Source organism: Phascolarctos cinereus, unplaced genomic scaffold (genome assembly GCF_003287225.1).
Source record: "Phascolarctos cinereus isolate Bilbo 61053 unplaced genomic scaffold, phaCin_HiC Scaffold_726;HRSCAF=1367, whole genome shotgun sequence".
In the NCBI taxonomy this organism is placed as follows: domain Eukaryota; kingdom Metazoa; phylum Chordata; class Mammalia; order Diprotodontia; family Phascolarctidae; genus Phascolarctos; species Phascolarctos cinereus.
Window position 1 is genome coordinate 427219453 of NW_027556098.1, and position 69531 is coordinate 427288983.

General features: G+C 51.5%; 4 protein-coding genes across 9 annotated transcripts in view; 1 reads left to right on the forward strand and 3 right to left on the reverse strand.

Moving 5' to 3' along the window:
- Nucleotides 1-7449: 7449 nt before the first annotated feature.
- LOC110197860 (uncharacterized) lies at nt 7450-12056 on the reverse strand. 4 transcript variants are annotated; one of them, XM_020971910.2, is made up of 3 exons: nt 11975-12056; nt 10352-10572; nt 7450-9662 (listed from the first exon to the last, which is right to left on the reverse strand). In XM_020971910.2, exon 3 carries the CDS (start codon nt 9568-9570, stop codon nt 8308-8310), a length of 1263 nt encoding a protein of 420 aa, XP_020827569.1. In that variant the 5' UTR covers nt 9571-9662; nt 10352-10572; nt 11975-12056; the 3' UTR covers nt 7450-8307. The 4 variants fall into 4 exon arrangements, with proteins under 4 accessions (XP_020827569.1, XP_020827572.1, XP_020827570.1 ...); XM_020971913.2 differs by lacking the exon at nt 11975-12056 and adding an exon at nt 11848-11949; XM_020971911.2 differs by lacking the exon at nt 11975-12056 and adding an exon at nt 11723-11803.
- Nucleotides 12057-15844: 3788 nt separating this feature from the next.
- On the reverse strand, nt 15845-60114 carry LOC110197847 (uncharacterized). The gene is given in 9 exon segments (XM_020971883.2): nt 15845-20936; nt 38520-39190; nt 39193-40397; nt 44351-44446; nt 44807-44933; nt 55566-55654; nt 56518-56726; nt 59175-59273; nt 59699-60114. Coding segments are annotated over 7 exon segments (3468 nt in total). The 5' UTR covers nt 56693-56726; nt 59175-59273; nt 59699-60114; the 3' UTR covers nt 15845-19831.
- On the forward strand, nt 26521-37938 carry LOC110197856 (uncharacterized). The gene is made up of 2 exons (XM_020971901.2): nt 26521-26958; nt 29671-37938. Exon 2 carries the CDS (start codon nt 29739-29741, stop codon nt 31377-31379), a length of 1641 nt encoding a protein of 546 aa, XP_020827560.1. The 5' UTR covers nt 26521-26958; nt 29671-29738; the 3' UTR covers nt 31380-37938.
- Nucleotides 60115-63043: 2929 nt separating the features above from the next.
- Nucleotides 63044-69531, reverse strand: part of LOC110197854 (uncharacterized) — an 8483-nt gene continuing 1995 nt past the window's right edge. For all 3 annotated transcript variants that reach the window (XM_020971898.2, XM_020971900.2, XM_020971899.2), the window contains 3 exons: nt 67719-67845; nt 67275-67367; nt 63044-65244 (listed from right to left, as the gene is read on the reverse strand). In XM_020971898.2, the coding sequence (XP_020827557.1) occupies nt 63980-65244; nt 67275-67367; nt 67719-67845 (1485 nt within the window). In that variant the 3' untranslated portion in view covers nt 63044-63979. The remainder of the gene's footprint in view (nt 65245-67274; nt 67368-67718; nt 67846-69531) is intronic.

The window sequence follows — 69531 nt, forward strand, 5'->3', positions numbered from 1 at the left end:
TGAACACAGACTAAAGCATTCTATTTTTCACTTTTTTCCTTTCTTTTTGACTCTTCTTGTATAAAATGACTAACATGGAAATGTTTTCCCATCTCAGGTAGGGGACAGGGAAGGGATGGAGGGATAGAATTTGGAACTCAAAATTAAAAAAAAAAGTTAAAAATCATTTTCACATATAATGTGGGGGGATAAAATATTATTTCTGAAAAATTTCTTTCTTTAGCTTTTCTAGGAATTCTTTTCGGCTTATGTCCAAGTCACATTTTTCTTTGAGACTGTGCTCATGGCTGTTTTCACATCACTGTCTTCTGGGTTTTGTGTCCTCAGATTCTCCATCACCTAAGCAGCTTTTTATGGTCAGGTTCTCTTTTTGTTTTGTTTTGCTTTTTTCATTTTTCCAATCTATTTTGGATCTTTGGGCTTTATGTTACAGTTGGATTCTGTTTACCTCTGGGGTGTGTGTGTGTGTGTGTGTGTGTGTGTGTTCTGAGCTTAGGTTTTGATACCCTACCATTTTCACATCTAGTTCTGGGGGGCCTGTAAGTTTCAGTGTTTACAAGGTGTTGTGATCAATGAGGGGTCTGGTTACTGCCTTCCTGGTCTTTACTTTTCTCCACCCTGGAACTGGGTAATGTGCAGCAGTGTTGCCAAATGGTGCCCGGTCCTGCACCAGTACAGGCACAGGGATCCCCTGTAATCTCATTACAACCAAGTATTTGATCCCCTTACTGTCCCTGGGAGCTGAACATTCTCGATGTTGCTGTTGTGGCCACTGCTGCTGCCTCCACCTTCACGGCCCACAGCTGGTGTCATTTAGACCAAGCTGCCCTCATTGTCAGCCCCCACCCCAATGCTGCAGACCTCTCTTTCTACCCTTCTAAACTGTTCTGGACTGGAAAAATGACTCACTGTGCCTTTTTCTTATGCTTCTCAGAATTCAATTTGACATGCTTTTTACTTTTAAAGGGAATATTGGGAGAGTTAATACAAATGCTAACAACTCTGAAATCTTGGCTTTGTTCCCCCAAGTAACAAAAGTTTAATTTGTCTTCCACATGACAGCTTTCTAAATACCTGAAGATTTCTATTGCACTGTCCCCTAGCCCCTCCTCACCACTTCTCTTTCTAGACTAAGCATCCTTACATACTTCAACCAATTCTCAGATGTCCAAAAGACCGTGGTCCTCAGGCCAGGAAGGACTGAAGGACTTTTCCCTCTCTGGGTCTTAGTTTCCCCATCTGTAAAATGATGGTGTTGACTTTGATAACAATAAGATCCTATCCAGCTCTGTATTCTATGAGTGGCTTCAATAAGATTTCAGGACACAGGGAGAAAGCCTTGGAGTGCCTGGCTTGAGTATGAAAGCGACCATCTCTCCAGCCAGAAACTGACCAGAGCTGGGTTTGTCAGCTAACCAGGGCTGGATTTCACACAAATGGCAGAGTCCCCAATCAGGCTTGTGCATAGCAGTCCCCAGAGGAAGGCAAGGACAGACTGGCCAGGAGAGATGTTTCAACAGCAGGAAAGCTTTGGGGGAACCCGAGCGCCTCACACACACACACACAGAAAAAGCATCCTCCAGTGATCCTGCTCCTACTCCTCCTGCGATGGGAGGGAGACAGTGACAGTCATCCAGGTTCTAGGGTCCTTCTTTTTTCCTACTATTGAGGGAATGCTGTCTGGTAGTGGAAAGAACATGGGGTCTGGAGCCAGTGGTTCAAAACCTTCCTCAGCCATTTACTCCCTAGATGACCTTGGCCAAGTCACTTTACCTCTCTGGGAAATGGGATGGGGGGGATTCAAGGCTTTCTAGGGCCCTTTCCAGTGCTAAGTCTTATACTCTGTGCCTCTCCTGAAACAGAATGGAGCTCCTCTATGGCTGGACATTTCAAATTGCCATTCTTTCCCCCAACCAGGGCCCAGAGAGTATCCCAGGTACTGCTCACTCCCCTTCTCTCCAGCTGTGCGCACTCATTCATTCACTCAACAGAGGGCACTGCCTTGGACCCTCTGGTCATAGACTTTCAGCTGAGAGGGACCTTAAGTCAATCCCCTTCCTTTATAGATGAGCAGGCTGAGAGTCAGAGAGGTGAAGGGCAGAGGTCAGCAGGGCTCCTGTGCCAGGTTAGCCGTCTTCTAGAAGTTCTCACCCTGGACCATCACCTCCCTCCCTCTCTGGGTCTCTCTGATCATGTTCTCTGAGTTGAGGAGGCCCATGGGAGAGATGGACTAAGCTTGTCCTGCCTGGCCTGGGGAGGAGAAGTGAGGAAAGCTGCAGAAGCTAATGTCATCAAGAAAAACCCCTGAGCAATGAAAGCCATCCCAAGATAGGATGGGCTGTCTGCAGAGGCAGCGGGCTCTCCTTCCTGGGAGTACAAGCAGAGGCTAGAACTCACTTAGGGGTGTGTTGGAGAAGCATCTGTGGGTGGCCTGAGGTGGTCACTGAGATTCCTTCTAGCTCTGGGAAGTACAGCACTATGGCTGTGGAATACAGTCTTTGGTTTCTCCATCTATAAAATAAGAGGACAGACTAGAATGCAGGTTTAACATTGGGTCCACCGGCTTTGATACATAGATGATAGATAATTGCATTTCAATAAAATTGGCTTTCTTTGTAATCCTATGTATTTTAAGCATTTAAAAACATGATTCTGTGTAGGTAGGCCAATAAGCATTTATTAAGGGCCTACTGACTATGCTAAGCACTACGGTTACATAGAAAGGCAAATCTTTGCTCTCAAGGAGCTCACAGTCCAATGGGGGAGACAATAAACTATGTTCCAATAAGCTACATAGAGGAGTAAGCATTTATTAATTGCCTATTATGTGTAAAGCACCATGCTGGGCACTTTACAAATATTATCGCTTCTAATTCACACACCAACCCTGAGGTAAGTGACATTATTAGCTCCATTTTACAGTTGAGGAAATTAAGACAGAAAGAGATTAAGTGACTTGCCCAGGGTCACACAGCTAGTATGTGTCTAAGGCCAGATTTGAACTCAGGTCCTCTTGGTCCCAGGCCTAGCATTCTGCGCATTGTACCACAAGCACCATGATAACAGGATAAATTGGAGATACCCAACAGAGGGAAGGCACTAACATTAAGAGGGATCAGGAAAGGCTTCTGGTCCAAGATAAGATTAATTGGAACCAGGGAGAGGGCAGTGTAAGAGGAGAGAAGGGGGTATGTTGGAGAGATGCTGCAGAGGTGAAATCGACAGGTCTTGGCACCATATTGGATCTGGGGAGTGAGAGAGAGGGAGGAAAGCAGGATGACTCCTAGGTTGGGAGGCTGAGGGACCAGGATAGGGGTGCCCTCCATTATAATAAGAAAAATAGGAGGGAGAGGGGGAAGAGAGTGAGTTCCATCTTATACATCCAGTTTGAGATCCACAGACACCAATCTGAAAGGCAGGTGGAGATATAAGATTGGAAGTCAGCAAAGAGCTTGGGACAGGAAAGGTAGATCTGAGAATACTCAGTGTAGGGATGGTAATTAAATCCATGGGAGATTAGATCACCAAGCGAAGTAGGACAGAGGGAGAAGAGAATCCAGGACTGAATTCTGAGACACCTATGATTAGTAGGCATGGTCTGGAAGAAGATCCAGCTAAGGAGACAGAAAAGTGGTCAGAGACATAGGAGAACCAGGAGAAAGGGGTGTCCCCAAAACCTAGAGAATGTCCAGGAGAAGATGATGATTGGCACTGTCCAAGGCTGCTGAGAGGTCAAGGAGAATGAGCACTGAGAAAAGGCCATTGGATCCGGTAACTAGGAGATCATTGGTGACTTTGGAAAGGGCAGCTTGGGTGGAATGATGAGGTTGGAAGCCAGATAGTGAGGAGTTAAGGAGAGTGAGAGGAAAGGAAGCATATGTTGATTATTGATAACTTTCTCAAGGAGTTTAACCACCGATGGGAGGAGAGATAGGGAATAATAGCTAGTGAGGATGGAAGGATCATCTGAGGGCTTTTTGAGAAGGGAGATATGGGCATGTTTGTAGGCAGTGGAGGAGCCAGGAGAGAGGGAGAGGCTGAAGACAAGTGAGGAGGGGTGTGGTCTCTTGGAGGAGATGGGATGGAAGGAGATCACCTGAGCAGGCAGAAGGGTCACTCTTGGTCGGGAGTCAGGCCACCTCATCGTGGTGGACAGGGAGGAGAGAGGGGAAGAAGACACCCAAGTGACGGTGAGGAGGAAGCAGGGGTTTCAGCTGAGAGTGGGGGAGGGGAGCCGTGGGACCGCCCAAGTAGTCCTTGACACACAAGGTGAAGAACCCCTGCACTGGGGGCTCTCCAGGTCCTTTAATTGTCTGCTCCTGCGACCCAGGATCAGTTCTAGTGCAGTCAAGCTCTGTCCCTCATCAATCCCCAAGATCCTGGTTCTGAGGGAAATGCAGCTGCTGGGGGCCAAACAAGGCTACTGGATTTGGAGTCAAGAAGCATTTTCCATTCTTGGAGCTGCCCCTTCCCTCTGGGCTTTCTCACTTTCCCGACAGGCACAGGGAGGGGTTGGGTTTGACACCCTCAAAGGGTCTTTTTGTGAGGTCTCTCTGCAGCGCCTCTATCCCGGAGTGACCTCAGACGTAATGCCCACCGATGATCTGTACTGAGCACTTGGACCTGAGCCCCGGCCTCTGCAAGGAGGTGGTGCAGTCTAGGGGGAGCCCCTCTCTGGGGGTTGCTGGCCTGGCTCAGCTCCTTGTTGTGTGGCTCCTCACAGAGCTTGCTTCTCCTCTGAGGATGGTGACTAGTAACCCATGTCACCCCACGTTACAGAGCAGGAAACCGCAGCTTAGGAGTCAGAAATTTGCAGCCATGAGTGATAGACATGGTCTTTGTAGGCAGGTCTCAGCCAAGTCCCTGGGCAGGTGGGCAGTGCCCAACCTGCCTCACAGGCTCAGGCTTCACAGGCCTCCCAAGGCTCCAGATGCATTCTTACTCCTGGGCTTCTTTCTAGGCCACTTGTTCTCCTGGCCCTGCCCAGGAATCCCTGCAGAAGGGGAGAGCCGGTATCTTTTCACATGCCTCCTCATTGCTCTTCTCCTGTCTAGACCTCACTTCCACCCGCCATCTCTCCTAGAACCGCTTCCCATCACCTTAACTGCCTTCCAAAGCCTTCAGTAGTGGAGCCAAGGCCTTGCACCTGCTTGAGTTGGCATATTTCCCTTGGGCCCCACAGTCCCCGAGACAGAAGCCCAGGCCTGGAGTACCTGACCAGTCCAAGCTCTGGCCGCGCCCCCCCCCCCTTTCTCATCATTTAGTAATTTCTCAGCTCCATTTACCCTCCAGGAGGCTAGGGGTGGGGAGCAATCTGACATCAGATGCTGGCTCCAAAAAGCCAGGATGGGTGGGCCAAGCTGGGATGGGGGATGGGGTGGGGTCAGGTAGATAATGCCCCAAGCAGATGGAGCCAAGAGCTGTCCCCTGGCCTATCTTCTTTTTCTGCTGCCAAGCATTCTCCCCATTTCTCCTGATCTACATCTGGGTGAGCTCAATGGTATTGCCAGATCTGCAGTGTGGACTGGTGAGTGCACTGGAGAGGCCAGCAAGGACCCATCATCACCTTTGACTATGGGTTGGAAACAGCTCCCAGGGCAAGGGAAGCCCATTGGCAGCTGGGAGGCACCACAGTACATAGTTTGGGACCCAGAGTCAAAGACCCGAGTTCAAATCTAGCTTCAGGCATGTGACCTAGGACAGGTCACGCCACCTCCACATGCCTCTCTCACAAGTCTGTAATAAGGACCATGGAGCTAATGTTTGTCAAGTGCCCAGCTCTTCCTCACTCTTCCCCTTCCCAACAGCCCTCCAGGCACAGCGCCCAGACAAAGATGGTGAGAGGACAGCTGAGGAACAGCTCCAATCTCCATAGACCTGGCTCTAACACCAGGGTTGTGAGGGGCCTTCCTCTTCCTGAGGCCCGGTGTGCCCCTCAGTGAGACAGAATTCTACCACCCATGTGACCTGCCCTTCTCTGGGCCACAGTTTCCCCATCTATACACAGAGGGCACTGGGCTAGGTCATCTCTGCGGGACCGACAGCTCCAACACCTGGGACTCTGTGAATCTCATCTGTTACTGCCCAGGAGGCCAGGGACCCAAACAGGAAGGGCCAGAAGCAAAGAGGAAGCTACGGCCTCCCTCCAGCACAGAGCTGCCTATCTGAAGGTCGACGGAACGTCTTCTGCACGGCGTCCATCATTTCTGATGGGGGCGTCAGGTGCCTCAGTGGTCATAACAGACCTTCATTTCTATCCCATTTACAGGTGAACAAACGAGCTCGGCTTAGGCGACTTTCCTGCCATCCTACGGCACGTTAAGAGTCAGAGGCATGAAAGGGGCTTTCGCCCCCCTTGACGAGTTGGAGGAAGTAAAGGTCCTGAGAGCTGCCCAGTGGCTTGATTGTCTGCCCCCGGCCCCAGCGACTGCTGCTCTGAATGAGACAAGCCCAGCTTGTCCAAACCAGGCGGGCAGTTTTAACTGCATGCAGGCCACGCCAGAGGGGTGGCAGCAGCTGCTTTCCCAGCAGGCCCCAGGACAGGGAAGTTTCCTGTTCAAACATCCGTCTCTCCCTTTCTCTGCAATGGGGGAGATCCTGACTGCTTTCTTTATCCCACCATCACTTCTCTCCACCCTGAGCCTCTAGCACCACTGAGGCCTCCCTCCTCCCACAACCTGCTTCCAGGCTTGGGGAAAGAAATCATTTTGTAAACCAAGAGGCGCCAGAGGCATGGGACCCAAGAAGGCAGGGCCCAGCTGCTGCTGATCCATCCACCCCACTCACCAGTACCCTGGGGATACAAAGGTGGACTCTGCAGCAGGTGTCCTTCCCCCCCGAGATGGGGGTGCACCCTAAGGAGGATGGCAGACATTCACCTGCTGCTTAACGTTGCCTCAGCCTGTCAAAAGCATCTTCTATCGTTCAGCCTCACATCTGCTTCTCAGGAAGGAGCCATTATTGCCCCCACTTGACAGAGGGGGAAACCAGCCTATGCAAGGACAAGAGACATGTCCAAAGCAACATGACTGATTTGTGTCAGAGACCTTCCTCAGGCTGCCTCTCACTGAAAGTGAGGGACCCTACTGACAAGTGGGCAAAGGATATGAACAGGCAGTTTTCAGAGAAAGAAATTAAAGCTATTTACAGTCACGTGAAAAATGCTCTAAACCACTGCTGATTAGAGGAATGCAAATTAAAACAACTCTGAGGTACCACCTCACATCTATCAGATTGGCTAATATGACAAAATAGGAAAATGATAAATGCTGGAGAGTATGTGGGAAAACAGGCGCACTGATGCATTGTTGGTGGAGTTGTGAACTGATCATTTTGGAGAGCAATTTGGAACTGTACCCAAAGAGCTATAAAATTGTGCATACCTTTTGACCCAGCAATACCACTACTAGGTCTGTGACCCCAAGAGATCATAAAAAAAGGAAAAGGACCCACATGTACAAAAAGATTTATAGCAATTCTTTTGTGGTGGCCAAGACTTGGAAATGGAGGGGGTGCCCATCCATTGGGGAATGGTTGAACAAGTTGTGGGATATGAATGCAATGGAATACTATTGTGCCATAAGAAACGATGAGCAGGAGGACTTCAGAAAAGCCTGGAAAGACTTGTATGGGCTGATGCTGAGTGAAATGAGTAGAACCAGGACATTAACAGAAATATTATGCAATGATTAAGTTTGATAGACTTAGGTCTCCTCAGCAATGATCCAAGACAATTCCAAAGGACTCATGATGGAAGATACTATCCACATCCAGAGAAAGAACTATGGAGTCTGAATGCAGATCGAAACATTCGATATTTTCTCTTTTTCTGTTGCTTTTTCTCTCATGGCTTTTCCCTTTTGTTTTGATTCTTCTTTCACAACATGGCTAATGTGGAAATATGTTTAAAAAAATAAAAAATAAAAGTGAGGGACCCAGCACAGTTACATCTATGAGTCCTATGACCTCAGCCCCGGAGGCCTCTTCCCTTCTTCACATCCTTGCAGAATGGTGTTGATCTGCCCAAGACAGAAGCCCCAAGTGTGGGCCCCTAAAAGGGAAGGTCCGATGTAGCCGGTGGTGATTTGCGGAGGGAGAGACAACATTCAGCTGGGCTGGAGGGCACCTTCAGAGATCAGTCCTATGAGCAAACAAGGGAGGTCTTACTGGATACAAAGCTGTCCTTTGTTATTAAGTCCCAGACTCCTCAGGCGGTTGGGAATAAACACACTACCAGAGGAAAAGAATTCCCATCTCTACCAAACACAGAAGAGCCGGGGTTCGAGACTCTCAGCTGGCCCTCAGCGGTCAGGAGGGGGCCGCAGGAGGGGCGGCCTCTGCGGGGGCCGGGCCCGCCAGGGCCGCCCGCAGCAGGCCCTCCGTCTCAGGAGTCAGAGGGGCATGGGAGAAGCCGCAGTGGTCGCCCTGGTAGCACTTGGCGCCCGTGTGAAAAAACTTACACGGGAATTCGCCGTGCAAGAAACGGCAGTGGTCACCCCGTGTACAGTAGCCCTGCACATAGAACTTGCACAGCTGCTGGAACTTGAGGCCATCGGCCCCGTGGTCCAGCCGGCACTGCTCTCCACGGACACACCGTCCAGCCAGGAAGTACTTGCACACCCTCTGCGAGCCCAGAGCCACCGTGTTCTTCTGGACAAACTCCTGGCTCACGGGGGCACGCTGGGGGGCTGCGGGAGGGCCCGCTGGGCGCCTGGGGGCCTGGGCCTTCACCGGCCCTACCCGCTTCCTCTTCTTGGCCCGGCTGGCGCCCCCAGCCCCGGCGCCGCGCTTGGCTCCCTTCTTCGCCCCGCCCTCCACAGGCTGGGGTGCCGGGGCCGCCTCAGGGGCCTCCCTCTCCCGTCGGTATTGCTCAAGGAGCTGGGCAAAGTCCTCCTCCTGGGGCTGCTTCCCCTTGGCGGCAGAAGCCCCGGCCTTCTTGCCTCTCCTCTTGCTGTCTGGCCAAGGGCTGCCACCTTGGCCACTACATTTCTTGGGCCTGGCTTCCTCCTGTCCAGGCCTGCGGGCGGCACCACCTGGGCTTGCTGCCCTGGGTCTGGGGCCAGGAGCAGGCCTAGAGGATGGCAAGGCTGGAGGTGGCACTGGGAGCAGAGGTTCACAAGCCACGCTTCCTGTGCCTGAGAGTGCCATGCTGGGGGAAAGCATGGGGTTTGGAGGTTTGCAAAACAGGTCCCCAAAATCCCAGCGGGGAGAACAGCGGGGGGACAGTGTCTCTGTGGCCACGGGGCCATTGGGGCTGGGAGGTTTGCAGATGACATCTTCCAAGCTGCTACAGCCAGGGCTGAGCTCCAAAGGAGGAGAGTCTGAGGTCTGGCAGGGGCTTGAAGGCTCATGGGCCAGATCCCCAAAGCTGGTGAGGCTAGGCGAAGGCCCAGTGGGTAGAGTGTTCAGGGCCAACCCATGGCCCAACTGCGGGCAGGTCAGCTTCCCGCAGCCCTCCTGGTCTGAGACACGTGGACCTTGAGTCAGGCTGGGGCCAAGCATGGGATTCGGGGGTTTGGAGAAGAGATCTTCAAAGGGCACCAGGCCAGTGGGGAACAGTGTGGAAGACATGGTACACACAGCTCTGGGTCAAGGCTACCTTCAGGCCAGCCAGCCATGAGTCAGCTCAAGGTCCCCAAGGGCAGGTACAGGCAAACGCTACCCTGGAAGACAGAAGAAGCACTTGGCAGGTCTGCAGCCATCTCCCCACACTCCAGGCACCCTCTGTGTCTGCCCCCCATGCTATGTCCACCTCTGGGCTTCCCTCAAGCCTCAGCCAAACCCCCCCCCTTGCCTCCTCAATGTTTTCCCCAGGCCTCCTCTGAGACAGCTGATCCTGTATGGGTCCTCTTCAACCACGCCTTCCTTCCCCAGGGCACTCCTCATTACTCTGCCCAGCCCTCCCCTCTGACAGGAGGGCACTAGGGCTCTGCCCAGTCTTCTCCCTGCTCTCTCTGCTGCCCCCACTAGAATGTAAGCTCCGTGAGGGCAGGGATTGTCTTTGGTCTTCCTCTATATTCCCTGCCCTTAACACAGGGCCTGGCACAGTAGGCACTTTAGCAACGCTTGCAGACTCAAGGAGGGACCTCTTCTAACAGCCCAGACCACCCTAGGGGCAGTGACGGAATCTGGAGAGCATCACCGGCTCTCAGAATGGGAAGGGCCCCTGCAGCAGGAAGTGGGGCTGTGGGACCACTCTGATTTTCACAAGTATTTCCTTGAGCCAAATCCTGTAAGGCCTAGAAGAATCTCAGCCCCTCCAGGATCAAAGCCCCCAGCGAAACACCTCTTCTTGGTAAGCAGACCCTGCCTCATCTACCAACATCCCTCCACGAGTCTGCGGGGCACTCACCTCTCTGGCATCCAGGCTGGGGGATGACCGAACCTCGGAACCTCTGCTCCTCAGGTGGCCCTGTCCTGAGGCCCTGGCCCTTGTCCCACTCAAAAGGGGTGCAGACTCAATGCCGTGTCCCCACCAGAGTACAGGCACCTCCATGGAGACACTGCTCTAGGGGGTCCAGGAGAGAGGACAGGGGACGTCTCCAGGCCGGAGTGCAGCCAAGGGTCAGCTACCTAAAAACAGATAAAGACAAGAATGGTGGCAGAGGGCTGGCAGATGGGCCTCCGAGGCCTGGAGGACAGACTTAGCCACACGACAAAGCTAATTAATGTCACCATCACCAAGTCCTGGACTTTAGCCACGAATCCCCTGAAGGGGGCTGTGGGGTCCAAAGATTTTCAAAACCACTCCAAGACCTCTTCTCATTCAGAAATACTGACAGAACCCACAGAAGCCAAAGCCGGGTGTGGGGAGTCCTCAACGACTTTCAAGAGCGTAAAGGGGTTCTCACACCAAAAAGCTGGGGAGACAGCCAAAGCCCGTCCTTAAGTCAAGGGGAAGAGAGAATGGCCAGTTTTTTCCTTCACCAGCCGAGTAAACTCGGGTCCACGGATGTGCTGGGATCGAATCCTAGTGTCCTGCTGCCAGGCTGCCGATCGGAGGTCAGCCGCCTCAGGCCCTGGCCACAGGGACAAGACTCTGCGGGGGTGGGGGGGGGCGCAGATGGAGCCGGGCGCATCCGCGCACGGTCGCCCCCGCCTTTCTGCCCCCTCCCTCCTTGGGGCTCCACAGTCTCCTGATTCCAAATCCCTGCGGGGAGGTGGAGGGCGCTGGAGAGCCACCTCCAGAGCCAAAGGAAAACTGGAGGGGGAGCCCCTCCTCTCTCGGGGAGAGAGGTCCTGAGGTGCCCAGGGCCTTCTTTCCCAGGGCTGGCCAGGAAGCGGCACTTCCGCTCCGGCCAAAGTCCGAGGACTGGGGTCTCTGCGCCAGCGGTCTGGGCGCACGGGGCCAGTCCTGGGTCTGGGGGCGAGCAGTCGAGAAGGCGGGGCACTGACCCCCACCTCGCCCCCACGCCAGCGTCCGGCCCTGACCTCCGCAAGCCCCCCCGCTGAGGCCCCCTTCTCCCCAGCTGCAGACCCCAGGGAGAGATGCCGGTGATGCCCCTCCCTCAGGGGCAGACGGGGGGGGGGTTTGGGAGGGCGGGGCCCCCTGCTGCCCCGCATCTCTGACCGAATGCTCTCGTGCCCCCGATCTGTTTGGGGGGCCCCGGCCGCCCAGACTCGGGTCAGGGCTTCCTCACGCCCCGCAGCTCGAACCCCGCCCCCGGAGCCCCAGCCCAGTGGGGGAGGAGCCAAGCCACGGGACCCTGGTCACCATCCTCACCCTAATCATCCTCAACCCCCGGAGCGCTGCCCGCCCCCTCCCCCGCGGGAAGCTGGAAGGACCCAGGTCCCGCCTCCAGCAGGGAGGCAGCTCCCCGAGAGGACTTCCGCCCCCGCCCCGCTAACCTCCCGCTTGGCCTCCGGGGCAGCAGGAGACGCACCAGCACTTGGGGGATGGGGGGAAGGGGTTGGTGTGCCCTTGACCCTGACCCCGACCCTAACCCCAACCCCGACCACCCTCGTGAGCACGTACCTGCGGCTGAAAGCCTGCCGAGGTCACGCAGCCGCAAAGCATGCTCGGAGGTACAGACTCCGCCCCTCACGCCACGTGCAATGTGACGTCACGCACGCCCTAAGGCGCGGTAGTCAACATAGTCACCGTGAAGCGCCAACCTCCCCCGCCAGCCAGACCGGCGCATCGACGCATGCGCAGATGCGGACACTCCCAGAAGGCAACGCGTCAGGACGGGACCCACTCTCGGGCAGAACCACTCCCCCTCTCCACCCCTCCCGGCTGCAACTAGCTCTCGTCCTGACCCAGAACGTGGGCGCTACTTGGCGGTATTGCGCATGTACAGAAGAATCAGGAGCCGCAGTGCGTCCCCGCGCCGCATCCCGTCTCTATGGCAACCTCCGGCTGACCCACGCCCCCTGCTGCTGGCGGCGCCCTGGTCCAGGCTCTCTAACGTCCCTTCTACCACGGCCCACCGGGGCCGTGGGGGCAGGGGCGCCTGCTGCGTGCCAGACACTGCCAAGGGCCCACCCCAGAGCCAGGCTGCGAGCTCCCCCAAGGGAGGGCCTGGATCCTTTGTGCGCTGCGGGTACACAGCAGGCGCTTAACCAGTGCTGGATGCCTGACCCTGGGGCCGGCCCGGGGCTGTCCTCACCCCCCGAGGAAGTAACAGCGGTGGAGAGCCCCTCCTTGGGAGGAAAGCGTCCCGTAGAGAGGGCCCCCACGTGCCCAGACCGTGGGAGGAGCCTTAAGCAGAGCTCAGGCTTATCCACCACCAGGGAGAAAGCCTTTGAGTGTCCTGAGTGCAGGAAGACTTCGGCCACCCCTCGGCCGTGGGCGTCTGTCGTGGACAACGCTGGGCAGAGGCCTTGCCACGTGGCCAGGTGCAAAGGCTTTCGGCCCTAGTTCAGCCCTCCTCCCACACAGGGGGATGTGTGGGGTGAGAAGCCCTGTGGATGCAGCAGTTGTGGGAAGGCCTTCACCCAGAGCCATCCCTATCCTTCACAAGGAGGTTCACACCGGAGAAAAGCCCCCTGAACAACAGAGGATTCACAGGGGGAAGACCCTTTGAATGTCGTGAATGCGACAAGGCCTTTGCTCAGCGCTCCTATCTGACAGAGGGCAGAATTCACGCAGGAGAGAAACGCTTTGAACATGATCACTGTGCAAATCTTTCAGCAAGTGTGTACACTTGGGCTGGCATCAGAAAATCCATAATGGAGAAAGACCCTATGAGTGTGGGAGTTGTGGAAATGCATTTAGTCTCCAATCAGCCCTTCATTAACACGAGAGAATTCACACTGGAAAAACCCCGGAGAGGAAAGCCAAGAATGTGGGAAGGTCTTCAGCTAGAGTGAGTACCTTACCCAGCACCAGAGAGGAGCCCCGGAAATGTAGTAAGTGTGGAAGAGCCTCATTGCAACATCAGAGACTTCACACTAGGGAAAGGCTGCAATGGCGATAAAGCCAAATATCCGGGGCCAAGGAGGCAAGAGGGGAAAGCAGACCACGAGATCTTTGTTTAAAAGCCCTGTTGTGTTCTGTGTAAATGTGCATTACTACTAAGATTCCGGCATAGCTTGGGTTTGTATTCTGTTTGTGGCAGAGACCTCAAGGGTTTGATTTGGTAAGGAATCATTTAAAAATGCAGCAAGTAGGCACCTCACTTAGGAAAGAGAGTCCACAGCAATTTAGAAGGAGTTTGACAGTGGGGCCACTGATTGGGAAGAGCTGAGGAAAGGAAGGAAAGGAGAGAAGAAAGGAAAGAGAGAGGGAAGGAGAGACAGGAAGGGAAGAAGGGAAAGGAGGGAGGGTGAGAAGGAAGGGAAGAAAGGAAAGAAGCATGGAAGAAAGGAGCGAAGGAAGAAAGGAAAGAAGCAGGGAAGGAAGGAAGGAAGGAGAGAGGGAGGAGACTGTGTGCCAGGCTCTGTCCTAAACTCTGAGACATCAGATATACCAAAAGGAGGTACACTCTACTTGGGTAGGATAGCCCCCTAGTGGGGAGTTTTGGTCTGGGAAGTCGAAGAAACAGAGCTGACACTCAGGGGAGACAGTTGGCACACCCTTTCCTCAGGAAGAGGAAGATGAGTTAGACTGGGCAGCAGGCAAAGGGCCTGAGGCTGGGGGTCCGGGAGGATGAGCATGGCCTGATTTTCACCCAGACCAGGGAGTTCAGGCACCATGGTCTCTTCTTTATTCTTGACTTCTGTTCAAGGCTTGGGGGTCTGTGTAAGAATACTGCTCTTCCTCAGTCATTGCAGCTGATCACTTTCCCTCCTCAGCCTCTTAGTTTCCTTCAGACTTAAAGCTGCCCTCTGCGAAGTCTCGCTCAGTCACCTTCGCTCCTGCTTCCCCTCCCAGATTAGCCCCCTCTACTGTGCATGTGTACCTGCACACACAGACCAGCATTTCTATAAAATCACAATGAGAGGGAGAGACTGAGACTGAGCGACCGTGCCTAAGCATTTCCGTGTTTTCCTGTTAGATCATGAGCTCTTGTGGGCAGGGGCTGTTTTGGTCTTTCTTTGTGTCTGCAGTGATTAACCCGGTGCCTGGTACCCAGTAGATGCTTCCTAAGCACTTGGTGCCAGGCACTGTGCTGGGTGGTGGGGATACAAAGACCAGCAGTACAGCCCCTGGCCACGAGGACCTTACATTCTCTCAGGGAGAATATGTACATAGCTCACTAAATACAAAACATGCTGGGGTTCCGGAGGGCATTCCAAGGGTGGGGCCCAGGTAAGAGGTAAGAGATGGCAGAGGCTGCCCAGTCCACTTCTTCATCTTACAAACGAGGAATAAAAAGCTCCAAATGGGAGTCACAGAGGTTTAGTAAGGGTCTGAGGTGGGATTGGGACTTTTCTGAGGAATTCAATATTTAACCACCTACTATGTGCTGGTCACTGTACAAAGTACTTTTTAATAAATATCTCGTTTGATCCTCACGACATTGAGAAAAGCAGGTACAGTTTTACAGCTGGGGAAACTGAGGCAGACAGCCATGAAGTATTTGAGGCAGGATTTGAACTCACCCCATCCCCCAGCTCCTCGGCCTTCATTTCTCTAGCACCTTGGGTTCTGTGTCCCTTGTCTAGCTTGATCCTCACAACTGTTCTTTCCATTTGACAGAGGAGGAAACAGGAGGCCCAGAGGGCCAAGAACAAGAAAGGCAGAAAATTAGCACAAAGACCGTTGTATTTCCACAATGCTGCTCTTCAGGTCTTGTCATTACTAGCTCTCTGTGACCTGCAGCCAGTGAGGCCTCTCCATTCTAGGGATGAGCCCCACCATAGCACAGCCACCGCCTCCGGGGGCCTGTAAGCTTATTCTCAAGTAGTCCATTCACTGCTGTTTAGAACATAGGAAAGATCCCTCAGGAAAGATCAGAAACGTTGGATTTTTCCCATGCTTCCCATGAGGAAAACTGAGGGGTTAGGAATATATCAGAATATATCCAGCATCACACCTAGGAAATCTAGGACTCACAGACTCAGAACTAGGAAGGCCTTTGGAGAGCACTTAGTGGAAACTGAGGCTCTGATGGTATGAACCCCACCCCAAAGCATTTTGGACCCCCAAGATCTGAGAAAGGCCTAAGACCTGGATTGGCCAATCAGGAGAGACATTTTTGGCCCCCTTTGAGCTTAATCTACCATAATGCTTTTTGTGCTGTGGCATAACAGATGCTCTTTGCTTTGCTGTCTGAATGAACCCAAAATGACCCTTCCCACGTCAGCAACTATAAGGCTGGACGAAGCTGACCAGGAGCATTCTTCTGTTTATGAATGCCAAGGACAAGGTGCCTTGAACTAGACACTATCTTAAATAATGGGATTTTTCTTATGTTACGTTATATCATGTTAATGATAGAAGAAACACAGACATCTTGGATCTATAATTTCAATGACACCTTGACATTCTCTCATCTTATATTTATCACCTATCCTATTAAGAAATTCCTTTCTCACATTATAGTTAAACACATATGGAGACTATAATTTCAGTTGACACAGGCATCCTGAATTGGGACTGTAAGTGTATAAAGGGTCTCCTTCAGCTTGTTTACCTGGGAGTTCAGAATTATTTTCTGACTCCCGGGCATGCACGACTCCCTGGCATGATGAGAATAAATAAATAAGCATGTTATAGCACAGTACAGCCTGTTCTGTTTGTTCCTTGTTCAAACCTTTGGCAAGGTGAGCCCCATTCTGTTTGTTCTGGAACAAACCTTTGGTAAAAGGGGAACCCCATTCTGCTTGTTTCTTTGGACCAAATCTTTGGTAAATGGTTGACAACGATGGTTAATTAGGACTCACTCAAGATGACACTAAGTGTCTCAGTCAATGGAGTGCTTTTGTTTTTTCAGCTGAGTCCATGTGATTTGGGGTTTTCTTGGCAGACATTCCTTCTTCAGCTAATTTTACAGATGAGGAAACTGAGGCAAACAGGGTTAGGTGACTTGCCCAGGGTCACATGGCTATCTTCCTGACTCCAGGCCTAGGATGTATTCACTGCCCAACCAAGTTGCCCATTGAGTGCTTACTGCTCCAAGCATTCATTTGCCCTAGGCCTAGGGATAGAAAGGCAAAAGACAGTCTCTGCCCTCCAAGAGTTTACATTTGAATGGGAAAGATTACAGGCAGAAAGCCTGGTGTCTCAAAGTTAGAACAGAAGGCATTCTGGAGGCCTGCCTGTGTCTGACTGTGCAGCTTGGGGAAGCCCAAAGCATCCCCGGCCTGGCCAAAATAGCTGGATTGTGGAGGATGAGGAAAGAAGGTCGGAAGGGCCCAGCTAGGGATGGCTCTGAATGCCAGAGGAGTGTCTAGTTATCCTGGAGGGACTAGAAGGCCACTGGCACCCACTAGGCAGGAAGAAATAGCATCAGTCCTAGGTTATTAGGTCACTCGAGTGAGAAAGCAGGTAAGGCTGTTGGACCAGCCCTAGGAAAAGGTGAGGAGGGCCAGCCCCAGCATCCTAGAGGGGCGTGCTCCTGTCGAGAAATTGGACCTGTGGGATGAGCGTGAGGTGGGGATGTCCCCCAGAATGACTGGGGACTAGTGGGGACCTCGGCAGCCAAAGGAGCTGAGTTCCCCTGGACCCAGGAAACATCCAGACCAGTGGGCTAGCTTGTGCCACTGACCCCTGGAATTCCATGGGCTCATGTCAAAGTGGCATGGGAAGAAACATTGCCTTACCTAGGGATTTAAACATCAGCTTCTCAGACTGGGGGGATGTGGATACACTAGTTCTTTCTTCAAAGGTCTGGAGGCTTTAGTGGGCTCCAAGTACTAGGTGCGTCAGCCCTCGGACCCACCTGCCCCACTGTGCATTGTCCTCATCAGACCCATCTGGAAAACCCAGTGTAGGAAAGAGATCGAGAAGCCTGAGAATGTGCAGAGGTGGGCAGCCAGTATGGGGAAGGGTCCTGGGCCCCTTTCATGAGGGCTGCTGGAAGGAACTAGGAGTATTGGGTCTGACGAATGAGAGACTTGGGATGGGGCGGGGAAGGGAGGTGGGGCTGTGGCAACTCTCCAGGAATTTGTAGGCCGTCATGAGGAAGAAGGGGCCCCAAAGGGCAGCACTGAGAGCCAGCTATCGGGGGCCTTCTCCAGTGGTGCCAGGCTCCCCCTGCCTGGAGGTCTTTGGGCAAAGGCCAGACAAGTGACCATTTGGCAGGTGAGCTGGCGAGGGAATCCTTTCTCGTGTCTAGGCTGGAATAGACTGCTCCAGAGGCCCCTGGAGTGCAGGGGCAGCCCCAACAAGAATAGAGGGTCTGGCGAAGTTCTAGGCTCCTAACCTATAAAATCAGGATAATAATCCTCAAACCAACCACCTCCTCACAGCTGGGGAGAGAACATGGCCATAATGCAGAGTTGGACTCGTGGAAGGCAGTGCCCCAGGAAGCCTTCCCCCATTTCCACCACACCCCCATCTCCTGCTTAGCCCTGGTTCCCATGCTGGGCTATCCTTTGGGTGGGGAGGGTGCTACCCAGAAGCAGAGAGGCCTTTATGCAAGAGCCCAACTCACCTATTTCTCTTCCAAAAGTGCTTTGACTTCACCATCAGGAAGCCCAGCAGGGAGGAGGCATCCTCAGGATGTCTAGGGATGCCTCTCTCCTTTCAGAACAAGGGACTGGCTGGGGAGCCTTTGGGAGGTTTTAGGGAGAGCTGTGAGGATGTGTGCAGTGGGCAGGCTTGGAGCAGATGCAGACCTTCTATAAATGGTTTAGGTGTGGGGGGTGGGGGTGGGGTGAGGCGGAGGCTCCTTGACCCTGGCTGGGCCTCAAGCAGCCAGTCCTTTCTCAGGATCCCTTCTTTGGGCTAAATTCTTCATGCCTATTGGCATTCTGGTAAAAGAAGAGAGGCAATGTTGTCGGGAGCGGGGAGTCATGGGCCCTCCCTGGCCGAGGCCGACTGGGGCCCTGGGAATACAGGTCTTGACTGCTGGCCTTGGCAGGGGCAGGGGCAGGACAGGATCTGCTGCCAGCTCAGACCCGATGCCCAAAGATGGAGGAAAGGAAACGGCCTCAGGGATGGTTGGCAGCTGAGCCCTGGACTCGCTCAGCGGAGATGCCACGTCTGGATGGGGACTTGTTGGGACCTGGGCCATGCAGAAACTGCCTGCCGTCTGACCCCCCTCCCCAAAGCTTGAGGTGCTTGGACCCCTGCATTTGCTATGTCTTTGGAATAAACAGCCCTTTGTAAAAGCTAATGGATGTTTACTGGCTAAATGGAACTTGGCTACCAGTCACTGGTGGCTGACCATGGCCAGAATGAGGGCTTGAGGCAATGGCATTAGAAAACAATGCCCTCAGCCCCTCAGGGCTACTCCTCGTGCCCTGAGGGGAAGATGGCTCTGGCCTTGCTCAGAGAGAGGAGGCCAGAATGCTCCCTAACCTTGATAGAAATAATGGCCATTCTTATGATGAGAGAGAACTAACCTGGGGCTTTGGGTGGACCAAACCCAGTGGAGAGCTGCACAGGAGAGGCAGGCATGCACACCTGTGTTATGGCTGCTTCCCTGGACCGAGGTCCCCTCGGAGGAGCTCCCAGGTGCATCAGAACAGTGAAGGATGAAAATACAGTGGCATTGTCCAGGGAGCTTCCAGTCACGTCACAGGCCTCAGCTTCTTCATCTGTAAGATGGTGGTTGTAATCCCAGAAGCACTCCCTGCTCCCCACGCTGTCTGATGAAAGGCCACCTGTGTGAACCTTAAGGAAGCATCAGAACTCCTAGGATCCAGGGAGGGCTGGCAGGGAGCACAGACGCCGTCTCTGCAGCCCTAGCCTCCCTGCCCACATTGCACAGGCCTGGAGTCACACACAATGAGTTTGAGTTCCTGGCAGAGCAGGGGCTGCAGCGCACATCCCCAGGCACCCAATCTAGAGATGCAGTAAGAGCCCGGGGACCCATCCAATACCTGGAGAAAAGCTAACTCGGGAATGAGGCCCCCTAGTCTCCCCTTCTCAGTCAGGTATTTTTATGAAAAGGAGAGAAAGTGGTAAGAGGATCTGACCTGGGACCAATCGAGTCACGGCTCTGCCTGTGGCAGGCATGTCTTCCCCCAAATGCCCAGACAAGGCCACTGGCAGTGCCCTGCAGGGTGGACGCTGAAGGCACTCCTGGAATGCTGGCCTCCAGGAGAGAATGGGTCAGGACAGGCTGAGGGCAGGGACAGGTGCCATTCGTTCATCCCCTTCCTGGATCATTGCCTTGGGAAGCATTCAGAAATACTCTCTCTCTGCGTGCAGTCCTAGGAACTGTACAGGGCCCACAGATGCTGAGCCTGCCGCCCAGCAGCTCACCCTGCTGCCTCTTGTGTGATCGTGAGCCTCTACCAAGGTCACCGTGCCGCACTTCTCTCCTCCTCAACCAGCTCAGACGTGGGCAGCAGTGTGAAGCCCCCGATGCCTGAGGAATGCTGACAAGCCCTGGAAGCCTTGCCCACACTCACCACACCCATAGTGTTTGCTTCCAGCATGAATTCTTTGGTGTCGACTGAGAGCGGAGCAGTAGCTAAAAGCTTTCCCACACACAGTACATTCATATGGTTTTTCTCCAGTGTGAATTCTCTGATGTTGAGAAAGGTACTTGCTCTGGCTGAAAGTTTTCCCACACTCACTGCATGCATAGGGTTTCTCTCCAGAATGAATTATCTGGTGTTTATTCAGGTATATGCTCTGAGTGAAGGCCTTCCCACATTCGTGACATTTATAGGGTTTCTCTCCAGTATGGATTCTCTGATGCACAATCAGGACTGAGGAATCACTGAAGGCTTTCCCACATTCGTGACATTCATAGGGTTTTTCTCCTGTATGAATTCTCTGGTGTTTGGTAAGGGAAGAACTCTGGCTAAAGGCTTTCCCGCAATCACTGCATTCATAAGGTTTCTCTCCAGTGTGGATTCTCTGGTGTCGAGTGAGCTGTGCAATCTGGTTGAAGGCTTTTCCACATTCATTACACTCATAGATTTTCTCTCCAGTGTGAATTCTCTGATGTTGAGTGAAGTGAGTCCTCCTTCTAAATGCCTTCCCACATTCACTACACTCATAGGGTTTCTCCCCAGTATGAATTCTCTGGTGTTGAATAAGAGCTGAGCTTTCAGTGAATGTTTTTCCACATTCAACACACTCATAGGGCTTCTCTCCTGTGTGGATTCTTCTATGTTGAATAAGGTGTGTCCTTTGGCTGAAAGCTTTTCCACATTCATTGCATACATAAGGTTTCTCCCCAGTGTGAATTCTCTGGTGTTGAACAAGGGTGGACCGGCAACTGAAACCTCTCCCACATTCTTCACACTCATAGGGTTTTTCTCCAGTGTGGATTCTCTGGTGTTTGGCAAGGGGTGCGCTCTGGCTGAAGGCTTTGCCACATTGGTGGCATTCATAGGGTTTTTCTCCAGTGTGGATTCTCTGGTGTTCAGTAAGATATATGCTCCGGCTGAAAGTCTTCCCACAGTCACTGCATTCATAGGGTTTCTCCTCAGAAGGACTCATATGGTACTGAACACAGGCCGAGTGGTGACTTAGAGATTTTCTGTTTTCCCTTGGGTTTTCTCTCATGTGAACTCTCTGGTGTTGAACCAAGTGTGAGTTTTGCTGGAAAACTTTCCCACATACACTACATGGATAGACTTTCTCCTCAGCATGAGTTTTCTCACATGGAATATGGCTTGTGTTGTCCCCCAAAGGTTTCCCAAATTCATTATTCCACAGGTAGGATTTCTGTTCTGAGATTGTCCTGCTCTGACAGCCAGTAAGGCCCGAGCGGTAAGTGAAGGCTTTCCTTACTTTGCTCCGGGGGAGGCTTTTTCCAGGGGCATCCCACTTAGGAAGGCTTTCCCTCCAACGGAGCATGGTGCCTACGCCATCTCTGTCCTTCACGGGCATGTTCTTAGAGATGATCACTTCAATCATCTGTCTGTCCTGGCTCCCTGGCTTGCTCTCAAAACTGCCCGTGCAGGTCCAGGCTTCTCTCAACATCGTGTCCACTGAGACTTTTTCTGTCCACGCTGGCTGGAATGAGGCTTCTCGAGCAGGGTCCTGCTTTGGCCTTGAAGCCTCTGGCCCAGGCTTCCCATCTGAAAGAAATTTGTGAAACCCTCAAATGGCCCATTTGTTGTCAGAGAAGGAAAACTCCCAAGTGGATAAAATCACCATCAATACCACTGACAGCAGCATGGCTTGTTACAGGGCCCTCCAGTCATCCACACACTGTGGAAAGAGAAGGGTAGGGAGGGAGCAGGTTGGGATCTGGTGTGGGAGGCAGAGCCAGCAGTGGGATGGGGAGGTGGAAGGAAGGGGAGCCCAGAGAGGAGGTGGGGGGGAGTTTGTTGGGAGGGGGAGGAGGAGCAGTAGGGGCAGGGGTGGAAGAGAGGACAGCCCAGGTGGGGGGGGCTGGGAGGGGAGGGGGAACAGCCCAGGTCAGGGGGAGGAGGGGCAGTGGGGGCAGGGCAGCCCAGGTTGGGGGGAGGAGGGGCAGTGGGGGCAGGGGTGGGAGAGAGGACAGCCCAGGTGGGGGGGGGGCTGGGAGGGGGAGCAGCCCAGGTCAGGGGGAGGAGGGGCAGTGGGGGCAGAGGTGTGAGGGAGGGCAGCCCAGACAGGAGGTGGCAGGGCAAGGGCTCAGCCCCACACTCCAGAGCTTTCCTTTGGGCCACTTCTTCCAGGATGCCTCCCTGATTCTCCCAGTTGAAGGTCTAACCTCTCCCATCACCCCTCTGACACACTACCACGTGCAGTTTATTTCAGACGGTATTTTAGCTCAGGCTCAGACAGGCGAGGCCCCACTTTTCACCTTCATGTCCCCAGCACCAGGCACAGGGTCATGTTTGCCAGACTGCAGAGTTTCTGAGCAGGGGAGCTCCTTGGGAGGAAAGCCCAGCTTTGGGATGGTGCACCTGGCAGCGGACCCTGGGTGAGCGGGAGGTGAGTCTAGCTCTAAAAGGCTACAGCAAACACTAGGCCTGCAGTTAGGAAGGCCTTTGAGGACTGGAGAGAAATGGGCTGTTTCCAGGAGACCCCACCAAGGATGACGTGACAGATGTTGGGACACAGGGTGAAGGAGAAGGGTGGCACTGGGGTCTCGGGCTTGGGGAGCCCTCGATGCTCCTGGCAGAGTTGGGCGGCTTGGGGGGGATCTGATGAACAATGAGAGAGTTGGCCAGGGGCAGGAGTGGGGGAGGGGATGGATGCTAGAGGTCAGAGGTCAAGTCTGCAGCTTATCAGCCTAAAAGGAGGGCTTGAGCCCTGAGCAGTGTGAAGGCAGAGAAGAGTGGGCACCAGGGTGGGGAAGGGGGAGGAGAAAGGGGAGAAGGGACACCCAGAGCCTGCAAAGGGACCACGAGGTGCTTCCCTGGCCTGGCCCAAGTTCCCCAAGAGGCCGGGGCGGAGCCAGAGTCTGGCCTGGCTGCACCAGACTGGTGGGGGGCCATCTTGGGGTCCGAGGGAGAGGAGAGACACAATGGCTGGGCAGAAAGGCAGCAGAGCCGACAGGGAACCACCCCAGCAGGGCCATGCCTGGCTCCAGAGTGCCCTCCCCCAGCCCACAGGGTTACTTAGAAACTGAGGTTTGGCCAGAGTGGGCACAGCTCCATGCTCCCCCAGCTGCCTCTCCAAAGCTTTGGGGTGATGGATCCTCAGCCTGAGCTGGAGGGGAGGGACCTCAGACATCCCTGGCCCGCGTTCTCCTCCCAGGGGCCCCATTCGGGTGACCCTCACTCACCAGCTTCCTCCCCAACCCTCAGCATGTCCACTTGTTCCAAATGGCAGAGGGTGTCACAGTCAGGAACTGGAATCCCTGCTTGGGGAGAGAAAAACAGGCCGTGGCGGCTTGCGCCGGGAGGCTGAATCCTCCCTGAGTTCAAGCCCAGCCCAGGGTAGGGGGGACTGGCCACTGCCTCCTCCAGAGGCCCCCTACCATCAGGAAGACCTTCCTCCTGAGGCTCTGCACGGTCCCTGGTGGGAACACTCTGTGGCTGGGTGAGTGAGCCCTCCTAGCCTACAGGGATGATGGGAGGGGGGACAGCAGCCATGTTTTCTACCCCAAAGCTCAGGCTCCCTGGCCCCTGAGCTCCATCCCTCAATGCCCTGCTGCATCGGAGGTCTCTGCAGTGACTGTTGCTATCAAGATGATTCATGGGGGCGCCTTACCCAGGGAGACCAGGTTCCGGTAGGTCTCTAGCATCACATCCTGGTACAGCTGCCTCTGGGAGGGGCCCAGCCGCCCCCACTCCTCAGGGGTGAAGTCCACGACCACGTCCCTGAAGGTCACAGGCTCCTGAAACAGAGCACACACCTGCTGGTGGGGAGGGTAGGGAGCCAGGAAGGGCCCTTGGAAGCAAACCCCCAAGCAGCTTTGGCCATGACTTCAGGGCGGGGCCAGGGCTATCGGCAGCCCCAAAACCACCAACCCCACTTTAAGTGAAGTCGAGCAAGTAGAGAGTCATGCCCTCGGGCACCAAGGGTCCAGGCTTCACTGCCGCCTTCCCTCTGGCTCCCTAAGCCCCAGATCTAGGCCCGCTCCCTCTGGCCCGAGGACTAAGAATCTGGATGACTAAGCCTTGGGTGCAAAGCTGGAGGCCCCAGGTTCGATGCCACTCTGGGCCCGCCATCAGGAAGACACGGTGATGCTGGGTAGCTCACTTCACTTCTGCCTGCCTTGGTCATCTCCACTGTAAAGCGGAGATCACAAGAGCGTCCACCTACCAGTGGGATAATAAAGGCCCAGTGCTTTGCAAACACCAAAGCCTCCTGGGTACATCTCCCACTTGGGGGGTGGGGTGGTGGCTGCCTCCTCCCAAACACCCCGGCCTCAGTTTCCCTGCTGTGGGAGCATACGAAGTGACTAGCAGCACATTCAGGGATCCTCACAGACCCCTCTTCACACCGTGTTTGGCAGAGGGCACAGAGACAAAATCCAAACAGTCCCTGCCTTCAGGAAGCTTCTCTTCTACTGGGGGTGGGAAGAGGGCCACAGAAAAGCAAATACAAGAGATACAAAGTAAGAGGAGTGGAGGGTGGCGCTAACCACTGGGGGTACCACAGAGGGCTGGACTGCACAGTCACTTGGGGGTCTGGAAAGGCAAGAGGAGCCTGGCTTGAAGGAGGAGTGTCCAGAGGGGAGCTAATTCTGGGGGTCACCTCCACTGTAAAATGGGAGGGCAGTGGCTGTGAAGGAATCCATGACCCTAACCTCAAACAGCAGGATGAACCAGTTTGGGGGGGGGGGGAGAGATTCAGTGACCTTGCTCTATAGCCCAACCTTCCCCACATGGAGGCCCCTTGGGGAGCCACCGGGCCAGGGGGGGGCCTGGGTCCCGGCAGAGAGCCTGGGAGGGCCTTGCCCAAGGCCACCCCACCAAAGTTGGTGATCTAGCTCTACTGCACAGCCCCACCCCACCTCCAAGGGGAGGCTGACCTACCTCTGGGTGGTGGCTCAGGCAATAGGGGGGAGATGAGAGGCAGGGGCAGAAGGGAGGAGTCTGGGGAAGGGGATGGGGGAACAACAGAGAAGCTCTGGGTACAGAGGCCCACACACCTGCCCCCTGAGAAAGAGCCTGGGCAATCTGGAAGCCAAAAGGAAACCCAGACTCACCTGGCACCCCGAGGCCATCCCTCTGGCACTAAGCTCCCTTCTGAGCCAGGGCCTGAGCTGGAAAAGCAGAGAGAGAGTGCCAGTCTGCCCTGCCCCACCCCCATCCCCAAGGGGGGTGGGAGAGACACCTCCCTAGCCATCAGAGCCCAGCCTCCCTCCTCTTCCTCCCCCTGCCCCACCCCCATCCCCAGAGGGAGGGGAAGATACCTCCCCTAGACATCCCTCCTCTTCCTCTCTGTCTCCTCTCCTTCCCCTATCCCCCTAACTTGAGGCATCTCTGAGAAAGGGGTTCCCTTTTTGACAATAACTGCTGGGAAAACCAGGCAGAAATTAATTGGAGAAGCATTTCCCACCACATTGGGTACCCTGAACACTGCGCCCACATCCTGGAAAATGAGGAGTGTAATCAGGAGGGTTCTTAGGCAAACGACTGCACAAAGGGAGTCGATGAAGATAGAGTCAGAAGAAGGGACAACAGCATCCCCCCCCCCCAAGCTCTCTGCTTAGTGTCTGGCACAGGAGACAGGGTGAGGCAGAAGCTGCAGGGGAAGGGCGAGCCCACACCCGAGGCCTCGGCTGCCTCCAGCACCCAACTCTGGGCCTTCTCTCTCCCTCCTCACTGGCTCTGCAGCTGTCCACGAGCACACACGAGGCTTCCCTTGATTTCAGGCACCCCCCATCCTGATTACCTCCCTAGTCCTTCCCAAGTAAGGGCAAACTCCTTTACTCAGCATTGCAGGTCTTTCCAGCCCGATCTCATCATCTCCATTTACCACCTCTGCTCAGGCTGTTCCATGGGCTGGAATGCTCTCTTTGGCCCCGAGCGCCCAATCTCAATGGGCTCCCCTCCAGGAAACATCTCCAAGCATCTTCCACCCCTGGAGCTTGAGATGCCAAGATGACTCAAGGACCTTTAAGCACTGTCAGCTACGAGCTCAGGACTCCGGGATCTGTGAAAGACTCTCACTTCGAGTCTAGGATCTCTAAGCTTGAGCCCAAGGAGCACCTGGTGGTGTAGTAGATATACCCCAGGCCTGGAGTCCGGAAGACCTGAGTTCAAATGCAGCCCCAGATACTTCCTATCTGTGTGACCCTAGGGAAGTCACATCACCGCTGCCTGCCTCAGTTTCCTCATCTGTAAAATGGGGATTGCAACAGCCCTGCCTCTTGGACTGCCGGGTAAAATAAAACAACACGATGCTTGCAAAGCACTAGGTGATTCTCAGCTATTATCATCGTTATTAATTACACTTGAAGGATCTCTAAGCACTTTGCAGCTCCAGAGCCTAAGACATCATGGCCTCAGGATCTCTAAGCACCTCTAGGGCTACAATTCAGGTGTCAAAGCCTGGAGCTTTATAAGCATCGTGCAGCTCTGAAGCTTATGACCCACCCCTCCTCCCCCGCCCAGCAGGGGCCGCTGTGGAGCCAGACTCACCCCCCGCGTGCGCGGAGCCAGACAAAGCGAGATAAGCACTCGGCCCTCGCGCCAGACTGCGCCTGCGCAAGGTCCATGGGGGGGGGGGGGAATAGGACTACGAGTACCACAATGCACCGGAATGACGCCTGCGTATCGAAAACAACAGTCTACAATTCCCACAGCGCCTCCGTAAATGGCGTTAATTCCACTTGCAGCTGCAGAGGCCCAGGTCGCTGTAGGGAGGGCCTTGCCCAAAGTGGGGGTCAGGATCCGAGTCGAGCCTAGGGCGCTGCGTTCCGTGCTCCCAGTCCGAGAGGGGCGGCAGGTGGGTCTTGGGCGGACTGGAATCGCTTCGCAGGCCTCGGCCCCGACCCAGCCTCGACTCCTTCGGAGTCCGCGGGAGCCGAGCCCCTCCCGCTAGGGCCGCTGGGAAATTGAGTCCCGACGAGCGGCTGCCGCCTTGGACTCGTGAGTGCGCACGCGCATCCGCAGGTGAGTTGAAGACGTGCCCCAAAGGCTGCCTGGGCGCAGGCGCAGCCCCCGGGGTTGTCCACCTCCGCGCGCTCGCGTCGGTGGGAGGGGTAGGGAGAGGGAGGTGTTTAGTCAGGCCCTGAGCAGGGCTGGGGCGGGGACTAAGACGGGGACGGGGAAGGGGAGGGGGTGGGGAAGGGGATGGGGAAGGGTTCCTCTAGGGCCGGGAGTGAAGGCGGGAAGAGGAGAGCCCTGAGTCTTTTTGGCTACGGGCCCCTCAGGCTCGCGGTTTCCATGGTAACAGCGGGGGCGGGGCATGCGTGGGGGCGGGGCCTCCAGTTCTTACAGCGGGGATTTGCCTTTTGAAGCGGGGCATCCTTAGAGATCCTAGAGAAGCTGCCTCCCCAGGGGCCAGGGGTCGGCTCCGCTCCCAGGAGTGGAAGGGGGGGCGGGGCGGGGTGTTAAGCAGGCCCTTTGGTTTGGCTTCATCCTCTCCACGTACAGGGGAGGAAACTGAGGCAGGCTGCGGACTCAGGCCCCCCCGTCCCTGGCCAGGATCTGGACTCCTGTGCAGAGGGCCCTCCAGAGCCCCCTCCCCCCCAGCATACAGTAGGCGCATAACATAGGCCCTTGTCTGGGGAATGAGCCGGGGTGCCCGGACGGGGAAGGCTCCTGGAGGGGGGACCCAGCCGGCAGCCATGGGGTGGGGGGCTTCATCTCTAAGCACCCCCGAGGGGCGAGGGGAGCAGGGGGCTCCGGTCCCCCGTGACCCTCGGGCCGAGGTGGGGGAGCCTGGCCCTGGGCTGGGACGCCGGGATAGGATGGACACCGCCCCCCACCCTCCATCGGGGCTTCAAAGCCCAGGGTCTGTCCTGGACCCCCTCCCACCTGTGTGTTCACACTTTCCCCTCGGCTGGCAGCCAGCCCTCCCCTGCTAGGACCCCCCCCCCCAGCCCAGGTGTCGGTGCTGAGGCTGCAGGCCAGGTTGTCACACCCCCTCCGGGCTGGCCCTACCCTCAGGCATAGGCCCCACTTTCCCCACAGCCACCCTCCACACGCACACATAGTGAGCTCTGGGGGCTCCCTGTCCCCCTCCTACCTGTCCAGGCTCCTTATACCTCCATCCTGTGTGCCTGCTAAGGCTGGACCCTTTCTCCTGCCCTGGCTGTCTTCCTCTGCCATCCAGCTTCTTTCAGATAAGACGTTGGTAAAGGACTTAGCACACAATAGGGGCTTAATCAATGCTTCTCAGCTTCTAAAAGTCTTTGTGTCAAAAGCTGGAAGTCCCACAGAGTCGGAGTCCCCTTGTGGGGGACATTGGAGGTGGGGCACTTTGGGTGTTGCAGAAGCAGCATTTTTAAAGTCCCTTAAAGGGAACCTAAAACACATAAACAGATGGAGCAGTTTCCTACAAGTTGAGAGTCAGTCAAAAAGTATTTATTTAGTGAGCACCTACTATGTGCCAGGTAAGCCCTGGGTATGCCTGCCATGTGTGGGAGTGGGGAATACAACAAATGCACACAACTATGGAATAAGGCTGTAAAGGAGGAGCACCAGAATGGGCCTTGGCTCAGGAGGAAGGCCCAGGGGCCTCTAAGGGACAGATGCCATAGGGAGCCACTGGAGTGGATTGAGTAGGGGGTGACATGGCGGACCCTTCAGAGGGTCCAGGCAGCCTGGGCTAGGTGGATGATGAGAGGAAGATGAAGCCCTGGGGCAGTTGGCCTCCTCCCTCTCCCTACCCCTTTGCTCTCCTGTGACCAGACCCCAGAGCATCTGACCACAGGCTCCTTGGAGCTGGCTCTCAGCAGAAGCCATCAGTGGAAGCCCTGACTGAGCCAGGCGGCTGTTGGGTACCAGGGGATAATACAAGTACCAAGAATGGAGCAATCCCTGCTCACTTGGAGCTCCTGCTCTGATGAGGGCACAGGAGGGGTGAATGGTTACATAGGAAAAGGATCCATAGGAGGTGGCCAGAGGGTGGTAAGGGCTGGCCCTGCAGGCTCAGGAGAGACTTCACGCAGAAGGTGGGCCTGGAGCTGGGTCTTGGGAGAAGACAAGGGTGCTGGGAGCTGGAGGTGGGACAGACCGCTGAGGGCAAAGGCCTGCAGACCGGACGTGAACTGTCTTAGGGAAGAAACGGAGTAGGCCATTTTGACTGGGTTGCTGAGACTCCCAGGGAGTGGTACTTGGTGAGGCTGAAAAGGACTGATTAAGTTGGGGCTTAGAGCTGTGGCCAAATCTTTATTTAGGAAAATCCCTTTGGTAACAACACAAAGCTATAACTGACCTGAGACTTGCAGAGAGGCACCCTGGGTCTAAGGAGGTATAGAGAGGAGGAAGCTGCAGGAGAGGTGTGCATGTCAGGGAACCTGTGGAGCTGCTAGGGTCATGAGCCTGGGAAGCCGAAAGGGTGACGGAGCCCTTGACAGAAATAGGGAAGTTTGAAAGGGGCAAGGGGATGTCCCCAGGATATCCGGCTTGGAATGTCCAGTGAGCACTTGGTGATGTGGGATGGAAGGTCAGGGAAGAAACTGAGGCTAGATAGATAGACCATCTGCATAGGGATGTCCTCTACATAGGGATGATTATGGTTCAACCCATTGGATCTTGAGGAACACCCACAGCTGGGGCGGACCTTGGGGATACTGAGGGAGAAGGATCAGTCCCTACTTCAAGGCAATGACGTTCAGTCGGACATTTATAGAGATAGGGTTTTTTTGTTTCTTTCAGACTGGGCAACCAACAAGTCAGCTGGAAAGCAGGGCATTGCTGAAGAAAGATCGTCTCAGACAGAAATAATGGAAAGACTCCCAAGGGATGTTTCCTTGGATTCCAAAGTAGGAGAAACCAAGAGGGAAAAGAGAGGAAAACAAGAGAGCCATTTAAGCTCCCCTGAAGCCACAGCTGAGAACAGTGGCCGCAGACACCATGACAGCAAGAACTCCTTAAGTACAAAGACGGTCTTGGTTCCAAGAGTCAGAAGACCTATGGAGCGGAGGCCCCCGAAGCTTGATCCACGTGGGAAGAGTTTAAAACAGAATTCCAACCCAATCAAAGCAGAGAGAATTTGTGAAGAGAACAAGCCTTGGAAATGTCATGAATGTGGGAAAGCCTTCAGCTACTGCTCAGCCTTCATTCTGCACCAGAGGGTTCATACTGGGGAGAAGCCTTATGCATGTAAAGAATGTGGCAAGGCCTTTAGCCAGAGCGTACACCTCACGCTGCACGAGAGAATTCACACTGGGGAGAAGCCCTACGAATGTAATAAGTGTGGGAAAGCCTTCAGCCAGGGCTCCTATCTTATTTCACATTGGAAAACACACACTGGAGAGAAACCCTATAAATGTAATGAATGTGGGAAAGCCTTCACGAGAATTTCACACCTTACACAGCATCAAAGGACCCACACTGGGGAGAAGCCGTACAAATGCAATGAATGTGGGAAATCCTTTAGGAATCGTTCATCCCTAATAGAACATCAGAGAATTCACACTGGAGAGAAACCCTATGAGTGTACTGAATGTGAGAAGTCATTTCGTTTTTCTTCAGCACTAATTAGACACCAGCGAATTCATACAGAAGAGAAACCCTACAAATGTAGTGAATGTGGGAAAGCCTTTACCCAGATTTCACACCTTACTCAACACCAAAGAATTCATACAGGAGAGAAACCCTATAAATGTAATGAGTGTGGCACAACCTTCAGTCAAAGTTCATCCCTTATTGAACATCAGAGAATTCATACAGGAGAGAAACCCTATAAATGCAATGAGTGTGGAAAAGCTTTCACTCAGATTTCACACCTTATTCAGCACCAAAGGATTCATACTGGGGAGAAACCTTACAAATGTGATGAATGTGGGAAAGCCTTCAGTAATCGTTCACACCTTATTCAACATCATTTAATTCATACTGGAGAAAAACCTTATAAATGTGTTGAGTGTGGGACAACTTTCAGTCATGGCTCATCTCTTATTGAACATCAGAAAATTCATACTGGAGAAAAACCCTATAAATGTAATGAGTGTGGGAAAGCCTTCAGCCAGGGCTCATCCCTGACTCTACATCAGAGAACTCACACTGGGGAGAAACCATATAAATGTAGTGAGTGTGGGAAGTCATTTAGCAACCGTTCATATCTTATTCAACATCATATAATTCATACCGGAGAAAAACCCTATGAATGTAATGAGTGTGGGAAGGCCTTCAGTTTCTCCTCAGCACTTATTCGACACCAGAGAACACACACTGAAGAGAAACTCTATAAATGTAGTGAATGTGGGAAAGCCTACAGTCAGATTTTACATCTTACTCAACATCAGAGTGTTCACAGTGAGGAAAAATCACGTTCCCTTAATGACTGTGGCAGAAGCTTCAGCCACAGTTTAATACCTGTTGAACCTCAGTCAGTTCTAAGTGGAGAGAAAATATCAATGTGATTCATTCATCTAGCAGACATTTATTAAGTGCCAGACACCTTGGTAGGCACTAAATAAGGTTAAGAAAAAACTGCTTTGTCTCTGTTGAGTGCATATTTGTCTGACTCGCCTTGACTTAGGGCAGTATTGAATTTACTCTGGGACATGACACAAAGTAAATGAGCTCACGAGTGCAGACCCACTGGAGGTGGTGTTGGTCCACAGGCATCTTAGAAACTCTTCTGGGAGGAGATAGCTACAGATAATCGATCAAATTCTATAATTGGTAGAATTACATTTCCTTAGAAGGCTTCAAGAGAAAACAGGAAAGGCAAAGAAACCTGAGCTGAACTGGGCTGATTGGAAAGTTCCAGTGTGGACTGAGGAAGGGGCCCTGGAGGGTGCTGAGTTGGGCCCTCTGGTGGTCCAATTTATTTAAGGGGGACTTTTTTTTCCACATGAACAACTACATTTCTTTATTAAAACACTGGTAAGACATGGAAGGTAGAGTAATCAAATTTACAGTTGACACAAAGGGGGAAGGAGAGCTAATCCTGTAGGTCTCAAAATCAAGCATCGGATGATGGTTTGGTGCATTGGAAAGTGTTGGGTTTGGGCTAAAATCTTAGCTGGGCCATTAGATGTGTGGCCACTTTGAGCCTCAGTGTCTTCCTCTGTAAAATGGCGATAACACCTGCCCCGCCTACCTCACAGGGCTGTGTTGAGGAAATGTTCTACAAACGGTAAAATGCAAGATAACTAGAAACATAAGGATGAGTGTCCTTATGTTGAGAGCCTGAAAGGTTCCACCAAAACAAGGGGGGAGGGGGGTCCCCTGTACATGCCAGGTTCAGAATGGGGCAGCCACAGGCGGGCAGAGCAGCTTCAAAATAGAGGTGGAGGCCCCAGTGATGAAGCTGGGAGGGACAGCTAGAGCTCCCCTCAGCCCTCAGGTCCTGGCTGAGCCCTGCCCTGGGAGGAATGATTCCAGGAGCCAGGCATATCATTTGGCCTGAAGAAAAGAGGGAGGGACATCCAATCCCTGAAGGACTGTGGTCCTCGGCTGTCAGCCCAGGGGCCCAGGGCTAATCCACAGGCCCTGCCTTCCCAGGCTTTTCTGTCTCTGGAGGGTTGCTGGAGAAAACAGGAAAGATAAAGTAGTCTGGACCCAAAGCCTTCATTTTTAATCTTTGTCAGGTCTTCCCCAAAACCTTGTTAACAGATCAGAGTTCTTGGCTCTCAAATCCACGTCAACGTCAAGGCCGTGTGATGTTGGTGCCCTGGTTCTGCTCGCCCTCTGCAGCTCCCTGGTGTCCTCTCTGCCACTTGCCGAGTGCCCCAGGAAGAGTGTTAAAGACAGCAAAGGTGCTTGTTCTTCCTCAGGCCAGAAAGGGCTATGTGGGGAGGATGGGTGCTGCCAGCCATATTTAGGGAGGAGGCCTGGTGGGGGGGAAGACTTGACCTTAGAGTCTGGCCACCTCAGTGGGTTCACCTCACCCAACGAGCCAGGATCTCAGTTGAGTCAGCCCCTCAATTTCAGACCACTTAACATTGTTGATGAAATACAAAAGGCTTAGACCACAGTGAAATCTCAGGGTTTGCTTCTGTGATCTTCTGAGCTTCACACAAGAAACCCTATAAATACAGTAGACCAGCCCTTCGGGGTAGTGGGGCGAGGCAGGGAAGGGAGAAGGAATTATCCCAACTTGGGGTGTATTGCTTCTTGGTGTCCCTCCTTGTGAGAGATGCCTTGCCCCTCAAATCAGGCCAAGGGAATGCTGCTCTGATTCCTGGGACTGTTCTCTCGAGGAGCTGGGACCACGGAGAGAGACTCTCCCTACCACGGGCTGGCAAAGGGGGCTTTCTGGCTGTGGCCCTTGTGCTGGACTGAAGCCTCTGGGCCCCACTTCAGCAGTTCCAAGGTTCTCCCTGCTCGAACCCTGCCTCCCATGACAGGCAGCAAGTACCCCACCCACTAGTGTCTTTAAAATTCTCCCAAGTTCAGGAAGGTCATAGCTGGAAAGGACAAGTCCAAGCTTAGGATTCTTCAGATGAAGAAACAGGCCCAGATTGGGGGAGGAGCTTAAGTAAGATGGGAGGATGCAGGACTTGAGGCCAGGTCCTCTAAGTCCAGGGCTGACCCATGACCATGTGCCCTCTGATCACAGGTATGTACACACAAATACGCAAACACACACTCCTAGCCAGGGAGCCCCACTGAGGTCATTTCTGTGCAAATGGCAAGCCCAGAGAGATGAGGGGAAGAAAAGGCCTTGGCCAAGGCCTTCTCAGTGTGCATTGGAAAGTGCTGGGTTTGGGCTCAGGAGTGGAGATTGTCCTGGTACATCGTACAGGGCGGGACTGTCTGGCTTGGGAGTAGGGCGGTGGTATGTTTGCCTTCACTGCTCGCTTGGGAGTTTCCCCATTTCTCCCTCCTTGGTGCTGGGCTGGGCCTTGGCTGTACAACTGCAGGTGGGGTAGAAAGAGCCCTGTCCTTCACTTAGCAGGCTAAGCTTGGGATCTGGATGAGCATGACTTCCCTTGGACTTTAAGTGGGAGCTACTTGAGGTCAGGCCTTCCTTTGTGTCCCCAGTGCTTAGCACAGTGCTCATCATATAGTAGTCACTTTATGCCTGCTTGTTAATTGGTAGCAATTAAGACCCTTTATAATGATCTTGCCCCGTGTATTTGTCTGCAGACCCATTTCTTGAATACAGAACACCAAACAAAAGCCCCAGAGGCAAATGTTAACAGAGGTTCCTGCCCCTGTGTCTTGTGGTAGAGACTGGAGATGGGCCCTGGAGAGGGAAGAGTTAAATCAGTAATTCAGGCCTGAGTCTCTGGGTACCAAGTCAGCTGTGGAATCAGACTTTCCCCACCCTTTCTTGCCCATCTTTTTAAGGAAGGGGAAACTGAGGAAGCTCAGCTTGCTGAAGGTTGCTGAGTGAAAAATGGGCAGAGCCAGAATTTGAACCCTGAAGGACTGTCCAGTGGGTGAAATCATGCTGCAGAGGCTTTGAACAACAGGGTCTGAGACCCGTGGGGAAAAGCCCTGGCTCTAGTCATTGTGTAGGTGAAGGCCTGTCGGGGTGGAATAGTGCCTGGTTTTGCTGAATTGCCTCTGTCCTCTGCTTTTATTCTTTGTTACAAGGAAGGGTTGACCCACTGGGTAGCATGGGGGAAGCAATAGAATCAGAAATCACAATCACAGTATGGGAAGGCTGGAAGGCCCAGTAGCCATCCAATCCAACCAGGCACAGAAAGTGACCAATCAAACCTTTGTGAGAAGAAATCAGCCTCAGCTTGGTGTCAGCTCACCACCTGCCCAAGTAGCCCAACTCACTTAGGGACAGTTCTCACAGAGTGTTTTCTCATCTTTTCCCCTAAGCCCACACCTTTCCCTGTCACTGTGGAAGGCAACACTATCCTCCTAGTCCTTCAGGCTCCCAACCTAGAAATTATCTTGGGCTCCTCTCTCTTTCTCGCTCTACATATCCAATATGGTGCCAAGGCCTGTTTTCACCTCTGCAGCATCTCTGGTCCATTTCACCTCTGCTGTACCTCTGGTCCGTTTCAACTCTGCAGCATCTCTGGTCCATTTCACCTCTGCAGCGTCTCTTTTCTGTTTCATTTCTGCTGCATCTCTGGTCCATTTCACCTCTGCAGCATCTCTGGTCCGTTTCAACTCTGCAGCATCTCTGGTCTGTTTCACCTCTGTAACACCTCTGGTCTGTTTCACCTCTGTAGCACCTCTGGTCCGTTTCACCTCTGTAGCACCTCTGGTCTGTTTCACCTCTGCAGCATCTCTTGAATAAGCTCCCTTCTCAGTGATGCTGCTCCAACCCTGGTACAGACTCTCATCAGCTCACACCTGGACTGTTGCAATAGCTGTTGTGGGGAGGGGGTCTACTTGCCTCAGGTCTCTCCTCACTATAGTACATCCATCACAGGACCCTGGAAGGCAGGGGCCCTAACAGTAGGTTTTTCTTCATCTTATGGTAGTCAAACTTCCAGCTTTTCCCCTTCTTCCTTTCTACTTGAAATTTAGCCCCTGCCTCCTAGATCTCACCTGGCTTCTTTGGAAGCAGGAGACACTGCCTCAGAGGGGAGGAGGAGAACTCCTTGTTCCTCCCAGTAACTTCCAGATTCTCCTTTAGTATTCATTCAATCCATCTTCAGATCATTCAGTTCCCAAGTTCAGAGCCTTTGTCCAATCATCCACCTGAAGTCTGGGTCCTTCCTTCTCAGAGACTGGCCCACAGCCTTCCTCTCTGCCCCAACCCTTTCCTCCTACTCGGAGAAATCAAGACATGCATTCATCTCTTCTCAAACACCAACCGTTTGAGAGCCTCTTCCACTCTCATGATCAGCTTCTTCCTTCATCTTCAATCTCCTCATCCCAGGAAGTACTCCTTTCCTTTATGTGATTATAGCTTCCGATCCTCCCATCTCTGGCCCTGCCTCACTCCTTCTCACCCCCATGTTGTCCTTACCTTCCTCCCTTCACAGTCCAAACCAACCACATATTACCTGTGTTTATTGCCCATGCCTCACTAGACCCCAGCCATGGGCCACCCCCACCGTCAGCCTTCTCCACACCTACTGCATGCTGCTGGACCCTGATGGAGAGTGGCCCACTGCAGAGTTACATTAGCTAATCTCAACTAGTCAGAAGTCCTTCTCATCTTGCCTTTCTGCCACAGTTCCTGGAGTGGCTATTTCAAATGTTCCCTCTCTCAGGGCACCTCCACCATTCCCTGCTCCTCTCCCAAGAGAATCTTAACTGCTACTTTGCTAAGGGAAGAGAGGCCATCCACCACGAGCTCCCTGTTCTCCTCTCACTGAGGGGTGCCTAAAACCCCTCCATACTCCCCTCTTCTCTGTCCAGTCCCTGATGAGGAGATGGCCTCTCTTCTTGCCAAGTACAACCCCTCTGCAGGTACTCAGTCTTCTCCCTTTTGTCTCCTCTGGGGGCTTGCTCCCTCCATCATTCCCCCCTTTCTCTCTTATCCTTTGTTGCTTTCTGAGCCGCCCCCAAGTACGCCCAGGCCTTCCCCACCCTCAGTGTGGCCCTACCAGCTCCTCTAACCTAATTCGCCCTCTCCCTTTCCCAGTAGAAAGAGCCATTGATGCCTATTGTCTCATGTTTCCCTCCTCATTCCCTTTTTCTCCTTTTGAATTCACCTTCCAATTCTTCCAACTTGACTGAAACTGCTCTCTCATGTCACCAGTGATTTCTTTATTGCTGATCCAAGGGTCTTTTCCTGCTTCTCATTCTGCTTAAACTCTCTCATTAAAAAAAAAAAAAGCCACCCATCGATTAGTAGTTAACCAGCGCTTCGCACACACCTGGCACATAGCAGGTGCTGAATAATGTTTGCTGACAGACTGATTTTCCCCTCCCTCCAATACTTCCTTTCTAGGACATACCTCTTTCCCGGCTCTCCCCTGTGACCACTCCTCAGTATACTTTCAGAAACCATTTTTCATGTCTGGGTCTCCCAAGGCCCTCTCTTGGGCCTTCTTTCTATACATCCTCTGACTTGGTGCCTTTATGAGCCCACGTTTAGTGATCATTTCTGTACAGATGACTCCCAGGTCTGTGTGTCTTTCTTGAGGTCCAGGCATGCAACGCCAACAGCCTGCTAGACATCTTCAGCTGAGTGTCCCAAGTGAAATTTTAAATTCCTCCAGTCCAGAATAGGGCTTGTTGTCTACCCACCCCTCCTCCCAACTTCCCCATTTCTTTGGGAGCACCACTACCTTTTGGTTACCCAGTGCCATAATCCCTGAGTGATAGGTGATGGGTGGAGCTGGGGCTTACCACCTTTCAACACCATTGGAAGGGGGATGAAAGGAGAAAGAGATGAGATTATCCACAAATATTAAATCATTATCTAGATATGTTTTGCAATGTGCTGTCCAGGTATAAAGGGGTAGTTTGGCACTCAAATCCATGTACCTTTTAGCCATGTAGGATCAACACATCAATACTTAGATAAATCCTCATTTACTCTGGGTCACTTTTCTACCTCAAAGGCCATGGGGTGCAGGTGGGGGGAGGAATGTGTGTATATTTGGGGGGGGATAGAGGCAGGAATATGCTAACACAAGTCACAGAAAGATTGCTGAGGTTTTGTTTTGGCTAGGCAATGGGGTTAAGTGAGTTGCCCAGGGTCACACAGCTAGTAAGTGTTATGTGTCTGAGGTCACATTTGAACTCAGATCCTCCTGAATCTAGGGCTGGTGCTCTATACACTGTGCTACCTAGCTGCCCCGATTGCTGAGGTTTTGAAACCAAAACTGGGTCGGACTGGTTGATCTCACAGGTTCCTTTCCAGCTTCTGAATTTCAGGATGAACTTAAGGTTTGTTTTTGTTCTTGGTTTGTTCTTATTTGGGTAAATCCAAGCACAGGATTAGAGAGTGAATTGTGATAAGGACAAAATCCAATGATGAAAAAATGTCACTGGTGCATTTCTCTTACTTGCTAGAAAAAGCAAACTTTATTTCACTGTTCTGTTCATTACTAAAGTTTCACTTTAATGAAAAATTTAATAAACAATTTTTGGAAAAGGTCAGTATTTGGCAGCTGCTCCTTCATATTGCAGACCCACCACCTCACCCCTCATCCTCAGACTCGAGCAAGTCTATCCCCATCTGAAGGTCCCTGGGTGTATTCAATCCAGAAGCTGCCTTGTCTGGACTTTTCCATCACACTCCAGAAAGGTCTGAAAGGTCACTTCAGTCCTGGAACTCACACATGCATACTTTGTCAGTACCCTCCACCTGGGGGGGGTGGGGGAGGCAGAGAGGAGGGACCTCTTCCCAGAACCTCCATTTGATGAAGGGGCCTAGGCCAGCTATCTCTTAATTTCCCATCCTGGGAAAGTCCTCTGGACTTTCAGGCACCTCCATCCCAGCCTCCCCTCTTCAAATTGTTTTTGTATGTAGGCTCCTTGAGGGCAGGAACTCTCTTTTGCCCTTCGCAAACATAGTAGGTGCTTAATAAGTATTTATGCACTGTTTAATGACAGGAAAACAGAGAAAAGAGCTCTAGTCCTCAACGTCCCATGGAGTAATGTACCATGACTCCGAGTTACAATGTGACAAGTCTGATGGATGCTTTCTTCCACTTTCACTGCATTCTCAAGGGTTCTCTCCTATATGAATTCTCTGATGTCTTGCTAGAGATGAACCATTGGTGAAGGCTTTCCCACATTTGGTACATGTATAGGGTTTCTCTCCACTGTGAACTCTCTGGTGTTGTATAAGGCGTGAACTTTGTCTAAAGGCCTTTCCGCATTCATTACATTTATAGGAATTCTCTCCCGTATGAATTTTCTTATGCTGATTAAGAGAGGAGCCATTGGTGAAGGCTTTGCCACATTCCTCACATTTGTATGGTTTCTCTCCAGTATGAATTCTTTGATGTATATTGAGTCCAGAAAATCGAGTAAAGGCCTTCCCACACTCGCTACAGTGATAAGATTTTTCTCTATTGTGAATTCTCTGGTGTTGACCAAGGGATGAGCTGTGGCTGAAGGCTTTGCCGCATTCATCACATTTATAGGGTTTTTCTCCAGTATGAGTCCTCTGATGTACAATAAGAGTGGAGCTATCAAAAAAGGCTCTCTCACATTCATTACACTTATAGGGTTTCTTTCCAGTGTGACATTTCTTATGCTTAATCAGGGATGTGCTGATGTTGAAGGCCTTCCCACATTCATGGCATTTATAGGGTTTCTCTCCAGTATGAACTCTCTGGTGTTCAGTAAGTTGTGAAACCCAGATAAAGCCTTTCGCACATTCATCACATTTAAAGGGTAACTCCCGCTGTGGTGAAGTCTCTGATGTTTAGGAAGGGAGGACTTCCGGCTGAAAGCCTTTTCACATTCATGACACTTATAGGGTTTCTCTCCAGTATGAGTCCTCTCATGCTTAGTAAGAGAGGAGCTATTGTTGAAGGCTTTTCCACATTCATCACATTTATAGGACTTCTCTGTAAAATGACTTTTCTGATGCAACAAAAGGTAAGAGCCCAGACTGAAAGTTTTTCCACATTCATTACACTCATAAGGTTTTTCTCTAGTATGAGTTCTTTGATGAAGTGAAAGAGATGAGCTGAGTCGGAAGGATTTCCAACATTCTTTACATTCATAGGGTTTTTCTCCAGTGTGAACTACATGATGCCGAATAAGGTATGATCGATGACTGAAAACTTTACCACATTTATTACATTTATAGGGCTTCTCCCCACTGTGAGTTCTCTGATGTAAAGAAAGAGTTGAGCCCTGACTGAAGGCTTTCCCACATTCATTACATTTATAGGGTTTCTTTCCAGTATGAATCCTCTGATGTACCGTAAGGGATTTGCTATGGCCAAACATTTTCCCACATTCGTTACATTTGTAGGGTTTCTCCCCAGTATGAATTCGCTGATGCCCAGTAAGTTGTGATATATAGAAAAAGGCTTTTCCACAATCATTACATTTATAGGGTTTCTCTCCAGTATGAATTCTCTGATGTCTATTAAGGCAAGAAATCCGGGCAAAGGCTTTCCCACAGTCATTACATTTATAGGGTTTCTCTCCAGTATGAATTCTCTGATGCTCAGTAAAGTGTGAAACCCGGGCGAAGGTTTTTCCACAAGTGTTACATTTATGACACTTCTTCCCTGAATAGATTTTCAGGTGGTTAAGCAGGTCTGAATTTTGTTTGTATCTCTTTCCATGTTTGTGCCATATTTGAGAAGTCTTTCCACTAAGAATGTTTTGCTGCATATGGAGAGATGACCTGAAACTGAGGCTTCCTCCTGAATCTTTAATTTCTTGGTCTCTCCCCTCAATGACAATTTCCTCATTCCCTTCCTCAGAAAGTCTTTCCTTGCTTCGCTTGTTCTTCAGTGTGTCTTCACATTCTTCCCAAGTTTTTCCCAACTTGTCCCAAGGTTCATCCATTATCATCCACTGATATGCCTGTTCCTCAGCAAAGCCTTGCTTTGCAGTTGACATTCTGGTCTCTGGCTTTGACTCCCAGTCTGAAAGATATTTAAAAAAATTCAAGTTTCTTATGCTAGAAGAAAGAAAACAGCAGCACTGAAACATGGGATGGAATATGGAAGTCTGAAAGCTCTCAAACAGGAAAGGGTAGGGAGTAGGGGGAGGTAAGCAAGATAAAGATTGGACAGCAGAGGGGGAGAGGGCGCAGCTTATGACTTTCAGAGCTGGAAGGAATCCCAAAGCCTGGAGGGAGGGGAAATTGGACTTCTTCTGTTTGGTGGTGGAAGGTAGGCAAAACCAGGATGTATGAACCTCCCAAGGCTTACCAAAATGGATACCCAATGCCCTCTTCAAGCGGCTCATGAAGGTGTAAATGACCCTGCCAAAAGGAATCTCAGAGAATTGCTGAGGATACTGAAACCCTCAAGGATATGAGTGGTATTTCATCACTAATGCTGAGCAAAGGCAAAAACTTCTTTAGGGGAGAGAGACTAGGTAAGGATGCACTTGCCTTGAATCACGAGGATCAAATCCAATGGGCATTAAATGGAAACTATCCAGTAGGGAAGAAGAAAGTCACCCATGTATATCCACCCAGCTAGGGATGAGAAGGGCACTATAGAGGAGCAAGGAGGCTAGCCCTAGGGACACCCAGGAACTCACAGGAGACTAAATCTAAGAAGAGCAAGGAATGCTATGGATGACCAAAAGGGCTCATGTTCTAAAAATAATCCAAGGGGAAAAAAAGAGGGAAGTTAAAGGTGAGTGCCTATTCTGTGTGTATGCCACAATGGTTTAAAAAAAAAATCAGGGAGAGAGGATTCTGGGAAGATGGCGGAGTAGGTCAGAAAATTCCAAGCTCTCCAGATTTCCCCCACAAATGATACAAAGTTGTGCCTCAATACAAACATAGAGCAGTTAAAAATAAACAAGAGTTGGGGCAGAACAGTGGTCCTCCTGGGACAATCAGAGAAGATCCGAAGAAAAATCCCAGCAAGAGGTTTGGTCCTTGTGAAGTGTGAACACCTCCAGGACAGTTCTGCTGAAATAGCAGGTGGTGAGCCCTGAGGCTACCTGGGTAGGCAGGTAGCCTCTCAGCCCCAGCTGAGAGGTGAACTTTCACCTCCCGGACAGTGTCTTGAGTCAGGCCTCTAAGCCAGGGAAGACTGAGGGAACCCCTGCTGATAAGGGACATCAGGCCCAGCAGTGCTGCTGAGATGTGGCCCTGGGCTAGAAGGAACCAGCACACCCCAGGTGAGGGCAGAAGTAGTGCGGTGGGGACACACTGGCTGCGGACACTTACAGGAGGGTGCAATTCTTAGTCTAGGTTCCAGGCAGAGGGGAGGACTGAAGGAAGATCTGAGGGCAGAGACACCATCCCCCATACCCCAGGACTAGCGGTGATTACAATAACAAGTACTATAAATTGAAAAAAACAAGCAAACAAACATGAACAAGCAAAGGAGAAAAAAAATCCAACTATAGAAAGTTACTATGGCAACAGAGAAGACTGGGATTCATCTTCAGAGGATACAGAAGCAAAAAAAGCCTCTCCTACCACAAAGAGTAATGTCAAATGGTCACCTGCCCAAAAAGAATTCACAGAAAAACTCAAAAAGACTTTAAAAATCAAATGAGAGAAACTGAGGTAAAAGTTTTAAAAATAAGGACAATCCAAGAAAAACAAGATCATGAAAAGAAAGTCAACTAATTAGAAAAGGAGATCCAGAATCTTAAGGAAGAAAATGACCTCTCGAAAATTAGAATTGGGCAAGGGGAAACCAGTGAAGTTATAAGAGACCAAGAAATAATAAAACAAAATATGAAGAATGAAAAAAATAGAAAAGAATATGAAACATCACATAAGAAAAACAACTGATCTGGAGAACAGATCAAGAAAAGAAAACAAGAATAATTGGATTACCTGAAAGCCATGCTCAAAAAAAAGAATCTTGATACAATACTACAAGAAATAATTAAAGAAAATTATCCTGAAGAGTTAGAATAAGAGGAGAAAGTAGAAACATCAAAAATCCATCGATCACCACCTGAAAGAAATCCTATGAGGAACACCTACAGGAATATCATAGTCAAATTCTGAAACCCCCAGCTCAAGAAGAAAATACGAGCAACAAGAAAAAAAAATTTAAATATGGCGGTGCCACAATTAGAATCACACAAGACCTAGCAGTGGCAACACTAAAAGACTGCAGGTCTTGGAACATGATATATATACACATACATACATACATACATGTATGGCTGTGGCAGAAAACATCATACCCAGCAAAGTTAAGCATAATCCTGAATAAAAAAAAAAAAGGATATTTAACAAATTGCCAGACTTTCAGGATTTTGTTTAAAAACCAAACCAAACCAAACCCTGAACTTAGCAGAAGATTTGACATATGAGATCCAAGAGAAATATGAGGTACATATCAAAGACTAATTATAAGGAACTCAAAAAGGACAGACTATTTACTTACTTTATGAGAAAATGTAAAATGTATGTCTAAGATTGTTACTAGTAATTGAATAGTTCAAAAGAAAGATTGGGGTATACCCGAGTATGATGTGATTCTAAAAATTAAAACAATTTAGGAAAAGGTAAAAAGAGTAATTATCTTATGCAAATGAGGTGAAAGAGGAAGAACTGACACAGAGGAATTAGATGGTAATTCTAGAAATCTACTCTCATTGGGAATGGGTTAAAGAGGGAACAATACACATATATTATATATTATACATATATATTATATATGTATATATTATATATTACATATGTATATAGTATATATTATACATATATATTATATATATGTATAAAAATCTCCTAAATTCAGAAAGAAATAAAAGGCTAAGGAGACAAGGAGGGGGAGAGGATAAGGGTGGGATCTTTAGAGGGGATGGTGAAGGAATAGGATAAGGGGAGGGAGCATACAAGGGTGTTTAGATTAAGGAGAATGGGAGGATAAGGGAGGGATCCTTGGATATGGGGTAGGTTAAGTAACTGGTAGAGTAAAGTAGAGGAAGTAGGAGGGATAGGAAATAAGAAATACAAACATAAAATGAAGATCAGGAGTAGAATTTATTAGGCAAAAAAAAGCAGGGGTAATAATCATGATCTCAGACAAAGTTAAAGCTAAAACAGATTTAATCAAAAGAGGAGAACAGGGAAACTATGCTACTGTCAGCCATAATCAATATTGTTTTAGACTATTTAAATAACGAGACAGTATAAGGTTGGAATATTGCTGTGGTATAGGAAATGCTGAGTCGGCGGACTTGGAAGACTATGTCTATGTGTATGTGTGTATGTGTGTATGTGCGTATGTGTGTATGTGTGTATAAAGATATTTGTGCTTAGTTGTAGTCTTCTTGGGGGAGGAAGAGGGAAGAAAGAAGAGAGTACAAAGTACACAGCAGAGAAGAAAAGAGAACTCTCCAGGAAGCGAAGAGAAGCAGGACAGCTCTGAGTGCCCCCCCCCAAAATGTGCAGCATTCATGGGCTTTCTGGAAATGGAAACTGATTGCTGTCTGTTCTGGATCCTCTCTCATGTTCGCCTATGCACATGGCAATGCTTTCTCTCTCTTTTCTTATTCCATATTTATTAGTATTTAAGTTTATAATATGTTTCCTTTTCTTTTCTTATTGTATATTTATGTTTAAAATAAATTAATAAAAAACAAAACAAAACAAAAAATTCAGGGCAAAAGTGGAATAACCAGAGTCTGCCAAGGAAAAGAACCTGGCGCCTGCAAAGATCAGAATGAAGAGGCGAATGGGGAACTGATCCTGAAGGAAACGGCGAGCGACTGAGACCACCAAGCGGCCTTGGAGGGTTTCGGAGTGACCGGCTCCATGTGAACTGCATGTGAGCTTCTCAGGGGCTGCTAGCATGCCTCCCCTAAGTCTCTCCAGAGCCCTGGGCTGGGCTAAGGTCTCTTCTAGAGAGGAGTCCAGGAAGAGGGGATGGCCTCCCTCCTGTACCTGACCAGGTGCTGGGAGGGGCTGCTCCCTGGGCCCTCCATGGCTCATCCCTGGGCTCCAGATGACAGATCACCTTGGGTGTGGAAACGGGAAGTCCTGCACATGGAGAGAGAAATAGCACCTAGCTGTCTGGGCTGGAGATAGCGCTCTCCCCAGTCCAAGGCCCAGCCCTTATTCAGGAGGGAGGAGAAGATATAGTGTGGAGGCCCAGAGCATGGGGCACGGGGACCTCTGCCGAGATCCCTGTGTTATGCTCCTGTGAAAGCTGGGGAGACGACCTCACAGAACACGCAAGCGGGACAGGCTGGGCCTCAAGGGTGGAAAGAGGCCTGGAAGATCCAGCCTCAGGGGCCACACAGCCAACCTGACCCCTGCCACACCAAGGACAAAAAGAGAGGAAAGCATGAGGGTGCCAAGCAGCAGGCTGAGCAGGAGAGGCAGAGGGGAGCCGCTTACCCAGGGACACCAAGTTCCGGTAGTTCTCCAGCATCACGTCCTGGTACAGTTCCCTCTGAGCGAGGCCCAGTTGCCCCCACTCCTCAGGCGTGAAGTCCACGGCCACGTCCCTGAAGGTCACGGGTTCCTGAAATCAAGGATCCACACCTGACAGTCTGTCGAGGAGTAAAGCCCCACTTTAGGGCTGGGGGAGGTGTACAGGAAGAGGCCTGATCACGGCGGGGTTAGTGGGGGAAGTTAGGGCCCAAACCTCAGAGTGAAGACTCAAGTCTGATGCCAGCAGGTCGGCCTGGGTGGGAAGGACTTGGAGAGCCCAGAGCTCCCTGCGTAGCCATGGGCTGGACTACCCTTGCTGGAGTCTCTAAGCAGGGCCAGGCCTGGCCCTCCCAGCTCAGCTTCTGTGCCTCTTCCCTTTATGACTCTGGCCAAGCCGAGCCCTGTCTGGGCCTGAGACTGCCATGGCTACCCAGGAAGGGCTAGGCAGGGACAGTTTTCAAGGAAGGAAACAAGCACTGAGGGAGTGCCTGCTGTATGCCAGGAGCTGTGCTACACGCTTTACAATGATTACTTCATTTGATTCTCACAACAGTCTTTCAAGGTAGGCGCTATTCTGTTAGTATCCCCATTTTAAAGATAAGAAAATTGAGGCAGGCAGCAGCAACCAGACTCGGCCAGGGTCACACAGCTAGGAGTGCCTGAGGCTGGATTTGAACTCAGGTCTTTTTGACTCCAGGCCCAGTGCCATCCACTGTTCTACATCACTGCCCACCGGGCCACCTACCTGCCGAGGATCGAATGGACAATCTCACTAGCAGGACCACAACTGAAACAGAATAAGTGTATTTGGTTCAAGCCTGGGATGGCACCTGCCTGGGGAGCTCTCACATCTTAGTGACAAGGCAGAAGTATGGTCCCCAAAGGCCTGGGTTCGAGGTCAAGCCTCTTCCTCAATCTGAGCATATTTACCCCAAGCCTCCTTTTATTTCCTGAGCTCCTGGGAGCATTACAGAAAGGCATAATGGGGAGGGGCTCTAGTGGCCTAATCCCTGCTTTACTGAGCCTCACTTTACTCCTGTAACATGGAAAGATGATACAAGGATGGGAGCTGGGTCTTTTTGTGGTGACAAAGAATTGGAAATTGAGAGGATGCCCATCAATTGGGGAATAGCTGAGCAAGTTGTGGTATATAAATGTAATGGAATACTGTAGTGCTATAAGAAATGATGAACAGGCTGACTTCAGAAAAACCTGGAAAAACTTGTATGGTCTGATGCTGAGTGAAGTAAGCAGAACCAGGAGAACATCGTACACAGTAACTGCCATGTTGTGCAATGACTAATATTGATAAACTTAACCCTTCTCAGCAATACAACGATCTAAGACATCTCCAGAGGCCTTGTGATGGAAAATGCTATTCACATCCAAAGAAAGAATTATGGAAGTTGAATTGCTATTTTTTTTCCCTCTTCTGTTGAGTTTTGTTTCCTCTTTCTGATGGTTCCTCCTAATAGTTTTAATTTTTACTTACAACACCACTAATGTGAAAATATGTTTAATAGGAATGTAAATGTATAGCCTATATCAGATTGTGCATCATCTTGGGGAGGGTGGTGGGGAGGAAGGGGGAGAAAAATTTTAAACTCAAAAGTATATGGAAGTGATTATTGATAAATCAAAATAAATTAATAAAATTTAAAAAAAAAAGGATGGGAGCTGGGATGGGTTCTTGAAGATGCTGGTTCTTACAGAAGCCAATGAGGACCAGACTAATCAATCCATTAAGGTGCATTTTTTTTTTTAGGCAATTGAGGTTAAGTGACTTGCCCAGGGTCACACAGCTAGTTAAGTGTGAAGTGTTTGGTCTGAGGCCACATTTGAACTCGGGTCCTCCTAACTTCAGAGCTGGTGCTCTATCCACTGTACCACTGAGCTGCCCTAAGCATTTCTTTTCTTTTCTTTTCTTTTTTTTTTTTTGGTTAGGCATTGGGGGTTAAGTGACTTGCCCAGGGTCACACGGTTAGTAAGTGTTATGTGTCTGAGGCCAGATTTGAACTCAGGTCCTCCTGAATCCAGGGCCCATGTTCTATCCACTGCACCACCTAGCTACCCCTGCCCCAAGCATTTCTTAAGAGCCCACTGTGTGCCAGGCACTGTGCTAGGGCTGTAAAGACAAGGGTGAAACAGGCCCTGCCCTCAGGCACTGACATTCTATCAGGGGAAACCCCATGTATATACAGTGTAGAGGTAGACAGAAGACACATTCAAAACACAGAATGAAGGCTCTAGCAGTGGGACAGGCTAGGAAGACCTCCTGTGAGAGGTGGGATGTGAGCTGGGACTCCAAAGGAGCCAGGAGGCAGAGATGAGGAAGGAAGGCATTCCTCACATGGAGGAGAGCCAGTGCAAAGATCAGAGACCAAAGATAAGAGTGTCATGTAGGAGGTACGGCAAGAAGGCTCTAGTTTGGGCAGGAACGAAAGAAGTAATATGGAAAAAGTAAATGTAATATGAGGCTGGAAACATAGGAAGAGATCAAACTATTAAGAGTCTGAAATGACAGAGACATTTGTATTTGCTCTTGGAGGTGATAGGAAACCACTGGAGGTTATGGGGGAAAGGCGCATGGTCATACCTGTGCTTTAGGAAAATCCCTTTGATGACTTAACAGAAGATGGACTGGAGTGGAAAGAGACTCAGAGCATGGAGAATCACCAAAAGGCTATTGCAACAGTCCAGGCATGAGGTGAAAAGGGCCCTCACCACAGTAGGGACCATGTCCGATTAGAGAAGGGGGCATATTGGAGAGGTGCTGCAGAGGTGAAATGGACCAGAGATGGTGCAGAACTGAAATGGACCAGAGATGCTGCAGAGATGAAATCTACAAGAAATGCTGCAGAGGGAAAATTTACAAAAAAAAAAAAATGCTGCAGAGGTGAAATGGACCAGAGATGATGCAGAACTGAAATGGACCAGAGATGCTGCAGAGATGAAATCTACAAGAAATGCTGCAGAGGGAAAATTTACCAAAAAAAAAAAATGCTGCAGAGGTGAAATGGACCAGAGATGCTGCAAGGTTGTGAAATGGACCAGAGATGCTGCAGGGGGTGAAATGGGCCAGAGATTCTGCAGAGGTGAAATGGACCAGAAGTGCTGCAGGAGTGAAATAGACCAGAGATGCTGCAGAGGTGAAATTGATCAGAGATGCTGCAGAAAGGAAATCTACAAAAAGTGCTGGAGAGGTAAAATCCACCAGAGATGCTGCACAGATGAAATCAAAAGGCCTTGGTACCATACTGGATATGAGGGGAGGAAGGGAGGGAGAGGGAGAGAAAGAGAGTAAGGGCCAGGAATGAGAGAATTTGGAACTTAAGATTTTTTTTAAGTGTTGAAAATAAAAAAGTAAACATTTTAAGTTGCTATTCTTTATTTAATATTTTCCCAATTACATGTAAAAATAAATTTTAACATTCATTTTTAAAATTGAGTCCCAAATTTTCTCCCTCCCTCCTTCTCTTCTCAAACACAGACACCTCTCATCCCCCAAAAAACAAATAAAAAATAAAGTTTAAAAAAGTATGCTTCAATCTGCATTCTGACTCCATGGTTCTTTTTCTGAAAATGGACTGCATTTTTCATCTGTCAAGATATTTGGAGATACTCTACTTTCAAAAGCTAAGGCCCAGCAAGCAGACTGTGCCCTGAGCTTGGCATAACAACAATCCTTTGCACTCACCCTCTGGATGATCACCCTCAGGCAAAATGTATTGTGTGAAACCCTCCCCAAACCATTCTGAAAAATCTAAGACCTCGAGACCTGAGAAAAACCTAAAAACCTGGATTGACCAAACAGGAGAAAGACATTTTGGCCTACTCTGAGCTTAACCTACATAATACTTTGTATGCTCTGGTATGCTTTGCTTTGCCCTCTGAGTGAATCCAAAATGCCCCTTCCTGTGTCCGCAACTACAAGGCCAGATGAAGCTGATCAGGAGCATTCTTCTATTTAGGACTGTCCAGGGTAGGACACCTTGAACTAGACACTATCTTGAATAATGAGACTTTTCTTATCTTGATATATTATGAACACATGTTATGCTAGATAGTCATGTTAATGTCATATGCAGTAATAATCATTTAAAATCAATCGAGCCCCAATAAGAGCCAAAAACATGAATTAATCTTTTCTCTCTGAGTGAGTTGAGAATGCCCCTTCCCATGTCAATAGCTAAAGCTGATCAAGAGCATCCTTATGTTTATGACCACTAAAGTGTGCCTTTAACCCAGACTTTTAATAATGGGAATTTTTCTCATCTTGGTGGTAAAGGAAACACAAACATCCTGGATCTTACATCTGCCTATCTTGTTCAAATCCTTTCTCATACTCTGGTTAAACACACAGAGATCATAAAACTGAGTCACACAGACATCCTGAGTCAGGGTTTAAATGTCCTAAAATTGCTTGATTCAGTCAGAGTTCAAGCTCTGGCTCCATGTAACATGTCACTAACTTAAGGGAATATACAATATGGATTTACTTATCACCTAGCTTGTTCTCTCTTTAACCAAACTTTCAGGTCAACAATAGTTGAGACTACACACACACACACACACATCTATACATAATGATAGAAGAAACAGAGACGTCCTAGATCTATCATTTCAATTGACACCTTGATATTCTCTTATCTTATTGTATTTACGATCTATCCAATTAAGAAATTCCTTTCTCATATCATGGTTAACACATATGGAGACTATGAATCTGGCTGATGCAGGCACCCTGAGCCAGGGACAGAGGGGTGAGAAGGAACTGCTCTGAAGATATAAGGTCCCCTTTGTCTGTCCATCCTTGGGCTCATTTCCGCCATGAGCTCCCATGCATATCTCTACATGCATGTTCCGCCAGTTTTGAGAGAAATAAACCTGCACAGCACACGCAGCCTAAGTTTGTTTATCTTTCTTAGAATGAACTCAGTAGTGGCTGACAGCTGCTTTGACCAGCACCAGGTGTTCACTGACGGCTGTATGATTTTCATATTAACTGATGATTTCCAAGGGACCCGAGAGCCAGAAGCAGCCGCTGTGCCACAGCAGAAAGTAATAAATCCAACCTCCTGACACTTCACGATTCCTGTGCTGGTGTAACCGCTAAGTGAACCAAACCAGACACTGCACTACTGTTCCCGCCACACGAATTCTGATCATTCTGCTGAATGATCACAAGGTTCAACGACCCTTCTGCGACAATTCTAACTACCTGAGAACTGCTCCCACTGGACTCGAGAACACCTGCATTGCCCCCAAAACACCTGCATGTGTGGGCTTGCCTTGGGAACTGTTCACTCGAGACTTAAGGATGACTGTGTTGGGTTCCCTCCTTCTGTGGTTTTCAGGCTCATGAGTCTTACGCTTGGCCCAGCGTTTGCAAACCTGCTTTCCTCACTCTGGAGTTAATTAAACGGCTACTCGATTCCTGACACACCTGCCTCTGGCATGCTTTGTTTGGCTCTGGCCACTCACAGGTTAGACACTGGTCTGGTCCGGATTACACTGTCGTCACACTGTAAGTCCTTCAGAATCGTCTGGGGTCACTGTGTTGCTGAGGACAGATAAGTCATTCACAGCTGACTGTTGTATAATATTGCTGTTACGGTGCACCATGTTCATTCTTTTCATTTGCGCCAGTTCATCTAAGCCTTTCCAGGTTTTTCTGAAATCCACCATTTCTTATGGAACAACAGTATTCCATGACATTCATTTACCACAACTTGTTCAGCCATTTCCCAACTGATAGGCATCCCCTCAATTTCCAACTCTTTGCTACCTCAAAAAGAGCTGCTATAAACATTTTTGTACATGTGAGTCCTTTTCCTTTTTGCTTTTTCTCTGTTTGGGATACAGACCTAGTAGGGGTATTGCTGGGTCAAAGGGTGTGCACAGTTTGATAACCCTTTGGGCAGAGTTCCAAATTGTCCTCCAGAATGGCTGGAGCTCCCAGCTCTACCAACAGTGTGTCAGGGTCTCACTTTTCCTACATCCCCTCCAACATTTGTCATTTTAATTTTCTGTCACATTAGCTATTCTGATAGGTGTGGGGTGGTAGTTCAAAGTTGTTTTAATTTGCATTTCTCTAATCAACAGTGATTTAGAGCACTTTTTTCATATGACTATAGATACTTTTGATTTTTTCTTCTGAAAACTGCCTATTCATATCCTTTGACCATATATCAATTGCAGAATGACTTGTACTCTTATAAATGACTCAGTTCTCCATATATTTGAGAAATAAGGCCTTATCAGAGAAACTTATTGTGATTTTTTTCAGTTATTATTACTGTGTATTTCCCTCCATCCTATTTTCCCTGTTTATTCTACTCTTTCTCCTTTCACCCTGTCCCTCCTCAGAAGAGTTTTGCTGTTGACCACCACCTCCCCCATCTGCCCTGTCCAGCCTCCAGAGTGGGGATGGCAGGCTGGGAAGGGAGTGGGGTGGGAGCTGTCCTGCCATAGAAGAGAAAACCCTGGCACCAGCTGCCCCAATCCCTGCCTGCACCTGTCTACACACTGAAAGCCTGGTTTTCCTTGGAAAGTTTCATGCTTAAGCACTCAGCCACCCGGCTGACCATCCCCCAGATTCTCCTTTTGCCAGTCTGGTGACACATGTCCCTGAGCAGGCCTGGCCCTTGGATCTGCCCTAAGGAGCCCTTGCACAGTGGCTCAGCCATGGCAAGTTCTCTGGGCAGGCTGCCGATGCAGCAAGTCAGCCTGCCGGGGCTGCTAGACAGTGCCAACCAGGGTCCCCAGGAAACCCATCATGAGGCAACCAGCTGGTATTGATGAAGCACCTACTGTGTGCCAAGCACTGTGCTAAATAAATGCTGGGGATACAAAGAAGGACAAACCAGTACCGCTCCCCAGGACTTCCCAGGGCCCCAACCCTCAAGATGGCAGAGGCAGAGGGAGATGAACAAGGCGCTTCTCCCCCAGCTCTGGAGCCCCTCCAGAAGACCAGAAATCACCCCAGACCAGTCCTGACGCCGAAAGTGAAGACAAATCCATCGTGAGTCATTTCTCCAGCCCTCGCCGGCCCAGGGGACACACGGACAGGTCTGTGGCCACCAGGAACAGGGTCGACCCGTGTTGAGGACTGAGAAAGGCTCCCCTGAACTTGTCTTTTTGAGCTGCCACATTTTCCAGAAATACTGGACCCAGAGCGTGCAGGAGGCTCTGAAGGGGTCAAGGATGAAAGCCCCACCCCACCTCGAGCTGGACTCCCTGTGTGCCCAGGTCTATCCCAGGCTGGAATAATGCTGGTGCAGCTGGGACCCTGGGCATGAGGAGACCCTCCTGTCTTCACGGTCTAGCGGTTCCCAAGGGAAGAGAGGTGGCTTTTGCCATGGCATTGCCCCTCCCCTTCCCACCTAGCCCGCTCCTTCCCCTCCACGCCAGGCCCCTTAGGTAAAGATTTCTGTGTCCTCCTTCCTTTGTGGCACGCTCATAAATACGCAAACTTCTGTTGGGATCGTGAACTTTGGGCTTTGGCTTTGGGACCCACATGCATGTCCATTTCTCTTGTAATAATTCTAGCTGCACTGCAATGTCTCATGGACTTGTGAGACTGTTGTAGGCAGCCTTCCTGCCCACTCCCCAGGTCCAGAGCACAGACCCCGGGTAGACTGTGGAGAGGACCAAACCCACTGGGGGTATTCCTGGGCGAGAATCAGTAACAAACCCAAGACCAGGAGCAAGCAGCAGGGGGGCGCGGAGCCCGGGAGCAGAGCAGGGACTCAGCTCCAGTTTCTAGCCCCGTCTGAAGCCTGCGGTGGGACAGCCAGGGCAGGAGCCTGCTGCCTGGCGGAGGCCGAGGACCAGGGGGCCGCGACTGGATTCTGCTCTGCATCCCACGGGCATGCTGGAAGCGTGCAGGTCTAAAGCCTTAGCTGTCCCTGAGTTACCGGAGCAGAATAGCTCCATACACCAAGGAAACACCACAGGGCGAGCCCAGACTCTCCCTTCACAAGGGTACATCCAGTCTGAAGTCAGGACAGGGGCTGGAAGAACGGGCAAACAAAAGAAGAGAGCTGCTATGGGGACAGGGGTGTTCGAGACACAAACCCGGAAAAAGAGAATGACTCCCCAACATCTACAAGCAAGGCCGCAAAGATCAATGAAGCCTGGGCACAAACTTAACTAGAATTCCTAAAAGAGATGAAGAGCTTAAAAAAAAAAAGGTTGTTTGTGTATATATAATGTTGGAGAAAAAAAATGGAAAAGAGATGAGAGCTACAGGAAAAAAAAAGAATTGAAAAGAGGATGTACAGCTTGGAACAAAAAATATAAAACTTTACCGAAGCAACAAACTCCCTGAAAATCAGAAAGATTAAAACTGAGGCAAAAGGCTAGGGAAAAAAAAAAACAGAAGAAAAAGCAAAGTATCTCATAACAAAAACAACTGACCCAGAAAACAGATGAAGGAGAAAAAAATGTAAGAATCCTTGGGCCACCTGAAAACCACAGCCAAAAGGAGAGCCTAGGCATCATATTTCAAGAAATCTTCCAAGACAACTGCGCAGAGCTCTGGAACCAGGGGGCAAAGGGGAAACAGAAAGAACCCACCAGTCACATCCGGAAAGAAACCCCCAAATGACAGTACCCAGAAATAGCTGCTAAAATCTAGAGCTTCCAGGCCACAGAATAATCCCTGCACACAGCCAGAAAGAAAGAACTCAAGGCCCAGGGAGCCTCAGTCGGGCCCACACAATCCACCAGACACCATGCTAAAGAGCAGAGGGCCTGGACCGTGATCATCCAGAAGGCAAAGGAGCTGGAATCACACCTCCGAGGATAATCCTACAGTGGGAAAACGGACCTTTAAGGAGACAGAGGATTTCCCAGCATTCCTGATGAAAAGACCAGAGCTGCCCAGTTCAAACACTGGAGAAACAAAATGGCAACTCAAAGAACACTCATAAGGAGCCACACCAGGACAAATGGCTTCCATTCCAATGGAATGGGAGGTGATCCCCGTCATCGTCAGGGTCAGGGAGAACATCCATTTAGACAGAAGGCTGGGAGTGCTTCTGCTAGGCCCTGGTCATCTTCATCACCCACCAGAAGAACAGAAAAGAAGAGCAATGTGCTGGGCCAGAGGGGGAATTCTCTCACAGAACAGGGGCATGCAAGTGGAGGGAGGGGAGAGAGGCTGACCCTTGAACCTCACTCCATCTGAACTAATCAAAGGAAGGAACAATGCACACACACACACACACACACACACACACAGAGCTGGGTATAAAAACACATTTCACTCAACAGGGAAAGGGGAGGAAAAAGGAAAAGGGAGGATAAGAGGAGGGTTGCTTAAGGGAGGGTTTCGTGTTAAGTAAAACCAACTCTAACTAAAGATGTACAGAAATATTTACAGCTCCTTTTGAGGTGACAAAGAATAGGGATAAGAAGATTTCCATCAACTGGGGACTGGCTACACGTTCCAGGGTAGAAATGTAACAGAAGACTACTGTGCCCTAAGAAAGCAGGAAGGGGATGGTTTCAGAGAAAGCTGGGAAGATGTGCACAAACTGATGCAGAGGAAGGGGAGCAGAACCCTGAGAATGACACATACACTGACGACAACATGGGAAAGAGAGACGCAGGAACGGGGAGCAACCAACAACCAATGAGGACACATGGTGAGACATGCCCCACCCCCTTCTGACAGAGAGGAGGACTCGGAGTGCAGAATGAGGCAGGGATGTGCACAGGTATTCAATGTAATTGTAAAGTAAATAAAATCCTTCAAAATTTCTAAAAGAAATGAGCTTTGAGTGGCCGGCTCAAATCCCGCCCCTGACCCTGACCCTAACTCCCCTCCCATGGGTTTGGGCCTCGCTTCCTCCTCTGGCCTGGCCAGCCAGGCCAGTCACTGCCTGGGCTCTGCTCACACTCACACTCGTAAAGAATCCTATTTTTGGAATCTTTCCTCCTTGCATCACCACCCTTCCCAAGAGGTCGCTCCCTGCCCCTGTGAGCCATGCCTCGTAACAGAATGAAAGAGAGAAAAAATGGCCCTTGCTCTTGGGGGGCCCAGTGGTGACACTCACCCACTCCTGACCCATCCCAGCAGAGGGCAGCTGTCTCAGCCCTTGGCTGGGAACCGTGGTCACTGCACAGGGGACCAGCCTCCTCCTCACAAAGGCCTTCCTGAGATCCAGCCTTCAAGGTTCACGCGTGGCCCTTGTGTCTGCCCACAGTCACCGTCCCTACTGGATGACTGTCCATCCCAGTTCTAAGGATAGCTCTCATATCCCTTTCCCTGGAGCCCGAAGCAGCCTCCTTTTTCCCAGTCCAGGATCTCGGTTCAGTTTGGACCCTCGGGCCAAGTCTCAGCTGGCTGAGGATTTCCATCCTCACTGAGCCCCCACCTCTCCTCCCAAGCTTCCGGCCCTCTTCCTTCTGCTGACCCTACCTCCTATAGGATGCTGGACCTGTCTTTCCCACACACAGGATGGGTATGAGGGGCTTGGACCCGGGATCTCTCAGGCCTCCAAACCTCAGGCCCCCCAGCACCATCGGAGGAGGCCTGACCTGGGGACCTGGGTCAGGCACTCGGCCCCCAGCAGCTTTGCATTAGCCAGGTACTCACTGGGAGGGTCCCAGCTGGGGAGAGAAGGGACCGTTATCTCCAAGGAGGGAAAGCAGCCAAAGCTTAGGCTGCTAGCCATGGCTACTGGGGGCAGAAGAGGCCAGGATGCCCACTCACCTGGCATGTAGCTGTTGGCAGACCTGGGGCCTGTCCCACCTCCTGTAGAGTGCCAGCTGCGGGCAGGGCCAAGTCCTGAGAAGGCAGAGCTGGGGATGAGAAAGCAGCTGTGAGGTGGAGACCCTCCAGGCCAGGCCCCCTCCCCCAGGTGGTGGCCAGGGACCCAGGAGAAGCAGGCACTCCGACACTGCTCCCCAGGGCACAAGGAGGGCCTGAGCTCTGGCCTGCATCCTCGGGACACCTGCTGTGTGAGCGCTGGGGGACAGCAGCACAGATACCACTTGCTTGGCTCAGCCTGGAATTCTGAGTTGACAAGGAGGCCCAACCCCCACTTTGCAGGGGAAGAAACTGAGGCCCAGAGAGAAGATGTGAAGGCTCCAAAGACCCAACTCTGACTGTCTTCAGCAGCTGCCTCAGCCTCTAAAGGGGGTCTTAGGAAGCTCGCGGAAGCCCTGGAGACAGGAGGCAGGAGCTCCTGGTGACACTTGGCCAGGCTAACCCAAGGCAGGCCAGGGCTCCAAGGCAGAAGGCCCCACTCCTGGCCCCCAGCCCTCCTTCATACCTAGGGCGGCTCAGAGAGCTGTCTGCCCCAGGCCTGCCTCCTCCTCTGCACAGTGGGGGACCCCTTGGGCCCAGCTCCCAGGGCTGCTCTGAGGACCCAGGACGTGACTACTCCAGCACTCTGGCCTTCAGCTTCCTCCTCAGCAAAACAGGACGGAGCTTGAGCCTGTCGGATGTCAGAGCCGGCTGCCAGGCCCTCCTGGACTCCAGGGTGACATCCCTCAGCCTTTCTTTCTGTCAGTGGGGGCAAGGGCCACAGCTCCTCAACCGTGGCCATTCCTCCTGGAAGGGTCCACACTGAACCCCACAGAGAGGGGCCCGGCTGGCAGGGATGTCCAGAGGGGACGGTGCTTGGCCCAGGTCCTCCCTCCCTGCCCAGGGACCCTCTCACCTCGCAGCCCTTGCTCCGGGAGCAGGCCCTCCATGAAGAGCCACTCCCTGGAAGCCTCTCCTTGAGGCAGCTTCCCCCAGGTGCAGGAGTCACTGGCAGGGGGCTCAGTACCTTCCTTGGCCTCTTCAACCTTGGCCTTGAGGAGCTGCTCCCCCAGGGACCCTGTCGCCCACATTTCCTCCAGCGACTGTCTGCAAACTGCAAAGTGCCTGTAGAGAAGGCTGGGGTCAGAGAAGGCCCTGCGTGTCGATGCCCTGGGCTCTCTGAACATAACAAAACTGCAGAGGACTACCTCTGTGTCATTGATGGGGTGAATGACTGCAGCTCCTAATCAATGAGCCTCAGTTTCCCCATCTTCAAAACAACAGCAGAATGGCCTCAAATATTTCTAGGTGTCTTCCAGACTTAAATCCTGCAATAGATACTAAAGGTTTCATTTCTGATTCTACAACTAAATCCCATTGTTCCTCTTTGGGCCTCAGTTTCCATCTATGAGATTGGGGTGGGGGTGGGGGGTTCCCATGAAACAATGGAGTCCAAGACGCCTAAAGCTAAATCCTTTTACCCTATGACACAAAGGACTACAAGATAGCTTCCAATCTCCCAGTCCCAGGGTCTCTGGCTCCTTATCTACTGCCTACAGACATGCCCAAGTCTCCAAAACAAACTCTCATTGGAGCCATCCCTTCTCACTAACTATCATCCGCTATCTCTCTTCCTATATAAGGTGGTCTCCACTTTCTCTCCTCTCACTCCCTTCTTACCCCCTTATAGTCTGGTTTCTCATCACTCCACCCACACTGCTCTCTCCAAAGTCACCGAGGATCTCTTAGTGGCTAAGTCCAATGGCCTTTTCTCAGTTTTCATTCTCCTTGATGTCTGCAGCCTTGGATACTACTGATCACTCTCTCCTCCTGGATTCTCTCTTCTCTCCAGGTTTTTGGAAGAATCCTCTCTGGTTTTCCTCTAACCACTTCCTTGTCTCCTTTCCTGGATCTTCATCCAGGGCTCACCCACTAACAGTTCCCCAGGTCTGTCCTAGGCCCTCTCCTCTTCTTCCTCTATACTAATTCACTTGGAGAATCTCATCAGCTCCCAAGCATTGAATGACCATCTCTCTGTGAATGACTCTCAAATCCACCTTTCCTGCCCCAATCTCTGCTGACCTCCAATCTCATATCTCTAACTCGAATTGGGTGTCCAGCAGATATCTTAAAGGTAATATGCTCAAAACAGAACTCATTTCCTTTCTCCTAAACCAGAGGTGGGGAACTTGTGGCCTTGAGGCCACATGTGGCCTTCTAGGTCCTTAAGTGCAGCCCTCTGACTAAGTCCAAGTTTTACAGAACAAATCTTTTTATTAAGGGGATTTGTTTTGTGAACTTTGGATTCAGTCAAAGGGGTGGACTTGAGGACCTAGAGGTCCACATGTGGTCTCCAGGCTGCAGGTTTCCCACCCCTGTAATTCCACCCTCCACTTTCCCTGTCACTGTAGAGGGTACCCCCATTCTCCCAGTTCCTCATGCTCCCAACCTATAAGTCATCCTGGATTCCTCATTATCTCTCATCCCTAAGATCCAATATGGTGTCAATGCTTGTGGATTTTACTTCTACACCATTTCTGATCCATTTCACCTCCACATCATCTCTGGTCCATTTCACCTCCACACCATCTCTGGTCCATTTCACCTCCATACCATCTCTGGTCCATTTCACCTGTGCAGCACCTCTGGTCCATTTCACCTCCACACCATCTCTGGTCCATATCTCTGCAGCACCTCTAGTCCATTTCACTTGTGTAGCATCTCTGGTCCATTTCACCTCCACACCATCTCTGGTCCATATCTCTGCAGCACCTCTAGTCCATTTCACTTGTGTAGCATCCCTGGTCCATTTCACCTCCACACTATCTCTGGTCCATTTCACCTCCGTACCATCTCTGGGCCATTTCACCTCTGCAGCACCTCTGGTCCATTTCACTTGTGCAGCATCTCTGGTCCGTTTCACCTCCATACCATCTCTGGTCCATTTTACCTATGCAGTACCTCTGATCCGTTTCACCTCTGCAGCATCTCTTCAATATGCCCCCCTTTTCTCCTCTGGTATGGTACCCACCCTGCTGCAGACCCTCATCACCTCACACCTGGCCTGTTGCCATAGCCTGCTAGATGACCGCTGGCCCTAGGCCTCTCTCCATTCCTACCAAAGGGAGCTTCCTAAAGTGCAGCCTTGGTCACCTCCTTCCCCACTCAACAAATTCTAGTAATGGCCTCCACAATCAAATCTAAATTCCTTTTGGTCATTGAAGCCCTTCCCACTCTGGCTCTGGGGCATAGGCCCTACATGTTTTATCTTTCCCTTAGTCCCTGAAGAACCCCCTTCCTCAATCCTGCCCCGGGGCACCTCTCATCCCCTTTTGCCTTTGGGGATCTCCCATATAATTCTGAACAACATGCAGTCAGTGAACCTGGTGTCTCCCTACCCCTGATGGGGAGCTCCTCGAGGGCAGCACCCAGCAAAGTACCATGCACCCAAAAGATACCTAATACAGACTTGTTCCATTGGGAGAAGGGGTTGCTAGAGTGATTCCTATGGCTGAGAAACTCCAAGCACCTTCTAGCCCTGAATTCTCATTTGGCCAATTAATAAACACTAACCTGGCACTGTACGTGTGTTGGGAGCAGGCGCAGGTCTAAACACCTTCTGACTCCAGATTCCTCCACCCCATTAGTCGGCCAGCACTTAGTAGGCGCCTGCTGTGTGCAGAAGGAGGGGTGGGAATTTTTAAGCATCTTCCAGCCCTGGATCCTATCAAGCCGGTGTCTACAGGGCACTGGCACTAGAAAAGATCTCTAAGCACTTTTGGGCTCTGAATTCCCCGCCCTCTACCCCCAGTTAATCAACCAGCACTTAGTAAGCTCCTGCTATGTGCAGGAAATAAGAAGGAGGGTGTGGAGGATTGGGGAAAGGAGAATTTCTAAGCTTCTTCCCCTTCCAGGCCCCGCCCACAGCAGGTGCTACGGCCCCGCCCAACAGGCCACGCTGAGAAGACACAGAACCCTTTCCCACCTCCCGCCCAAGCCGTTACCATGGAAACCAGGTGCAACACCTCCCCCTCCAGCCGCTGCCATGGAGACCCCGTGCCCCAGCCCTCCGCGTCCCGCTCCTGGGCCAGACTCACCTGGCAGAGCGGGACAACAGCGTTTGTGGCTAGGCCTCGTCATGGACTGCGCCTGCGCCTCGAGGTGCCGGGGCCCACCAGACTACGAATCCCAGAAATGTCCGGGACTGGGCCTTTGTGCTTCCGGGCCAAAGGTTCGCACTGGTGCTACGCATTCGATCACGTCTCCTTTCTGGGAAGTGCGCCTGCGCAAGGGCAGGCCTGTGGACTACCACTCCCACAATTCTCCTCGATCCAAGGGAGGACCAGGCCTCCGAACCCTTGAACTTGGGGCGTCCACAGAGATGTGTCTCAGGGACGGGGCCCCAAGTGGGGAGAGCGGACACCCCGTGTCCGGGCCTCACACTGTCCCTGTCTAAAGGCGGGAGCTTCTGGCCTGCCTTTCATCCTCTCGCGGGGCTCGCTGGGATATGGAGTCCAAGAATCAAATGTATTGAGGAAAAGCTAGTGCTGCTAGGCGCGCTTCCTATTGCTTAGGCGCAGTCCCCCTGTTCCCCCCCCCGCCCCCGTCCCCAGCCCAGGCCCCCAACAATCCCCTCCTCTGCTCCCCTGATGACTCTAGACTTAGAGTGTGCGAGGAGTTTCCATGGCAACGGCTGGGGAAAGGTGAACTCAAGTCCCCATGGCAATTATGGGAGATCCCTATGGCACCAGCCTGCGGGGAGTCACACTCTGAGTCTTCATGACAACGGGGGGGGGGGGAGGGGGGAGAAGGAAGAGAGGAACTCGGGGACGGTTCGGGAGTCCCAAGTTGGGAGGTGCTTAGAGATCTGGTAGTGCTAGATCCCACCGAAGCCACCCGACTTTGATGAAGGGCTTCCTGCACACGCGAACTCTTGTGATGCCTCTCGACAGGGCTGGATGCCCTTGGACGCACCTGTCTACATCTGCACCTCTGGACACGCCTACGTGCCCACGAACGCTTCTGGGCAACCTGAACATCCACACCTGGACATCCCAGAGCCCACGTGCCCCCATCTACATGCCTCTGGGAACTCCTGCATGCCCATGGCCACACCTGCACCCACCTGTCCACATGTACCCGTCTCTAGACACACATACATGCCCTCCCCCAATACCTCTATATGCTCCTGTGTGCCCTATATGCTTGGACCCCTCAGTGCAGGGTCCAGGCATAACGGCCTCTGAGCCGAGACTGTACGTCGGCAAAGCATTCAGTCATTCTACACTGCCTCAGTTTCCTCCTTTGTGCAATGACAAGGCTGGGAAGGGAAGCTTCTTTAATGACTTAGGGTCCCTTCTAGCTCTTAATCTATGACAGTATGATCAAAACAAACAGGTAAAGGAAACAGGGAGGCAGGGCACTGACCACTGGAGGAATCAGGGAAGGCTTCTTGGAGGAGGCAGTACCTGAGGTGGGCCTCAAGGGGTGCACATTCTGGGTCTGGGGAGAAGCAGCATGATTAAAGACATGCGAATCTAAAGATGTCAGGGCAAACACGGAGTAGGACAGCTGTCCGGAGAAAGAGAACAACGACATCGGTAACTGGATGTCAGCAACACAGCATCTATCCTGACTACTTGCTCCCAAAGGGTATCGCTGGCATGGTGCCGGCCACACCGTTTTGGTGGACAGCCTCGCTTTGGCTTTCCTACACTTCCATGGCTTATTTACGGCCTCCCCTTCCAGCCCGGGCTCGAGAGCAAGGATTGACAGCTGCCTTTGGACCTCAGCTCAGGGGTCTGCCATTGACCAGGCCAGGGGTGGGAGGTGGGGTCCTCTGCCTAGGAGGCTCTCGGGCCAGATGCCCAGCAAGCTCTCCCTTCGGGTCTCTAGGATTCTGTGGAACCCATGACCACAAGGGCCAGGCTCCATGAGGCCTTGGGCAGGCACCAAGAAGTGGACAGAAGTGGTCTCTAGGCTCCTCAAAGCAGCCAGTCGCTGTGCATTTTGGAAACAGTGGCTCCCTGCTATTGATTCTTGTTGCTACCAAGCGGAGAAGGCAGGGTCATAGCCTAGCTCCCTCATGAGCTGCTTGATGAAGATTGTCTCTCACAAGCCAAGGAGGCATTAGACTTGCATCGTATCATGGAAATGGTGGACCCCAAATCCCCTGCCTTCATGTGAGTGCCCTCCACAGGCAGGCTGTGATGCTGCCAGAACTTTAGTACCAGCCACACCATTTGGTCTGCTTTGTTACCCAATGTACCCTCACGATGAGGACCAAGGAATGATGGAATGATGAGGAATGATGTCTCAGCTGGTCACTGATGACCTTGCTCACTATGAGAGCTATCCTCCACTGGACCTCAGCAGCCGTTAATCCAGTAATGAGGGGGATGGGAACAAGGCACAACCTGCCAGGGCTTTGAGCTGAGAGCTGCATGACTGGCAGAGAACGCTTGGAGAGATGGGGCAGGCAAAATTTCTCTGTTGATTTCTGGGCAGAGACCATGGGTTTTACTGAGTGGTCTTGGGGCCTGGAGTGAAAAATGATGGAAAACCAAGGCTCTTTACTGTGGGTTCAGAACCACTGGAGGAAATCTACTAATTCCTGCCACCACATTCATTTGTAGAGGATGTTAGGTTCCATTAGAGACATTACCCACCCATGAACTAAATAACCAGATTGGAGGTCTCATGAAAACAGCAGACTAAGGACTGAGTCCATTGTCCATTTGGACGTGGGGACCACGATGCTCTGGGGCACTGGTCACGGACCACATAATCCCCTGAACTAGGGATGCTGCAGCATTTGTTCCACAGTGCTCTCCCCAAGCGGAGCAACCTCTGAGTCTTTGGAGGCTCAGAACAGTGACCCAAGCGGCTCTCGATTTGCCTCCTCTGAGGGGTAGGGGGTGTTCAGGGAAGACTAGCACCTCTGGTGGGAGGGCTGCCAAGCCTCTTTCAGGGCTGCTTTCTACCTTTGCTGTGTACCTGATTCACCCAGCTTTCACCAGAGGCTCTAAGAAGCTGTAGCATGTGCAGCAGTAAACCATTTTGGCAGGCAGGCTAAACCAGGCTGAGGGTAACTGATAGGCCTCAAACCCATTGGTGAGCTAGCAGGGTGTCCACCCCAAGCATGTGAAAACTTCTGCCCCGAAGGTGGCTGATGCAGACGCTGTGGAGCCTTAGAGCTAGGTTAGCCATCAAAGGCCCCGAGGTCATCCACTGCGTCTTGGGCCATCACCCATCATCTTGACTCTGTCCTGCCTCTGGACCTTCCACAGCCAGGCACTAAGATGGTGTGCAGAGACTGTGGAGTTCCCCTGGAGCTCAGAGGGCAGAAACAGGAGCCTGAAAGCAGCAACTCAAGATGAAGCACATTTTGAAGCCATTTAAGAAACCAGGTCCCGACTCCAAATGCACTGCACTCTGCATACTTCCACAGCAGCTTCTAAGTTTTATTATCAACCCCTCTCACCCCCCCTTTATGGAGGAAGCTGAGGCCTGGTGAGGTCATGAGTTAAGGTTGCAGATACTTCTGCTCTGGAGGTAATGGGGAGCTCCCGAAGACTGAAGCACAGGAGCAACAGTGCGAGACCTGTCTTAGGAAAATGACTTTGTCAGCTGTGAGCCTGTGAATGGGGTGGGGGTGGGGAACCAGAGCAGAGAGACCAAAGGAGGTCCATACTTTCATTTCCCCCCTCACCCCCCAACCACAATCTACAAACACCACCAAAGGTAGCCGAGAATCACTTTCCCATCAAAGCAGCGGCCTGTGGAGAACTCCTACGTAGCGGAGCATCCCTGACCAAGCTCTCTGACTGCCTGCTCCCCTCTCTCCCCTACCCCCACCCACTACTTTTCTCCCCAGTGATGTGAGGTTAGAGAAAAAGAGACAGAGAATAAAGAGCAAAATGGGAAGGAGAAAAGGAAATGAAACAGAGAAATGAGAATGCTGTTACCTGGGGGAATTCTCATTCCTGGATCCCTGGCACCCAAGTCCATAAAGACTGGGTGAAAGACCCCTGTGGCTACTTCACCTGCTCATGGAACAAGTCAGTAGCATTACCTGTCCCATTTCTCCCATCTGGTCTAAAACTCTGCTCTGCTCTCCCACTAACTCTGGAGAAGAAACTTGGTATCAATACAGTCTAAGGAATTCTCTGGTTGGCCTGGGGAATGAAGAGGTTCACTGCCAGTGGAGTATGGCAGCATGGCCCCTTCCCAGACGGGAAACCCAAGGGGAAAACCAGGTTTGTAGACAACTGCTAACATTTCCCATCAAACCACCCTGGTAGACTGAGGGCCCCCTCTTTGCATCAGCCCCAGTGCAAATTCACAGGCAACCACGGCTTCAAGTACCTAAGCAATCTTCACAGGTATGTGTTGGCTACGGGATCACAGAAAATCTCTCCAGTGTGAATTCTCTGGTGTTGAATAAGGTGGGTACTCTGGTTGAAGGTCTTACCACAGTCACTGCATATGTAGGGTTTCTCTCCAGTGTGAATTCTTTGATGTCGAGTAAGGTTTGGGCTCTTGTTGAAGGCTTTCCCACACTGGCTGCATTCGTAGGGCTTCTCTCCAGTGTGAATCCTTTGATGCTGAGTAAGGAGTTTACTACAGTTGAAGGCCTTCCCACATTCATTACATTCATAGGGCTTCTCTCCAGTGTGAATTCTCCGATGTTCAGTAAGGGATGAGCTCACTCGGAAGGCCTTCCCACATTCATCACATTCATAGGGTTTCTTTCCAGTGTGAATTCTCTGGTGCTGAGTAAGGAGCGTGCTCCGGTTAAAGGCCTTCCCACATTCATTACATGCAAAGGGCTTCTCTCCAGTGTGAATCCTCTGGTGCTGTGTAAGGTGGGTACTCCGATTAAAAGCTTTCCCACATTCATTGCACTGATAGGGTTTTTCACCAGTATGAGTCCTCCAATGCTCAGTAAGGGATGAGCTCACCCTGAAGGCTTTCCCACATTCATTGCATTCAAAGGGTTTTTCTTCATTATGAATTCTCCGATGCTGCCTCAGGTGTGAAGTCTGGTTGAAGGCTTTGCCACAATCACTACATTCATAGGGCTTGTCTCCAGTGTGAACTCTCAGGTGTTTCGTAAGAAGTGCACTTTGGCTGAAGGCTTTCCCACATTCTTTACATTTGTAGGGCTTCCCTCTGGGATGGCTTCTGGGAGGGTCCACTCCAAGTGAGCCATTCAGAAAGTCTTCCCTACATTCACTGTACTTGTCAGGTTTCTTCTCCGCACAGATGATCTGATGTTCGATCAAGTGAGAAAGCTGCTTGAAGCTTTTCCCACTCACATCGTGTTTATGGGCCCTCTCTCCAGCCAAGGAGAGATTCTGGTGTAGAATCAGCAGTGGCCTCAGACTGATGCTCTTCTCACATTCATCCCATTCAGAGCCTATGTCCCCAGACTGGATTTGCTTACTGGTGACAATCCTCTGCCTCCACCGTCTCTCCTGCTGCTCTTCTAACTGTCCACCACACATCCAGGCTTTCCCCAGAGTGGGGTTCCAAGGACCATCCTGAGCAAATCTTGTCATCATCATCCCATGGGATGTTCCTCCTTCAGAAATATCCCAACGTGGGGCTGACTCTCTGGTTTCAGGTCTAGTGTTCCAGTCTGAAATCAATTTATAACAAAATTAATATTACCAGATCTGATCACGTCACGCTCCTCCCTGCTAGCACCAGGGTCAAATATAACCTCTACTATCCAGCATGTAAGGGTCTTCTGACTTCTCTGGTCTCTGTCTACCTCGCTCTTCCCAATCAATGACCCGGCCATATCAGACTACAGGTCATCTTTTCTCCAGCTCTGCATCTTCCTGATGCCTGGAATGCTCAGCAACTTAGAATCCCTGGCTTCATTCGGGACTCAGCCCAAGGAGCCCCTGCAGACCGCAGAAGGACTCTTGGTCCTCCCACCCAAGGTTATCATGCTTCGTATAGAGAAACATCCCTGTTTTCTGATAGAATGTAAGCATCCTGAAAGCAGAGTTAGATTCATTTTTGCCTTAGTATCCCAAGTGCCTAGCACATAGCAGGCCCTTAATAAAAATAAATGATTGCCCACTGGACTACAGCAATGAGGATCAGAGGTAGGAGCTGGTCGCCACATCTACAAGGAATGACCATCTGTGTCCAGATGCGATCACCCTAGAACCCAGGACCCCTGTGGGCAAGGACTGTCTGTCTGTTTAATCAATGCTGGCTGAATACGACTCTGAAAACTAGCCAATAGGAACTTGGGAAGTATGAAAAAAGTGGGATACAAAAGGGGTGATGCATCTTTCCAGCCTCAGAGAGTGAACACAAGTGAGGAAGAATCAGGATGAGGTAAAAGGACCTAAGGCTGGAAGGAGCCTCTGAATCACCTTGGATACAAGCCCCTCAACTCATAGCTGACACAGATGAGGCTCAGAGAGGAGATTGCCCAAGGTAACACACAAGGTACAGAAGGGATTCAAATGGAGGCCCTCCGGCCCCAGATCCACTGGAGGGGGGAGGAGGAGAAGAGGGATCCAGATTCTTGTAGGGACCCCCCCCCGCCCAGATTACTGCAGCAGGCACCTAACGAGGCTCCCACCCTGCAGCCTCTGAGAAGTCCCCCTCGGTCAGCACAAAGCCCAGACGGGACTTGATGATCCCACTTCTCATCGAAGCGTGAATCCAGGACATCGGCTTCTCTGACTGGGCCTTGTCCTGCTCAGATTCCCTCCCAGATGTCTCCCAGCTTCAGCATTTTGGGAGACTGTTACAGGGAAAGGGGAATGATGGGAGTCCCAGAGGGAAGTGACGAGATTCCTGCGCATCACATGACATGCCAAGAGGGAGAAAACAGAAGAAGCCCCCCAGGATGCAAAGGCTACAGGCCGTCAAAGAAAGGAGAGAAAGGGGAGCTGCCCAGGGGGAGAGGGGGACAGCCTGAGGAACTCCCCGAGTAGCTTAGATTGAAAAGAACAGCTGGACAGGCACCAGGAGAGCCGCAGAACACCTGCCATTACCTGGGTCTGTGCTGCCCTCTGAAGCTGCCCCCCTGCACAGAGAAAGCAGATGGTTACAGCCAGGCCAATCCCAAAGCAGGAGGGGAAAACCAGACAGAAAGCCGAGCGCCTCCTCATGGCCTCTCACACCTGCTGTGTGAGTGTGTGCCTCATCTGCAAAGGGGAGGAAGGGGCAGAACACACGGCTTCTGAGCGGCCTAGAAAATAAAGATGACTGCTGGGGAGCTGACACCCAAGCAAAGGGGGAGCCCCAAGGGGCCCAACACCAGCCAGAAAACAGAAGCCACACAGGTTTCAAGGAAAGGCAGGATCCCTGCAGAGAAAGCTTGGCATCCCAGCCCTGCCTGGGCAAAGGTGGGGTGGGGGGGGGCGGCCAATCCCCTTCCCCTTTCCCTGGCTCCAGGCTTCTCATCTGTCCGATGAGAATTGGACCTGTGGGTCTCTGAGGCCAAATGAACATCGTGTACTGAAGGGGCTCTGGTTCTCAGAGATCTGGCCTTGAACTCGGGTCTTCTCACCCAGGAGGCAGCCTAGGAGAGGTGGCTGGGCCAGAGGCTGTGGGTGACTCAGATCAGGGGTGGGCCACAGAGGGGCCAGAGGAGTGAGAGCCAGGGCCACCCCGAGACCTCCCTCCCTACCCACGCACCTGGATGGGGGCCACTTGGGGTCTCTCCCTCCGCCGTCCTTGGCTCTTCTGGCTCTAGGTGGGAGATGGCAGTCGGTTTGGGAATAGAAAGCCCTATTCACAGGGAGAGAGAGAAGCTGCAATGCGTTCCAGAGACCGAGAGCTGCCCCACGCTCAGGCCCAGCCCCTGGACAGCCGTGGGGACAGACCCCTCTTACAGGTCATGGGTTCTGAGCCTCATTCAAGCTCCCCATTCTATGGATGAAGAAACTAAGACCCAGAGAAGGGAATGAACCCAATGAAGGCTGTCGGGAGCCCAGGGGGCTTGACTGACCTCCCCTATGGCTCTGACCTGTCAGCTCCCAGAGACCCCAACCCTGTCTCCTTCTCTCTGCACCCCCCCCCCGGCAGACACTGAATTGGCAGGGGGTGGGGGGAGGGGGAATGCAGGGGAAGCGACCTTACCCAGGGAGACCAGGTTCCAGTAGGTCTCCAGCATCACGTCCCAGTACAGCTGCCTCTGAGATGGGCCCAGCTGCCCCCACTCCTCAGGAGTGAAGTCCACAGCCACATCCCTGAAGGTCACGGGCTCCTGAAACACAAAGCACACGCCTGCTGGCCCCAGAACAGAAGAACGGAGGCCCCCAGGGGACCTGGGGTCCAGATGCAGGACACACAACAGTCTCTGCCTTGAGGGGCTGATGGTCATCTTGTGCAAGGGGAGACTCAGCTGTGGCAAAGACCAGACCAGGCCGGATACCCAGACCGTGGAGGCCACGTGGCTCCGCGGGCCTAGCACTGGGCTTCAGCCATGAGACCCTGTTATTCACGTGGGCTCTGCTCGTTACCACCTGTGTGGCCTGGGGGCAATCCTGGCCCTCTGTGTGCCTCAGTTTCCTTCAAGGCCCCCATGCTCCTGGCCTCTGTTCTGAGTTGGACTGGCAGGACCCAGGACGCCGCCCCTCCTGGCTGTGTGAGCCCAGGCCGGTCGCTGGCCCTTGCTGGGCTCCCCTCCCCTCCCATTGGGCCTTGGGGGGATGAACCTGCCACACGCTCCCTTCCTCCCTGTCCTGTACGTGAGCACTGGCAGGAGCAGTCATTTAAGTGACCTGACTGCAGAGAGGAAGAAAAGGGAAAAGAGAGGATGAAGTCCTCAGCTGTAGACAGACAGCCTTCCCAAGGAGTTTAGCACAAAGGGCAGAAGAGACACAGGAAGACAGTTAGTGGGGACAGGAGGAACAAGAGAAGGTTTCTGCAGGATGGAGGAGACACGGGCACATCTGTGGGCCAGGAGAAAGGGAGAGATTAGAGATAAATGGGGGGGGGCGACAGAAGGGGCGATCTGTTGAAGGAGATGGGATGGAAGGGGGTCACTTGAGCAGGTGGAGGGGTCAGCCCTACCTCATCATGGGAGGAGAGGGGAAGAAGGCACCTGTGTGATGGGAGGGGAGGAAGAGGGGAGGAAAAGGAGCTCACAGTGAATGTCCTCGATTCTTTCTGTACAATAGGAGGCAGGGTCTGAGCTGTGAGAGTAGGGGGAGGAAAAGCTATGGGAGGTTTGAGGAGGCTTGAGAAGGTTTGGGAGAGGGCGATGATGAGGGAGGGAGCAGTGAGGGCTCAGTGGGGGGGGAGGGGTCAGAGCTGGTTTTTTTCCACCTTCATTCACCATCATGAGTGTATGTGTGAAGGAGGTGAATGATGGGAGTAAGTCAAGGCTGAGGCTTGGGGGGCATGGGGGGATACAACAAGAGATTGAAAGATTCACGAGAGGAGGACAGTGTAAAACTGATCTGGTTTCCCAAGGGGTCCAGATGGGGAGTGGAGGTGAGCAGGGTGGGGAGTTGAGAGGTTTGGGAGTCTGAGGGAGAGTCAGTGTCTATGTGGAAGTCCCCGGGGAGGAGGGCAGGAGCTGGGGGTGAAGTCTGTGAGCTGGTACCAAGCTCCTGGAGGGAGGAAGGGGTGCATCCCCATGTGACCCTGGCCTCTGACTGAGTGTAGGTGTGACCAGCACGGACCTTGGAGGAGGCGAGGTCACTGAGTGGTGAGGAAGGGAAGAAGCCCAAAGTGAGTCCGGGGAGCAGGGAGGGAAGGGGCAGCCAGGGAGATCGGGTAGCCACTTCGGGAAGTCAGGTCTCAGGGAGGGAGGAGCAGTGGGAAGGTGAGGTTTAAGGAGGCCACAACACCAAGGCCAGTGCATGAGCAGGGCAGGCTCCCCCCTTGTGCCTGATCCTACAGAAGATGTGTAAATGACCGCCTTGGAGCCTTTGCTATGCAGTTC

Excerpts from the sequence above, each read along its gene's own strand:
- LOC110197860 (XM_020971910.2), bottom strand. The coding sequence starts at position 9,570 with ATGTCTTCCACACTGTTCCCCACTGGCCTGGTGCCCTTTGAAGATCTC.
- LOC110197856 (XM_020971901.2), top strand. The coding sequence starts at position 29,739 with ATGGAAAGACTCCCAAGGGATGTTTCCTTGGATTCCAAAGTAGGAGAA.